The 72,089-nt window shown below is 37.6% G+C and overlaps 1 protein-coding gene across 1 annotated transcript; it reads left to right on the plus strand.

Annotated features, from left to right (window-relative positions):
• The first annotated feature begins 326 nt into the window (after positions 1–326).
• Positions 327–58,893, plus strand: HGF (hepatocyte growth factor). The gene is made up of 19 exons (XM_065626750.1): positions 327–555; positions 1,150–1,665; positions 13,221–13,386; positions 18,082–18,194; positions 18,583–18,697; positions 23,512–23,654; positions 25,339–25,459; positions 30,173–30,291; positions 40,091–40,265; positions 42,988–43,115; positions 44,595–44,697; positions 46,692–46,831; positions 49,584–49,622; positions 50,098–50,194; positions 52,899–52,973; positions 53,572–53,718; positions 54,446–54,552; positions 56,392–56,537; positions 58,723–58,893. The coding sequence occupies exons 1-19, from the start codon at positions 327–329 to the stop codon at positions 58,891–58,893; spliced, it is 2,850 nt and encodes a 949-aa protein (XP_065482822.1).
• The last annotated feature ends 13,196 nt before the right edge of the window (positions 58,894–72,089 follow it).

The following is a 72,089-nucleotide window of genomic DNA, read 5'->3' on the forward strand; positions in this document are numbered from 1 at the left end:
ACACTCGTGCTATTGATGGTAGGTGGGTGCATGGGAGTAAGGAATAGTTTAAACTAAGGCAGAACTTTTCCTGAAGTGTTTATTTTTGAACACTTGTATGTCACGAAGGCCGGTCTCATGACTCTAAACAAAAACCAATGCCACGGATTCCACAAGGTTAAAATGAAGTGCAATAGAAGAATAACAACCACTTTGCCTGCGACAGAAGGAAGATCAGGCCTCGCTTTGGACTGAGACTCGTCTCCAAGGAGCAAAGCCAGCCAGCTAAAACTTGACCTTTAGATTCCCCAGAGTTGCCACAATTTTGGGGAAGTGGCATTTGTCAGATGGCCAAAGAGGGTGATAGAAAGGCCAGGCTGGTATCCAGGGGCAGCCACGGGCAGGTTGGAGGAAAGGTGTTTCCTTACTGGGAAATTGGCCTTGCTTTGTCCCTGGCTGTGTGTGGGGGAGTCCTGCTGAAGAGGCTCTGGATGAGCGAGCTACCTGGGGATGGGGCTGAGGGGCAGGTGAAGAGAGGGAGAGGTTGTGAAGGGAAACGTCTGCAGGGAGGAAGAGGTTTGTTGTGGCTGCAAGTGAGAGGGCAAAGGGGGCTGTGGGGCCAGGAGGGGCAGGGGGGAGGCTCTGGGGGACTGCGCATCAGCATACACCAGCTCTGGGGTGTCTGGGGGACCCGACCCAGCTGCTCCTCCTGAGCCCCTAAGGGATGGAGGAGAGGAGCCATAGGGGAAGGAGGGAGGGCAGCGTGGAGGGAGGGATGGGGCGGTGGGAGCCCACTCCCTGGGCTGGCTGCGGGGCGGGAGGGGAGGCAGCTCCTGGGGAAGGGAGGAGGAGAGGAGGCAGAGAGGGGATGTTGTTAAACAGTTTCTTACCGTAAGAGGGAGTTGGGACCCAGATCTTTCCAGTTAATCACACAACAAACTTAGATCATCGCAATAAAAAGCAGCTCGGCTCACTCTGCCTCCTCTAGTGACCGGCTGTGCACAGGGTCCTTCCGAGGAGCCATCTCCCCTTCTCCTCCCCGCCAGCCGCCGGGGGGGCCGCCAGCACCATGTGGGCCACCCAACTCCTGCCAGCCTTGCTGCTCCATCAGCTGCTGCTGCTTCCCATCAGCATCCCTGTGGCAGGTTAGTTTTTCTATCACTTCGCCAGTGACTCCTCCACCTCACAGCTGCATCATTTACCCTCTCCCTCTCTCCGCCGTGGCGAGGGTGGGTGCTCGGGGCGGTGCACCGGGCGCACCCCCCGCAGGTGGGGCAGGCGGGGGGACCCCGCCGCCTCCCGCACCCCTCGGCTCCTACCTGCTCGGCGGGACCGGCACCTCGCCCCGCAACCAGCGGCCGGGCGGGGGCTTAAGGTGCGCCGGTGCCCGCCCAGCGCCTCCCGCGCCCGGGGCGGGGTGCGGAGCGGTGCGGGGCCGTGCGGGGGCAGCGCGGAGGGTCGGGACAAGCCGGCTCTGCCTGCGGCGAGGTGTCCGCGGGCAGCGCTTTGCAGGGAGGCACGGCCGGGGTTTGCGGAGGGGTCGCTGCGTCCCGCCACCTCGTCCCCGGGTGAGGGGGCACTCGGGGCTCGCTCGGGACGCGGAGCCCTGGAGGCACGGAGAGCGGGAGAACGAAATCTCGTCGTTGCCCCTTGGTGCTCCCGGACTTTATCAGGACACGAGGAAACGTGTGTCCTTAATTTCCAAGTGGTAGAATAAATGTTAAACAACAGAAGTTGACAAGGAATACCCAAAACACAGGATAGTATGCTGCTGAAAGGGAATGTCCTTGCCGAAGTTCAGCAGCATGAACATGCTATTTCCAGACTGAAATACTTGTAATTTCATTAGATGTTCCTGATGAAATCCCGGAGGTGGAATGGGGGGGCGGGTGGGGGGAAGGAACAAACAATAAGTAATCAAGTGCTGGAAGCTCTTTAGCTGAATTTCTTTCCTGAAGTGTCCCCCTTGGACTGGATATCTGAAGAGCTAATTCTGTGTTTCTATTGGCCCTCTGGGGAGACTATTAAGGGAAAAAAAAAAAAAAGTTTGTAAAGGTTTCTACAAACCTTTCCTTCCTTCCTTCCTCCAACATTGTTTGGGTCAGACCTTTGCACAGACAGAAACAGAAGACAGTCACAATTCAGGGAAAGGACCTGCCAGGAGCGGACAGAGCGAGGGCAGTGACAGCAGCATCTGGGTCCCAGGGCAAGGTCTGAGGGCATCAGGCAATGTGTACGGCAAATGATGTTAATAGCTTCCAAGACATAACTACGTTTTCTAGTTAAAGAAGTAAATATTTTGAAATAGGATTTCAAAGTGGAATATTTTGTGATCTGAGTGGGCAAGTGAAAAAAAGACTGGCAGCATCATGTGCAGTAAAACCTGTCATTTTTCCTAGAATAAGAGTGTGGTTCTGTAGGATGCTGAATATCTCACCAGAGCTTCTGTGCTCAGTCTGCTCAATTATGGTTTTGGTTTTGTGGGCATTCTTAGCAGGTGACACAGAGATACAAAAACTATGCTACTACAGTTTTCTTAACTCCTTTTCCATGTACATTGCAATTTCTATTTTATGGACATGTGACCTCTCTAAAAAAATGATGACTATAGCTGGTTAGGAATTTTCTAAAGATTTTTTTTTAACTAGAAAATGCTGACCCATCAAAACTTTTCACAAAAATATTTCCTTTTAAACATCAACTTTCTTTGGTATGATCCACCCAAATCAAATGAAAGAGAAATTTGCAGCAGGAGACATTCACAATAGCTTGTGGTACCTGCTGCTGAGAATCCCTCATCTGTGGCAGAACTGATGGACTAACTTGAAAAAAAAAAAGCAGAATAAATACTCCATCACACACTTCATTCTATGGGCCCAAGATATAGAAACTGGTCTTTAGCCAAGTTCATAAGAAGTTAGGTCATGCTTACTCTCTTGATAGTCAGGGTGCTTTTCTTGAATGAGAGAAAGTCCTTGTTCTCCCTGACTGTAGGCTCTTAGCGCTGGTCTGCAGTTTCCCAAGCTCAATGAATATTTAATCTAATATTCCAACAGGAGAGACTGAGAGACAGCCTCAGTACTGCCCATATCATTAGGCTGATGATTAGGGTTGTGCCCTAACAAATGGGCTCCCCAGTTTAGGAGTGGATGGTTCATCTTCATGTGGAGGAAAATAAGATTTCCAAAACTTCAGAATTTTTCACAGAGTAGAACATGTTTTATGGCCAATTTTCATAGTGACAGTTTGTTGGCAACCCTCCCTTTCTTAACTTTCCTCCCCTACCCACCTTAATACTAATCAATCCTATTGTTTGCCTTATGGGGAAGAAAGATGGCTCTTACCACACACTGCCGTTGTGCTTACCTTGCTTTTTGAAAACACATGAGCTTCAACAGAAGTGTCTGGATTTTTACAATGTAGGCTAGGAGAAATGTGTCATTCCATTGTGCCATTGTGCCATTCCATTGTGAAAATGTATCGATTGCTTTCTAAACATACATTGTGTCTTTGTATGGGATGTCAAATTCTTTTTACTAGGAGGTTTTTAAGAAAGATTAATATTTGCCTACATATTTATTATTTTTATATATGAAAAACAAGCTAAGTGATGAAAACAGAATTCAAAAACAGGAAAAAAAAAGTCTTTTGCTAATGCATGTCCATACTTTTTCTATTATTATTCTGTCAAAGCTGACATTAAACCTACCTAATGACGAATGTTATTTCTTCTGTGAATGGATCTTGTAGATTTGGAATCTCATAGCCTATGTTCTGTGAGAACACAACGTCCTGCGTTACCGAGGTTTCTGACTAATACATTAGGGTTACAATAATGAGTAATGAAAAAGGAGGGTGAAGAAAACTCTGAGAAATTTTCATGTCAGCAAGTTGTCTGTGTTCTCAGTTTCTGAGTATCTTTTTAATATATAAAAGATAAGATGGTGATTGTTGAAAGATAAATGTGCAGGGTTCCTCTAGACTACTTGCCTAGTCATTATCAATATCCTACAAGTCTCTGTCACTTGCACAAATAAATTAATCTGTAGTTAATAACTTTATCAGGGATTTTTCTTCCTTGCCTTGGTATTCTTATTATTGAGTATTCTTAGACAATATCTCTTTAATAATGTTAATCTAGTGAAACTAAAAATGACTTTTTAATCAAATCAAAAATTAGATTGGTATATTGCAAAAGAATGAATGTTAAAGATTTATTTAAATTAAAGTTATGTTTTTTCTGTGAAAAGCCTGTCAGCCAAGTGTGTTTATTCAAATATCTCAGCACTTTCTGTAGTTTGGATGATCTGAAGCAGTTGCTAATGAAGATATGGAAGTTGCACTTAGTTCCTATAAATAACCCTTGTTTAAAAAAAAAAAAAAAAAAATCCCATAGTCATAATCGATGTATGAATGTTGTGTATTCCTGTGGTCTGCATAGCTAAGTATATTTTAAAAATTTAACGTGATTTATACTTCCCCATCCCAGCTGTAGATAATCATGATAGTATATACTGTCAACAAAGCGGAATGATACTCTGCCAGTTGGAAGACTGTACTCCTTCTGTTTAATGGAATCCTTTTGGTACTCGGTGCCAGGGGCTGCTTGTTTTGCTCTCACATGTAATACAGCACTTACCCTGCTTAACAGATTTTCTGTTTCTATTAATGCCATTTTCATAAGCAACATAGCAGGAGAATATAGAGTTGAAAGACATGAGATTAGAATGTTGCATAAAACTCTGGAAAATTGCGCACTGAAGTCGAGGAAAGGAAAGCCTCTTATTGGAGAAGCTCATCTGTCATTATTGTAATACTTCAAGTGAGGCCAGGGTTGGAAGGGAAATGTGCAGTCTCCCTCAGAGAGCATGATATCTCCCCTTTGGATCTTTACTCTGAACATTAGTTTGCCACTAAGCATTTCGAACTTTTCCAAGGAGATTTGAAAGCAGGATGACTGGGCCTCTTGATGGGGAAAAGCTTTATGTGGAGAGGAGAGGGTTGCCCTGAACATTTTGCCATTATTTGTACTGGATAAGTGTTGGAATTTCACTTTCTCCCCATCAGCATTGAGGTGAGAGTTTGAAGGGCAGCACAGAGATGAGAAAGGATTGATCATGGACATGAGAAAGGATTGAACTCCTCTTGCTTGGGAAGCATGGATAGTAGGACAGTTGACATCATGTGAACAGTATTTGTACCTTGCAAGTGAGGAAATATGGCAACCAAAAAACACTGGGAAGGGGTGAGGACATCCTTGCTATTACCCTGTCTTTTTTCTGTAGGTTTCTTTGGCAATGCCCTTAGAGGATAGTAGAGCTGTTCCCAAACATGGTTAGGACATACACATAAAACAGTGTTGTGGCGAAGCAGAGCTGGGAACATGCTCCAGATTAGTCAGATGTGTTGGCAAAATCTAGCTGCAGGAGTTTTGAAAGGCTTGTGGGCCTCCACCCATGTGTCGTCTATGAGCCTGACCATGCCTGGCAGTCCTCGGTGCTGCTGGCCCAGCTGGGACTGGCTGCTCCCTCTGTCTCCCCTGAGATCCAGCTCTTCCTATGACTTCTGGCCTTGGCCGGCAGCACTATTTTTATGTATACAACATGCCGCAAGGCTCTCATCACTCCTCACAGGGGCTGTTTTGCTGCCCTCAGCAGACTGTCAATCTCTGTTTTGCCCAAATCCCTGCTCTGCCTGCTTGTGCTTATCTCTTTACCCCACCACTTCATGCCTGAGCATCCTCAGTGGTGGCTGAGGCCCCATCACAAAAGAAGGTCACGACAAGCTGGGTGCCTTGCAGGAGACACCCAACGCTTGTAAAGATCATGGAATGCAATATGAAATGGTGGGGATTTAATTCCTGTGCAAAATGTGTAAGAAGACAAATCTTACAAGGGAAAATCTCCTCAGAAATTTAGCCAGAGGTTAGATACAGCAAGTCAGAGTACAAACTGCAGAACATTTGTTTCTGCCAAAGGGTCCCAGCATCCTGCTGAGCAGATAACCTTTTCTTGGAAGAAAAAGAGCTGTCCTTTTGCATCTACCGTCCAATTTTAGAATATACTATCAGTTGTTAGCATTACCCTTAGCTTCTTGAGCTTTCATGCTGGCTATAGGAGAGGGTTACAAAGGCAGGACTTAGCAAAAATGTGAAGCTGGGTTCCAAGTAACATGGCAATCTCTGTAGCCGCTAGTAAGGGGTATGCGTGCATGGGGGTGTGTGTGAGAGTGGTAATATGCAATGTAAAGCCAAAAAGAAATATTTTTTTGCATTTCCTGAATCTGCTCTACAACTAGACTGGAAGCCAATGTAAAAATAAGGAAAAAATTAGCTCTATATTATATATCTGTATTTCAAACTGCTTTCTAAAAATTGTAGATTTTTTTTTTCATGATGGCTCTTTTGCCAACAAAATAAATTTCAGAAATTAAAACAGTCACTTCATCCTCCAGATACCTTTCTGAGAAACTCTTTAATCATGACAGGCTAGAGGTGCCTCCTTGGACAGCTGGTTTTATTTTGGTGACTTTCCATCTATACAGCTGACTTCAGGTTTTATGGGCATGGTTGGTAAACTTCTTTCATGCCAAATTATTGCTGCACATAAATAACTACATTAAATTTAATCTGACGTCTAAGTCTATTAAATCTGCAAAGTTCTTTTCTTGGGCACATTTCAGAATTGTTTCAGTTTCTCATTATGTTCGTCTTCCTTTTTTTTTTACTTTTTATTTTTTCCAAATGAGAAGCCGTTTGGAAAAGGTGTTCGCTTTTTTGCATTCTAACCAGGAAACTGGACATTTCTGATACTGAAACAGTCATAAGAAGTCAAAGTAAATGAAAGCAAGTTAAAAGTAAGTTAAAAGTGCTGAGCATTCTTTTTATCAAAGTGACTCTGTTAGGTCTTGCTTTGAGACAAAAAATGCCTTGAATGTATTTGTTTAAAAAGCACTTTCTAAATATTCTCATAAATAACAATACATGGATGACCCTATTAATGATTTTAGTATCAACATTCACCTTTAGCATCTTTTCTTTTATTACTGTGACCATACTGTTAACTTAAGCATGTGATATCTGAAACCATTTAGTAACATCTACTTTCACCACCTGGTCAAGTTTTGGCTTTCTTTTTTCTTAATGAGTTCAGTATTTTTACGCTGTCCTACTGGGGCCTGCACCAATATGCAATTTACCCTTGATCTTTTACACTTGTTTTTGAAGCATTGTCTTGGAAATACATCTTTGAATTTAGCTAAAAATATCTCTTGAACCATGTTTTACAGACAAGTTAAACACCTCATTGCATCTGCATACTGTTCTTCAACCCAAGTATGCCGAGAACTGTTGCTTAATTTCACACCCTACTCACTGGTTTTTCTTCTTACACAGCCTTTACCAGGTGCAATTTTACACATATAATTAAGCATATTTTAATTTTCATATTAAAATGTCACTAGTTGTACTAGATAGGAATTCAGATTTGATATCTCTTATGAAAAATGTTTTCTGACACTGTGATAGTCCATGCTTTTGAAGATTTTTGCTTTGTACATTTTATTGAGCGCTAACATTTCTTTGTTTTTTTGGTTTTTTTTTTTGTTTTTATTCCTTACATTCAGATACATACTTATATATGTTTGCTTGGGTGTTGCCGTGCAATTTTGTTGAGTATGGTGTTCCTTGATAAAATGTTTGCTATATTTATTGTGTAGAACTGGGCTTTCCTGAATTTATTTCAGATGTGTTTAGGGTTTTGTTGTTGTCATTTGTTTGTCTTTGTTTGTTTTGTTCTGTTTTTCCTTCGCTTTTTTTTTTTTCCTTAGCTCATTGGGGAAATCCAGTTTACTTTGGCTTGCAGTGATGATTGTTTTCAAAATTAAGTTAATAGCTAATCTCATTTTGACATTCTGACCTGGTTATCACTTATAACACAAATAATTCAATCTCTAATTAGTCCGTCTGTTAACTGCTCAAGGTCAAGTGCCTTAATTTTATTAAAAACATGATGCAAAACATTAAACAGAGATCTGAAGTACCAATTGATACTTAAGGAAAGGGACTATGTCTCTTCTATATTTCTGAAATAACTGTGTCACTTTATATGATTATTTTTCTTTACTGGAATATATTTTGAATCTTCAGCTTCTCTGAGTTTCCTACACAGTGTGTGGACAATTTCCCTATTTTCATTTTTTTTCCCCAGTGCCATCTTATTTCACATTTAATTGCATTATTTGGAAGGACTGTAGTTGATTCCTGCAGTTCTCTGACAGTATCTTCTAGCCTAAGGAATTTAGGTGTCTTCATTTTTTTGATTTTTTTTTTTTCCCCCTCAAAGATTTAGTTTATCTCATCTCTGACATCTAACAAACATAATGAATAGCAGTTCCATTATGTGTCTGTCTATATTTTTTTTTCAGAACTGAAAATTATAGAACGTCTTTTTTCCATCCATGGTATGAAGACCTGTATCAAACATACATACATCAGTAACTATGATAACAGGAATAAAAAACTTTAGTTACCCCAGGTAGTTGAAAGATTAACACAACAAAGCAAATGACTACTTAGCAAAATGTTGAAGTTCTGCAAGTGTAAACAAATAGAATAAGGAAATAAAACTCTATACTAAGCCATCAAGATTTCATTAAAAGTCTTGATTTAAACATAAGCACTTAAATTAAATGTATTTATCTTCTCATTTGGAAAATTTGGTGTTGAGTTTTGATGTGTTTGTTCTGTATAATAAAGTGGGATGTAAAATTAGAAAGAAACTAATGAGGCCTCTGACAATAACAAAAGACTTTGCCATGTGTTTCTTTAAGAGTGCACTAACTATTGCATAGACTAGAATGAAACTTGGAAACCCTGGAAGCTGACATGCCGAACGCATCATAACTCCTGTTTAATAAAAGCTTTGTAGAGTCTATGACAAGTCCATAAAAGTGAAGATTTTTCTAGGGGAGACAGCCAATATGCTCCAGTTGTACTCTGTAAGGCTATAACTCCTAAGCCTAAATATACATCTATATTGGAAAAAGCTGGACTGGCAGAAGAACGAGAAAGGGATTACCAATGAGGTAGACAAAGTCAGATAATTTAATTGTAAATTTTGCTGTAGACAATACAAGCAGTGTTTTGATCTCATTATAACGGGCAAAGGTGATCTTTAGGCCTGTTGATGTCCTGTATGCTATTTCTGTTACCACAATGGTGTCATATTGGCTAAATTAGTTTTTTACTACTAAACAGCTAATAGCTAATGCAAAACCAAATTCTTTTTGTGGTCAGACCAAGACCCAAGGGTCTGAAACTTGACTTACTTAGGTATTTGAACTCTAAATGGCCTGAAACTAGATTGATACAGAATTTCTTGCCTCTCGCATAGCTTAGTAACAGACCTATTGTCTTCTACAAAGTGTAAAGTTTTAATTGATACACAGAACATAGCCAGGTAGTTTCATGACTGAGTGGTGCAGTGGTGTGGGAGCCAAAAGCCCTTTTTTGTGTGGAACACAGGGCCAGAAGAGAAAAATGAAGTTATGTTGCTGCCATTTTCCCATTAGTCCAATGGTTAGAAAATTCCTTGAAGGTTGGGGAGATCAAAATAGAAACGCCTTTGCTGATTCAAACCTATTTCTCTTGTTAATCAAGAAATTATCTTAATTTCTATAATACTGAACATTATGGTATCCATTGCTCTTTGTACTTGCTGTTATACCTGTTCTTTCTTGTATCAGTATAATCAAAATTTCAGTCAAGTATGTTCTAGAATACAAGTACTACAACCTTCTAGTGTGTTTTCTCACTAAAAGATGAGAATAATAACTTTATTTACCTCTGATTATTGATTTGGCACAGACTGGAATGACTTCAAGAAAAGGTATTGTTGGAAATCTTTTCCCTCAGCTGCTCTATAGTTTGAGCAGTCTCAGTTAATGCTTCACATCTATGAAGATTACATAGAAACCTCATATGTAAAAGGTAGTAAGGGAATCTGAAGTTGGGTTCTTGTAGCTCCCAGGTAAATGTCTTTTGCTGTGAGGAACATTTTTTCTTAAGTAAATATTTAAAACAACTTATGAAGACAGAAGAGGTCCATCAGGGAGACTCTGGAAATCCCAAATGAGATTATGGAGTACTTGACCAATGCTGCATCCTGCTAGAGCAAATGTGGTAACTTCCATTTCCTTGCACATGGGCTGAGCGCAGAGCTGGTATCGTGTTAAGAGGCACGACCTTCACCTTTTTGAGGAATTTTTGAAGTCAACCGAAGAAATATTTTTAGTTAGTGGTTGTTTCTGTTGAAGAAAAAAATGTTGATTCATATTTGGCTGGATTCTTGTGTGTTTGAATCAGCTGCTATTATTTTCAAATTTAAGTGGAATGTCAGACTTCCTTAGTGATATTATATGCAACTACAAGGAACATCAGAGGACATGACCCATAAAATAACAAAAAGTCCTGATTAATCAAAGTTTAGGAAACAGAAACAAATGACAATCACAAATTAGGAGCAATGTTACTTATAGCGTAATGTATGATATCTTCTAATGCAGAACATTTCTAGGGTGCTATTTAAGATTTTAATAATAAAAGCACTTAATTCAAAGAGAAAAGGCTCAATTATTTGTATTTATTTTCTTGTTAGAGTTGTAAAAGTAATGCTTTGCATTATTCTGATGGTTCTAACAGTCACACCACAGATGCATTCGGCCCTTTGCCTTTTGGATTATAGGCAAGTCGTAGATTGTTGTTGTTTGAAAGCTAAAGTAAATCAGGCTGTTATGAATTGCTAAATGCAAGATCAAACCCATAATCCTCTTTGGACAACTGCTAGGAAAAAAAGAAAAAAGGCACTGTGACCATGTTTTTCAGGCAGAACAGAATTTCTTGATTTTTTAAATCATATTCTTGTATGTTAGCTGGTGAGCTTAAGAAGCTGTTATCATTGGGAATTAAGATAATTACACTTATCAGTAGATGGGAAATGTTAGTATCAGGAATGGAAAGAAAATACTTTGACATTTCTGTACTGATTCTTACCTCCATTTGACATAAAACTTGGCTGAGACAACATGGAACTACTAAACATGCCTTATAGGATAATAGATTGAGAAATCTACCACAAAACCTTTATAGAAGACTTGTTTTTCTCTGATTGTCATAAAGAGCAGATGCAATCCTCTTTGCAGCACTTTAACTCTATTGCAGGTAAAGCAAAAAATGAAGCATCTTCAATGTATACACAACAACTTCAAGTAACAGGGTGCTGATACTTAAGGCAAGAGTGTCCTCACAGCATTTCCCTAAATATAATGATTCATTTTGGGTGCACTGCACAAATACAAGGCTGAAAATGCTTAAGAAAGCTGATAGAGGTCCCTAACACACCACCCAAACTATTAACATTTGATCTTTTCATCAAAAGCTTCCTCGCATAATAATAACATGGATTTGGAGGTAAATAAAATATTTTTTTTAAATATTTGTAGTTGGAATTAAAATTGAGAGTTATTAGGTGCAGGGGAATAGCGTAGCTCATCTTCAACAGTTCAAAAAGGAGGAGAGTAGAATGAGGTGAAGATTATTTTACAGGGACATTGTAGCAGAGATATTCTGCTCCTTTGATTTTTTTTTTTTTTTTTTTTTTTTTTAAGACTGAAGCTTGAGGAAATCTAATTTAAATGTCTTTGGTGTATTTTTAGGTATCTTAGGGATAACTCACCACTGAGAGGTGTGATTTAGCTGAACCCAGTGAAAACATGAGCTCAGTTAACGATCAGGATGGAAGTTCTGCAAAGGGAACACTCTTAAGCCCTCTTTGGCTTTGCAATATGTGGAGTTGTCAGTAACTCCTTCAGAGCCTCACTTATTGCAATTTACAGAGTTATTCTGAGCTTCTGCTCAGAGTACACCAAGCAAAAGTTAACTCTGCACTTACATGAAGAATTGTCTATTCAGGATAACTGAGCAGTAGGCTGAGGTTTCATATATTTGGAAGACTCTGGCAAAATTTATTAAATTGAGCATTCATGTTCTATTATTGTTGCAGATTCTGTAGAGAAAAATGAAAGGACAGCTGTTAAAACAGTTATATGAAAATAAGTTATGAAAAATACTATTACCCGCCTTGTAAATTAAGGAGGGTTTTATGCACCTAACTTTACCTGGATTAGCCATCTAATCCTAAAAGGTCATCTGGGATCATTGAGTGAAACAGGAGGAACAGATCCAAGGGCTGATTTGTCCTCCCTATGTTACTCATCTGTCGGAGCAGGGACAATCACTCTCCAGAGGTTCTCATCTGCCTTCATTGATGATGGAGCAGCCTACACTGGCAGATGGGTTTCTATGGAACAGAAAATGAAAACATTCATACATATCGGGAGAATTGTGGGTTTTTCTTGCAAAAATCAAAGACTTTTCCTCCCGCACTTTAGCCAAACATCTCTAGCCAATCTTTCCTGCTCCATTTTATACCCCTTCCTCTGGGCCTTCCAGCAGAGACATGGAAACCAGATTGGTGCATTCTTTTGTTGCAGAAATCTTTGCAATGGTGCAGACTGTTTCCATGCTATGGTCTCTGCCTCCCCTCGTCATCTTTTCTGTAGGCTAACAACACCAATTCAGTCACACTTAACCTGGACACAACACTCAGACTGAGTCTTCGCTGGAGCAGAAGCAGGACAAATTATTATTTTGTGTCACTTCCAAACTTCACTTCTTTGCACAATTTGTCATTAAAAGTTTATTGTTTTAATAACGGTTTATCACATTCAGATAGTGATTCTCTGTAATATTTATATTTTTTCCTTCTAGTTGTAACTCTGCTCTGTCCAGCCACCTTTGTTCATCTTTTTCACTTGAGTTTTTCATGGAAATATTTATAAGATCTCAGATTATTATTAGGCTTATTTTGGGGGTTCTGAAAAAAAACTTTACAAAGCGTGAAAAACTCTCCTCTTACCCTTTCCAGCATTATGCAATAAGTCTTTATTTGAAATTAGTTTTGCTATAATTCCTACTGTTTCTGGTTTGGAGAACAGAGATCACCATCTAAAATAATAAATTCTGAGTATCTGCTTATACATTATTTTTTGTGAATTTCTCTATGCTTTAGGTACTGACATTCCTATAATTTCTAATAAAAGTTATTCATATCTAATGTCATCTTTATACTCAGCACTCTTCTTTAGAGTGGTTCTAAATTTCTTTTTCTTTGCTTCTTTCTTAGAGAGCAAAGGAAAAAGGAGAAATCCTCTTCATGACTTCAAAAAAACAGGAGAGTTGATGCTCATTAAAGTGAACAAAACACTGGAAGTAAAAACCAAGCTCTTAAATACCACTGAGCAATGCGCCAAGAGATGCAGCAGGAACAAAGGCCTTTCGTTCACTTGCAAGTAAGTTATGTATCTCTATTATTGCTATTGTTTCTTTTTTTGCTAGTGGGACCTATAAAACATGCTTTGACCAAAGGTCTCTCTGTAATTGTCACTAGTGGTAGCTTGTACTGCAGACAACCTAAAGACTGAGCTTTTTGATTTCTATGATCTGGTTCTACCTGTCCAGGGAGTGTCTCATCTTTTCTGAAGCTTTATCTGAGTTGTTCTGTCATCTTTGCCTGTCCAATCTGTAATCTTTTCCATAACATAGTTGAAAAAATGTACTCATGTTAAGATGCGGATGACTTGTGTTGCACTGTAGTGTTTGGCGAACATTTCTGAGATTTTTATGTCTCTTATAAAATGGTTCTTGTCACACATCACAGCTGCAGTATTTCAGCACCAGTTCCGACCATATTCTGTCTTCATTCTTTGCACATTACTCCTGCTGAAATCGATGGGAACCTCACACATGGAGCACAGATACATGCACTGCTGAAGCTCACTGGCAACTTCTATGAATCTGATACAATGGAATCAAACCTTCTGGGCCGCGTAATCATTACAAGTATTCGATAACTATTCTTCGGCATCTGCTGTCTCTTAGAAACACATCATGCAGTTGATTGCTTGTCTGCTTTGTACATATTCTCTACTATTATTTGGAACAAATCACTATTATTTTTCCCATGTGTTAGACTTAAAATTATTCCCCTGGCCTCTCTTAGTCTAGACCATTAGCAGTAAATGAAAAGACATAAAAGCAGGAGAATCTTGGAGAGAATGGATGACTTCTGTACTAGTGAGTACTAGGTTAAATATGAGCCTGATCTTGAAACATAAAAAAGTTTTGACAATTGCTACGAATGGAAGCTAGACCAAATGTGATAACAAAAGCTCTTCCTTGGCAGAAAAGGTCCTTGACTACAATTTAATCCTTCTTTAAGCCTTTAATTCCAGTGTTGCAAGATCTAGTTTGTATCGTTTTGTACTTTTACTAGTTATATATGTAAACAATGAGCAGAGTTTACTTATTTCTGTCAGAAAATATTTTCCAGGCACTAATATTTTTTGCATGGTACAAGCCACTCCTTTTCCTATTGGCAGAACTTCCACTGATATCATTGCCAAGTGGATCAGGTTGTATTCAATACAGCAAGAGATCCTTGAGTTCTGATGGTCAGCCACAAGGAGTATTGTAAAATTAAGTTTCGCATTATAAAAGATTCTGAATGATGTCAAGAAAACAAAAATTCTTTATTCCAAATCTGCTTAGGAAAACTGTCTCAAACTAGTTGTAGCTGCCCTGGCTGGTATGTTTTCTGTTCCGAAAATAAAAAGTAGGTTAACATATTTGTTGATTCTATTTTACATGCATAATAATCCAGAATCTCTGAATTTTTAAAACTTTCTCATTTGTGAAGAATTTTTTTTTTCTTTTGGGACAGCATCTGATGAATTGATTAAGGGGCAAATTCTCCCAGCTGTAATCAGTCAATAAAGCAACATAGGGGAGCCATGAGGGACATAGAGAGCACAGCTTGAAAGAGTCCTACTCACAGATAGAAGAATTGCAATCAGTCATGTAATTATTTTGCACTGAGGCTGAAAAAGAACTACAAATCTGACTACTCATGCCCTGATTTTCCAGATTTCTGTGACACATTTTTAGCAAGGAAGATGAGCAGCAGAGGTGTAGCTGGTTAGATCTTACTTGTGCTATCACTATGCAGCAGAAAAAGAAGGATTTTCTGTATCTGGGAACATTCCTGTGGTTTCCCATTCAGCCCCAGATGAATCCTGGTGTAGTGTGTGTAGTTCTTTGATGCTACTGTAAACACATATTTGACACACGTTCACTTTTAAAGGAAATAGTGATTACTAACATTTCCCTTTTATTCTTATGATCCCCAGTCTTTAACTCCATACTAGCATATGGTTACTACAAGGTGAAATTTGTTGCCAACTCAAATTATAACCAATTGGTTTACTGGTTGCTGTGGGAGCATTCTAAAATAAGAAGAGAAGTAACACAAAATGGCATCTTAAATACTTGAAATATGAGACTTGGATTTTCCTTCACTTATTGACATTTTCATGGCTTGATTCTGATACTCTGTATCCATCACTTGGGTTACAGCGCCCATGTTTTATTTTCTAGATGCAAACCCAATTTGTTTAAGTATTAAGATCAAATAAAATATAAATACTTTGTAACATAATTGTGACAGCGGCACTGGAGCAGCAACACCTGAGTCTGTGCCCTGTGAGGTGCACAGGCAGGAACAGGGTTGGGTTTCTTTTCTGCCAGAATGTGGTGAAGTAGCAGATTCCAGGCACTACGGCCTTAGAAACGATCAGCCAGTCCTTTTTTTTCCAGGGGAAAAATATATATTAAGACAACTCTTGATTTGTTTATTATAAGTTTCTGTATCAGTTGCAAGTAAATTTTGAGTATTATATCTGATAATCATTAATCCTTGATGGTTATAATTCTGATGCCTTTTTGTTGGAGTTAATATATGTCACTTCTCAGAATGGACCTTTCCTCTTTTCCCTTGCCATCATGTTTGCACAGATCTTGATCATCTCTAACTCAGTTACAAGATCCTTATCTCAACTTGTTTCTTCTTCATAACTTTTTTCCAAAAATACCCCATCCAAGTACCCCTTAAATTCACTTACCTTGGCTTTTTGACTTCGTAACTCCCGGTGCATCATTTTCTGCCTTCTCTATCAGCTTTATTAACCTGCTGTTAAACTGTTCTAATTCCTTCGTTCTACCACCATTTGTAACCCATCACTCCCACTGTTTTCCTTCACTCATCCTTGCAGATTTTCCTATTGCATTTCTTATGGATAATACAGAAATACAGTCATTATTTTATTTGCTATACAGATGACTTTTGCAGACACGTTACTTCCTAACCTACAAAGCTGTGCCTTTCTTACCCTTTGTTATCTGCGTAATTTCTGGAGTGTCTTTGTGTTTACACAGAAAGGGATTCTGGTATAGACCACAGGATTCCAGTATCTGATCAGAAAATCTACTGACTATCTCAGTACAAATAGCAACAGCAAAAAGTGTTGTGATCAACCATATTGGTAGAAGAACATCCAAGAATTTGCTTAAATCTGTTGACTTTGGAAGTGTAAAAATCCTCCAGATTTGGCTCCAATAAAAGATGGTTAGAAACTTTTATGCGCAGAAGTAGCTGAAGCCAAACTGGAAAGAAACCAAAAGGCAACTGAAAGGCAAAAACTGAAAAAAATGTTTGTAAACAGTGCATTGTGCATTCCCACTTTAGAAGGGAGAAGGGGATGGGAGAATGTAATTGGAAAGGCAGGAAAGGTCAAGGATATTTTTGTGAAGATGGAGTTGAAGGCACTTGGATACGCTCATATTTGAGAACTAGCCAGGAGAGAACAGAAGGCTGAACAAGGGCAGAAGGATGAAGGTTAGCAGGTTGGAAACATTTGGAGTCAACAGAGTAGAGAGAGCAGTTGGATGAAAAATCTGTTTGGTGATGGAAACGATAATGAAGAGGATGTTTGAAAGAGAGAAGACTGGGGAGGTTGGATAGGACCTCGTAATATTTTTAACTGAAGCCAGCAAGATCTCACACAGAAAAACTTGATGGTGAGAGAGGAATTAAATGAAGATCGAAGAGCTTTGAGTTGGAGTATATAGTACTGAGGAATATGGCACAGCCAAATAGGATGAAATGTACAAAATCTCTGTATCTTTTGGATATTACCGAGTAGAGTTAAAAGGCCTTCCCAGGTCAGAATAAAATATCTCAGAAGGTTTGGGATGACTGACAGAAATGTAGACTTTGTGGCAGGTTGGAGACAAGAGTATAGTGTCAAGGAATATGTTATTTGATTCTACTTAAAATTTTCTTTTTTTTTTTTCTTCCATACTGCAATAACTGTTGCCCCCACCCAGGTAGTCAACTGTGTTTTTGAAAACCTTTAAAATATTTTATCTACACTTAAGGAATTTGCTTTCAAAATGATGTTGGGAGAAAGAGGTCTGCACATTTCATTTAAAATATTGAAAAAGAATACCTTTACTCTTCTGATTTCTGTTTATTTGTCTTGCCCCCAAAAAATCCACTCAATTCAGCACACATTGTACTCTATCCTTGAAAGCAGTTAAAAATAAGAGGAAAAAAAATAAAACAAAAGCAAAGCAAGGACAAGTGTAGGTACACAATCACAGTTTAGATTATTCATAAAAATAATCTTGTTTTCAAACAGCTCTGTTGTTCTAGGCAAGAAACAGACTCCTTGTCTTTTTTCTTAAGCCATCAGTGTAAGATACTTAACTATTTCAGAGGCATATTGTAATCAGAGCAGATAAAATGGTTTAGAGCCTTTTTTTTTCCCCAGAAAAGCAGCACAACTGGGGACAGAAATGCTGTCTCAGTCACATTTATCTCACTTTTAAAATGAAGATCTTAAATGACAAGGGAACTCTTAGATTAGTGTGAACAACCAAGCTGGTATTTAATGTAATGGCCACATCAATTTAATTTCTTTCTTTTTTGTTCTTGTCAGCACAGTTGTGGGTTTAAATAGTAATTTGGGTTGTTTCTCTGACTTTCCCAGTAAAAATAAATCTGATGTCATTGCATGGTCCTTGGCAGGCCATGTGTCATTATTATAAACCACACAGACATTTTTTTCTCATCCAGATTTTTTTTGCAGGGCCTTTGCTTATGACAGAGTTACAAAACGGTGCCATTGGTTATCCTTCAACAGCTTGACAAATGGTGTGAGAAAGAAGCAAGACCATGCGTTTGATCTGTATGAAAAGAAGGGTAACTGATTTATTTACTGATTTTGTTTTTCCAGCTATGCATGGGGAAAAAAAGCTGAAGTCAGTCAATAATTTTTTGGCTGTAGGAGCATTCTGGGCATGGGATGATTGCATCCTGCAGTTTTATTTACAAATATCCTGGTTTTGCTGTCATGCAAGTTCATCTCCACATTTTAGAAAAATTGTCAGTAGCTTTATTTAGGAAGTTAGTGATCAATATTAAAAAAAAAAAAAAGACAAGATTGTATGTGAAGAATTAAGCATTATTTCGAATAATTAAGTATTTAAAGGCTATAAAAATTTATTATTATTATGTGAAAACTGATGATGAGCTCTAGTTTTAAATACATAAGCCAAACCCCTAATTTTCTTCTTTTTTCTTTCAATAGACTATGTCAGGAATTGTATCATTGGAAAAGGAGCAGACTACAAAGGAACCATATCTGTTACCAAAAGTGGTATCCAGTGTCAAGCCTGGAATTCAATGATCCCCCATGAGCACAGGTAAGAGTTCAGCAGCAGAGACAATGAGAATAGTGCTCAGACAGCTTCCCTAAACCATGATTTGACTTATTAGCAGACAAAGAATTTATGAGAAAACTGACCTTAGACAGAAACATCTCTTGGGTATATTCATACCTTTCCCCAAGAGATGCCATTTTGCAGATCCCAGAAAATCCTTACCTTCTTGGGCCTTCTCCAAAGAGGTCTCTCCTAATGCCAACTTGTGCGTCTGGATCCTTTCCTCCCCTGTGTCAGATTTTTAGCTGTTTATATCCTTTTGATCTCTGATCTACTGGGAGAAAAAAAAAATCTGCGTAACTTCAGCCTGGGGTCTGGAAGTTTATCACTGTTTTCTAATCTACTCCCAGGAAATGGGTAATTTAAAAAATTTAGGAAACAAGGGATATTAGGGATAATAGCCCACATATATTATCGGTTTATAGTTATTGTTACTGTATTTTTTCATACTATTAATTCTCTATTATTGGTAGAATATGTTAAACTCTGTAAAGCACTTAGAAGAGGCAACAAATACATGGAAAGGACTAAACAGATTATTGAAGTCCTTTCCTTCAAATCATAAGAGCAATAAATAAAGACTGATGCAGCAGGCATGAGACTTAACTTTAGAGTTTAAGATCAGAGACAGAGAGAAACTGAAGCCATATCTACACCTTGAGAGTAGACTTAGTTCAACTATATTGGCTAAGGAAAAAGATGAAAGCCAAAATCTTATGCCAGTAAGAGTAATAGTAAAAATAGATTCAACCACAACAAACGTTGCTGGGAACTAGCAAAAGGACTAAGCAGTACTGAACTACTCTTGACAATTTCTCTTTCAACCTTTTTAAATTGGCTTTAGTCATTTAGATAATAAACCCTGAAGGTCAAAAATCAAATTGTTCTCTCACCCATAAGCTTCTTATCCCCATCCCTGCCTTTTGCTCTGGACTCCCAGCATCAACACTTTGTTTAGGAGGAGCCAAGCAGGAGATTCCTGGTGAGAAACTGGGCTGTGCACTGCTCAGTCCTGTCCTGACCAAATCTATCCAGTGTGCAAGATGATATCTTGGAACAACATGAAAAGGCAAAGGATACTTGGGTTTTCTCCTCTTATGATGTGTTACAAAGCTGAGCCTCAGGCTTAGACTTGACTGGATTTGGCTGCTTATATTATAGATGGCAGTGTGTCTGATTTCAGTGTGGGATCAGACCCACTCTTAATTGCGAACATATGATAAATACCATCAGCTCCCACAGCAATAACCTCTGGAGACTCAGCACCTTGAAGTATATAATCTTCATCTTTTAGAAATGAAAGAATTCTCAATAATTACAGCCTAAGCAAGAATAAGCATTTATTCTATATAATATACATATGACTTTATATTATTAAAGAAAGAAAAGTGTCTGGATAGTATATATTGTTACTAAATTACATTTTAATATACAGCATACACAGCTTTATCTAGTACATTTGGACAGCCACTCTTCTATGATGTATTTTATGGGAATGACTTTTCTCCTGCCTTGTGCAATAAGTTTAATTTTTAAAAGGTCACTGGATAAATGAGGTGGCTGCATGCTAATTTTGTTTTTCAACATCAGAAAATATGATTTCATCATCAGAGACATGAGGGAGATTGGGAGAACCAGACAGTAGTTGTGTGTTTGGAACTTATTAGTATGAAAGTCTTAGATTTTTAGGTCATTTTTTCTCAACATCTGATTATCACCAAGTGCCATTGGAAAATAAATCCCTTTTTCATATTCACGGGAGAAATGTGCTTTACTGGTTTTTTTCATTCTCTTTCTAGAAAGAACTGAAATAACTTCAGATTTTAAACTTGTGCTTGGATTTAATACATTATATTTGTATTTATTTTTATTCCAGTAGAACCTGGGAACTCCCAGCTGAAATCAGTGTTCCATTATTTTCATCTCAATTCTAGTACAGACAAGCCCATCTTTTTTTTTTTTTCCCCTCTTTTTTTCTCTTGAGAGTTTTTTATCTAAATGGTCAAAGCCAATGCAAAAAGGGTTCAAAGATAAATGGTCAAAGACTAGACCAGTACTTCATGGGCTTTTTGCTAGTTTCCATGACCTTTGCTGTGGTTGAATCTGTTTTTACCATCACTCTTACTGGCTTCAGTTTTTGGCTTACTTCATTTTTTTCTTTTTCTCCTTACCTAATATATTTGAACTAAATCAGTACACAGTTTTAGGAGTGGCTCCCTCTTCCATTTCTGGGTGGGTCTTTACTGCATCTCATCTTTTCCTCCCTCAAGAATGTTACTTCAGTACCTGTTGAAGTCATTTGTGTATCTGACCATCTTGAGTTTCTAATGCTAGTCACGTAAACTTTTTTAAATGTTCTGACAGCATATCTGACATAATTTGAAATGTCTTTTCTCTATATTTTCTAACATCTATAATTTCTGAGCAGAAAGATTTTCCAACAGGAAAATTAAATAATTTTTTCTAATATGCACTGACATTAACATATACATAGGTCGCAATATCCCATCAGAAATGTTTCCCTGGGGCTGTCTTTAGCCAAAAAAATTTGAGAAATTTATATTACAAGACTACAGAGGAAACACAGAAGCAATGATTTTATAGGCAGCAGTAATAAGATGAAAATTATTCTCTTCAAGTGCCAAAAATAAGAAAAGCACTTTTAACTAAAACTTCCACATTGCCTTCAGTAACCGCAGTGCAATTAACAAAGGTATTTTCTACTTCAGTTAGTTCAAAGATTTCATTAATGGGAATAAAATATGATTAAAATGTCACATGGCAGAATATTCTCTCTCTCTATTTTTTTAATTTAATTTTTAATTTATTTATTTCTAACATAGAATTTGCCAAGGGCAGAAGAAACCATACATTTCTCTTCTGATTTTGCATATAACTTAAATCAGTATCTGTGTATAAAGACTGTCCCAAGTGTTTAGTTTGGTTTCCTAAGCTGCAAATATTTACAGTCTCTATAAGAAGTTAGATGAAATTTTATTCCTTTTTGTTTTCCCTTAGAATATTGATACGTTTGAATTCCCTTGGCATTTAAAAAAACCAACCAACCAACCAACCAACCAAACAAACAAACCAACAACCAAACAAGAAACACACAAGAACAAAATAAATGAACAAAAAAATCTGAAAACAAACAAACAAACAAGCAAAACAAAACAACCAGGAGCAAACACCCAAAATAAAGTATTGGTCATTTTCAGATTAAAAAATGCACATAATCTGTGATATTTCCACCAGAACTTAAATATGCTGAATAAAAAATAATGAAAAAGTCTTAGAAAGCTCAAAAATTTAATCAATTTATTAAGCAGAATTACAAGTTTTATGTTATCCCTATGTGTTTTGCCCAACTTTTCAACTAACAAAAAAGGAGGTTTTAATGGAATTGAGCATAATTCTGAATTTAATGTGTTTTTTAACTACAGAGATTTAGCTGCTGTGTTTATACATCACTGCAATGAAACTGACAGTGGAGTGTCACTGGGTTTGTCTGCAACGTGCAGCCTGAGCGTGGTCAGGAGCTCTTGCAGTGGCACTGAACACAACCCACTCTGAGGTTGCGCTCCTTACTATGGGGTTACTGATTGCCTAGTTTGTGGGGAAAAATAACTAGTATTGCTTTTATGTATAAACACATATAGATACACATCCACATATATCTCTATATATTGATGTGTATGTGTGGGTTTCTCTAGAGGTAAGCACATAATTTTACAGACAGCGAAGAACACGAAAGCTTGACCCTGGAGAGTTTATATTTGATGGACTGAGCATAAGCAGCACAGTCTCATATACTAAAAATGCATGTTAGGCAAAAAATATGGTATTAGCTCACATTTCTATTAAATCACTAAAGAAAAACAAAGTGCTTAGCATTGGCCTGAGAACCCCTAATCTAAGGGAAAAATCTTAAGGGATGTTGTTATTTAATAGCTCCTTACAGCGAAACCAGAAAATAGAATGAAAGCACAGTTGAAGTCAGCTAGGTCACTGTTAAATGACCTAATTTGTACGATGGCGATGATGATGGGTCTATAAGTAGCAGACCCTAAGGTGACAACAGTGGGGCTTGTGGCAGAACATGAAGCAAGACAGCTCAGGCGGGACACGGGGAAATTTCTGATGCTGAAATGCAAAGCGGTCCGTGGTTTTGGGCAGTGAAAGCCTCTCAGCACGGGGTGTCACACCACTCGGTCACGCTCACACGCTCCTGATGCTCAGTTCTAGCGGCTGCCTGGCCGGGGCTGGGAAGAGGTTTCTCTCTTTGTGGCCTTTATGCAGTAGGTGCCCACTAAGCCCAGCTGGGCCTGCTTAAGTGCACAACATGCGTAGGAAAGGTAGGTCTGACATGGCTATGGACCCAATTAATTTTTTTTCTGTGTACCAAATACATTTTTCCCCCTTGCCCAAGGGCTTCCAGCGTTGTGTGAGTAGTTACGAGCTCGTGAAGGAGAGTGCAGAGAGGGCTGGCAGGGACTGTGCTGCTGCCTCTGGCTCAGCAGCGGATAGTTGGCTCCGAACACCCAAGAGATGGGTAAAACTCATTAGAGCAAACTAAGGGCTAGACAAATTGTCCCAGATTCAGGCCATTGATTGAGTAATCCTGACTGAAAGATGTGTATTTGTGTACGCAAAGATGCTTGGGTGTGTGCATTTGTGCAGGCAGGGTGGGGGGAGAAGGAAGCAGAAATGTAATTGTTTCTAACTGTACAAAACAGTATGATTAACACCAAAGTTTGCATGCTCTTATACTGTAATGATTGTCATTTTAAAACTAGCTTTTTACCTTCGAGCTATCGGGGTAAAGACCTGCGGGAAAACTACTGTCGAAACCCCCGAGGGGAAGAGGGAGGCCCGTGGTGTTTCACCACCAGTCCGGAGACGCGCCATGAAGTCTGCGACATCCCCCTCTGCTCACAAGGTAACCCGGCACGGCTCTCATGGAAAATTGCCTTTTCCCTGTGTGCAGGAGGTAAACAGAACTTCCAGCAGTTTCAGTGGCACTTGCTTATGGACATTGGAGAAAGAATAGGTGATTTCTCAGCAAGAATAACTCCTGTAGCAAGAAAAGCAGTTATTAGAGAAAGAGGAGATCTTGTTATGTTCCAGTACTCTGGAAGACTTGAACAAGCTTTCAGGCTCAGCAGCTTTTCTTCAGGTCATGGGGGAACTGGAACAATGAAGTCATGTTGATCACACAAATGCAACCCTTTTTTTCACTTGTCTAGTCTATAGTGACTCTATTAACAATTTCAGTATTGTAATGTGATAAATTATCTAGTATCTTTCCATGGTAAAATCAACTTTTCTTCTCATTTTTGATGAAAATATGGATACTGAATCACACGATGGAAGCTCAATTTAAGCATGCATTTTGTTTTTCAAATGAATACTGTAAATAAGTAAAACTTTTTAGAATTCCAATCCTGTTAGACTTTCAAGTCATAGAATTTTGAAGACAATTCATGTGCACCACTGCATTTGTTGACTTTTAAGTTCTGTTAACCTCCAAACTAAGCTCTTATATCTTGCTAATCAGCCAATTCAGTTCCAGTCAATCAACCCATTTAAATTCTCAAGATAGGATGCCGTTAATTTTCCTGCTAATGTGTCATGTGCAATAGCTGCACAGTAGTGGGGGAAGGGGGAGGGAGGGCAGGAGGAAGAGAGGGAAGAAGAGAATGATTTACAAGGTACTCAAAAAACTATTAAAAGGTAACATTTAAAGCTCAATTTAAGTGAACATCAAATGGAATAAGACCTGGAGCTCACTGCGGGATGAAGACTTCAGTAGCGGATGTTTTGACTGAAGAGTGAGATCTGTAATTGCATAAATTAGTATTTGTTAAGTGATCCTTCATTACAGTTATTCTAATTAGGGGGCACTTGAGAAATGTGTCTATACTTAAATATGGTGAATTTATTTTATATATTAAGACTTCTTGTTCTAAATTATGAAGCATATTTTGCTCAGCAGTGATTTCAAATCCCTTTGGTAGCTTTTGCCCACTCTCCCTCCACCCCCCACTTTCCCAAACCAGGGCTGAAAATGTATCATAGTTTAAGCTGCCAAAAAGAATTAGCATCGAAAAGAAACAGTATCATATGTAGCTGAAAGTTCTGGGAATGTAAAGAGGCAGACTGCTGCGTTGAAATTCAGCCATTATTCTGTACTTAAGCTTGTTCTGTAATTATACTGACTTGGAGTGATTTAGAGTAATAAATGTTACTTAATTATAAAATATCACCTCTAAAAAATACTCCTTCCTTAGATATGTGTCTCTCTATTACTAACCATAGGTAAGATTAAAAATCTTCTAGGAACATGAATGCCTATAGCAGCTCACACCCACCTGCCTTGAAACCGTAAGTGTCCTACAAAGTGATACTGAATTTAAGCATCTGGATTAGATCTAAGAAAGAGATGCACTTCTATTCCAAAGGACATTTCCCATACCAGCCCAACTAAAAGATATCACTTTTTTATAGCTCTTCAGGTCAATTTCAATTTATAACAACAGGGATTTTTTTTTCTTTTTTGTGTGTGTGTGTATGTGCTACAAGTCGTCATCATAATAAATGACTAGTACATTTTTTTTTCTTAGTTGAATGCATGACCTGCAATGGAGAGAATTACAGGGGGCCAATGGATCACACTGAGTCGGGCAGGGAGTGTCAGCGCTGGGATCTTCAGAGACCACACAAGCACAAATTTCGTCCAGAGAGGTAAACCCTCCTCCCCTTCAAGTAAATCCATGTGGTTATAATTTGAAAATTACACACGTTCTGGAACCAGGTGGACAAAACCAACATTAGGTGAACTGAAATTTGTGGAGTTCACCAGTTTTAGTTGCTTGGGCTTCTGGCCCATGGTGTGTGCAGACTGGCTACAGTCACGATGGAGATGCAGGATGGGGACTGGAGGCTATTTTGTGCACTTGTGGCTGCATCCCGTGGCTGTGTAGTGCAGTGGTATACATGGGCTGCATTTATGGATCAAAATTTCCTCCCTAGCTTCATTGATAATAAAAATTAACCTCTGAATGCTTCTGTGTATGTTGTTATGCAACTTCAGTCAGCTTAAAATACCTTAAAGAAATCACAAAGTAAATAATAATTAAAAGTAATACATTTTTGTTAAGAGTTCTTAAGACAGTTATTGAATATAAACTTGCAACCTTGTCAAGTCAGAGTACATTCCTTTTTTGAAATATTGAGCAGCTTGAAGCTATATATGGTCTTCTGTTGTAATCAGGTTTAGGTATCCAACTTGTTTGACCAAAATGTTTGTCCACTATATAATTTTTTTTTTCAGCCTGGGAAAGGAGTTCATTGTTCTGTTTTGTATTTTATTTTATGCATAAGGATTTGTACTTTAGACTTTTTTTTTTTTTTTTAATTTAGGCATAGATACATAATGCCAAAAGATGAGTCAGAAATAGCAAGACAAATTGCACCCCCATTAGGGTTTGTCCAGGAGGGTAAAATCCACCAGACCACAAAGGGTCATCTATAATACACCCTTTTGGAAGGGCTTTTTGTAGGGGTTTAGGCCACACAGGAGGGCCTTTGTGTTTCTCTTACACTGGACTAAAATTTCATTTGAATTTTACTCTGGATTTTGGATTAACTCCATTTATAAAGTGGAGTAAATAAACTTAAACTGCCAGAGGAAGAGTGCAGGAATCGATGATCTTGGAATGATTGAGACCTTCCACTGAAAGTATCTTTATTTATGTTGAAGCATTTCACTAAATAAAGCATTGTTTTTATACTCAGAAATACAGGTACTGGTAGATTCTAGAAAGCTCAATTATTCAGCAAAACATTAAGGATCTGCAGTTTTGGAGCTTATGTGATATAACTTCTTTTTCTTCTTGGCTCAGAGGATCTGCTTCATGAATAATAGCAGGTTCTCTCATAGTTCTGCTACAATAAATATTTTGTAGTAGCAGATTGGGACTGAAGATAATCTGTTTCTGAGTTTTGCCATGCACTTGCTTTGCATTCTAGAATAAGTCACAGAAAGAATTTTGTTCCTTGGGAGTGAAGCATTTATAGAACTTCTGGGTATAAACAATAATAACTTTACTGTCAGGAGGAAATTTAGTTCTTGTGCTAATTTTAGATTGCTCACAAAATGACTTTTCAGACTAACTACAGTCTCACAAATGATAATTTTTGTCCTTGAAAGATTTCCCTCAGAAAACAACTTTTTGAGAGTTTTCAAACTGTAGCACAAATGCTTTTTCTTTAAAAAGGAACAGGTCCAGATTGAGCTGATCTGTATGGGCTTTCAGAAGAGAACTTGGAGTCCATTACATTTCTAATATACACTGGTGTTAATTAACTTCGTGGAACGGTCATTAAAGGTAGTGAGAATTATATTTTGATTATACTAGCTTCTAAATACATTGTGGTCTTTGGTTTGATTTTTTTTTTATTAGTCATTTAAATTGGAAATATAAGAGGAGGTCTGGAATAAATTACTCATTAAAACACAGCAATCTCTAGAGAGGCTTACACTATACCACCTAGGAGTGATGTGAATAATCTGGAAACTGGGAAGGACTACCTGGAGAGATTTAAACTTGTTTTCCTTTATGGATTAATCAGTTGAAATGACAAAGAAAGGGAGGTAAATCTTTGGAAGTTCTTCAGTCTACCTGCTGTTGGGCAATGCTTTCAGCTCAGAGTGAATACATCTCACCTTTACTTTTTGTTGCCTCAGTGAATTATTCCACATTTATTCCCTTCAGAGGTCACTTACTGAAGAAAATTGATAATCATAGAATCATAGAAGTGACTGAAGCTAGTGGTAGGAATCCCCCCAAACAATGACCTGTTTTTAGCTATTAGTAGATGCAGAATCATATTCTGAAGCTCCAGTTCTGTGTACTCCTCATGTGGAAGATTATGCCTCAGTATGGAAGGAAGATCATTGAGGAAAATGACTTAGGCATAAGACAGCATAGAGAAGCAACAGTTTTATCCTCTTCTGCTCATATTTTCTGCTCAAGATTGAACATACTGTGATAATATGTAGTTATTGCATGGAAGAAAGTGAGGTTGAAGTGCAGTACGAGACTTGAATAACTCCATATATCCTTCTATTAAAATACTCTGCTTTATATGTCTTGTATGAAAAATTATACAATAACAACTTTCCAGCACTGCATGTCTTTTAAAATAAAAAAGAAGGGCAAAATAAATATTGGTGAAGAGTTTTAGACACTAAGTTTCACTTCAGTTCCAAAAGAGCTAGAAATCAGCATCTGTCTCTTCAAAGAGAATAAATGTTATTTCTTCACTAGCACTTTTTTTCCCCCCTAGAAACTGAGAAAAAGTCTTGATTTTCTGTATCTTAATGCTTCATTTCAGTTTCGGCAGTGAAGTACAGCTACTGTGGTTTCAAGGGGGAAATAAAAAGAAATATGTGGCATTCTGAAAGATGTTGGAAACCTCAGGCTATTTGTTGGGTCCAAACAAGAAATCTGTGTCCAAGTGTCCTGGCTGAAGAAGGAGTGTGCAGAGCAAAGGGACGAGCTCTTAGGAAATCCTCCACAGTCTCACTGCTGAATTGTGTGGAACACTTTGAAGCCCTGTTGTTTATCTCATCCCTAATATTTGTGTCTTAAAGGGATTAGCTGGCCTTTTCTATAGGAACCGAGGAACTGCTTCTGGTTAGTTTTGAAGGAAGGCTGAAGTGCACTTGAACATTGTGGGAAGAACCAGTGACTGGGGAGGCTGTTGTTGCTCTAGAAAAGGGCACACAGATATAGTAGGTGAAAAGATACATTTCACGGACACTACTCAGTCCCACAAAGACATTCAAAGCTTGATGCATCTATACTTAAATTTTAGTTAGTAAATAACGTATTTTTTACATACTGTGGGACCTTATTGTATAATGTTAGGAAGGACAAAGCATTCAGTGCTATGAAAGATACTTGCCTTCTAGAAAGTAGATTCTTAACATCACCAGTTTCTTTTAACGCCTTTTGGGAGCTATGACTGCAGATACCTTGCTGTGCCTGCACTCACTTTGGTTCCTGGGTATTGCCGTGAACTCTCCATTGCTATTCGACACAGACCATGTGCTACCAAAATCAAAGCCCACCATTGCACCTACCAGGTGGCCGAAACCATCTCATTTTCTATGTTGTTAGCCCATTAACTGCTTCCAAAATCCTTGAATTTGTTCCTATACAGTTTATTTTCTACCTAGCAGAAAACAGGGTACTGCTTCTAGATATCAAACTACCACATTCTTGACTGTCCTTAAATTCTCACTTTTGTGAGGTTTCTACCTGTTGGTGGGGTTTTTTGGTTTTGGTTTGGTTTGGTTTTTTATTAAAATCTACTTAAATCCCACCCTTGTCCCTTGTATAGATGAAAGATTTTTCCCAAGGAATGGGAGATCAAGTTGCAAATGCGTGAGTCAAATTTTGGATGATTGTTTGACAGAAAAAGCATCCTAGCAAAAATGCACACTTGTAAATAATATTTTCCCCTGCTTGTGTGAAACACATCTGCTTGCAGTTGCAAATGAGTTCAGGTTCCGAGGTAGTTAACTTTATCGTTCTCTTACATACTTTTCAAGTTTCCCTCAGGGGCAAATTTACTTCTTGTTTCTTTTACAAACATGTTTCAATAAAACTGGAAAACCAGGACAATTTGTATTCACTGGAGGGGAAAAAAGTGTGCATTCATCTCCTTCTCTTTAAGTTTATAGAATTTCATGTGGCACATTTATACAAAAAGAACCTCCTTATCTTAAATATCTGCCTGAATATTCAATGGTGGAAGCAGGAGCATGGAAACAATTAAACAGCACAATAGTTTGAAATCTTAATGAGATAAGGAATAAACTTTCATCTTGCTTTATTTTTCTCTTTTTTTTTTTTCTCCAATGCTTGAAATGAGGGCATGACCTAGAATGAGCTCTATTACAAAAATGGAGCCATCATTAGTAACAGCTATCCAAAATAGCTTCCAGTTTGAACCGAGGGCTGTTGCACTGAAGAACCTGTTTTCTTAATAAGTCTGGCATGCCAGGCAGTGTTTATATAATCCACATTTAATTGGGCTGTTTCAGAAAAATGAGTGGCTTTAGAGTCTGGTCATCAGTTGACAGACACAAGAGCAAGAGTTTAGCAATTAGCAGAGTTACCCCATCCGGTATCCTGTGCATTAGCACAGCAGGAATCCCCTCAGTGGAGGTCTGATTCTGCTGCATATTTGCAAAGAGATTTTATGTTATTAACTTCCTAAGAGTTTTGAAGATTATCTGCATCCTTCCCACAGGATCAGACCCAAGGTTAATAGGAACTGGTTCTTGTTTGCCTCTGCTGAAGACTGTCCTTTAAGTACCTTGTACAAGCCAGTGCAGTGTTGCCAGGAAGAATTCCTTGACACCTTTCTTGTTGTGGTTTGCAGATATCCTGACAAGGGCTTTGATGATAATTACTGCCGCAACCCTGATGGCAAGCTGAGACCATGGTGCTACACTCTTGACCCTAACACCCCTTGGGAGTTCTGTGCAATTAAAATGTGTGGTGAGTTCAAGCAAAATTTATTACTTCCTTTTCCCTTCCAAAATCTGGACAGAGGTAGTTCAAGCAATATAGGACCACAGCTAGTTCACTCGTTGCACTTCACTGACTTTTAAAACACAGCTTTCAAAGAGGATCTCCCATAAAGACATTTTATTTAACCTGGACAGGAAATAAAAGAGTAGCATGTTAGTTAGCACTGAAATATGTGTGTATCTTACATACAGGAAATTGCATTAAAATATAGGAAAATCAAGAATTAAAAAGTGAGGAAACACCATCACGAAGATCTCATGTACAGTATTAGTTTGGCCATGCCGGGCATTTACATTACAATTTGGGAGCAGGTGCATGCATGCCTTCCTACTCAGTGCTTTCTGTCAGAAACTGTTCATTGCTTTGTTTTCCTCTTGCACATTGTGTGGTTCTAGGCCTTGGTTCCTGCAGACTATTCAGACTTGTGCTGAAGTCAGAATTATTAATTTCCTTGTAGGTTTCTCTGTGATATTCAGCACTCCAGTATCAAAGCACTCCACTGGTACTTAATTTCTTTTCATCCATCAACTATTATAAAGATGATGTCTTTTGTTATCTTCACTTTACAGACAGGGAATTCAATCAAAGTAGCATTGTAGTACACAAATATCAGATGCTTAGTTTCAGATGCTTTAGAGCATTTTTAGAGCATTCTGTAACATGTTCTATCGTCAAAGCTCAGATCCTTCTAACTTTGGTGGCAGATCTCACAGTTTTGTTCTACTAATAATTAGATGTCTTAAATGTCTTAAATGAGTAGTTCAGGAACAACGAGGAAGGTAAAACTGTTGGACCTCCCTTGAAAACACAGGTAAAGTCATTTTTCTAGACTTTCATGATAATGCTGGGACTGAGGCAGATGGTAGAATTAGGTTTTGTTGGGACATGCTTTAATCAGGAAATTGAGATTTACATCCCTGAAATTCCTTGTCTCATTCGCGGCTTGTGGGATCTACAGGTGATAGACTCCTCTCTTCCATACTTCTCATTGCCAGATTTGGGGTCCGATTTTTTGCTTTTAGTGAACTGACAACCTGTGAAATAATCAAGGTACAAGTATGATATTAAAGGCAGTCTCATAATACCTAGGCAGTGTGGGTTTTTTAAAAATATTTTCTTTACTCAAAATACTTTGTAACATTTTAGGAATAAAGGCAATATCTGAAAATAAAGACTTCGACTGAATCTATACTATAGAAGCCTGTCAGCTTCATGTGCCTCGGTCTGTGGCAAGGCCTCCAGGCATACAGGCAGAAAAGGGAAAACAATATTTTTGCATTTTCTGTGAAGCAGAAGCAAAGGGAAGCTTCTAAAACTGCTCAGTGAAACCCACAGTGTCATGTTAGCTCGTGAGAAAGTAAGTTTCTCTTACATCCGCATTTTTAAAAAATACCATTTCCTTTCTTGTCCTACTTCAATTTTGACCAAAATTAAGTGTTAAAAAATAATCCTCTAAACCAGACACTCTACTTTTCATCTAGCTGTAAGTGTCACTTCAGTAGGCTTATGTCATTGTAAAATTAATTTGGTTCCCTTGGGAGGAGAATAGAAAAAGAGAATAGAGCAGAATGAAAAGAGCAATAAAAGTTACCTGGAACTGGATTTATGTGAGAATTTAAAAAAGAAAAAAAAATATAGTACACATAAAAGGAGTGATTTTTAATGATTGTTTGTATTTAGGGTTCTCTGTATTTTGTTGTCGTTGTTATACAAACCAAGATAAACCATTATTGAGGTATCTCAAACCTAGACAAAATAGAGACAGTAGCAGATCTTAAAAAAAGTCTGTTTCCATAATGTAATCCTGTATTTTTCCTATAATGTTGGCATATACATAAATACCGAGTGAGGTAGAGAAGAGGGAATGGCTCTGGCATGAACCTTTATGTGTAAGCATTTGCTGCCCAAAGAGGGAAACATGGAATTCCTCATCTTCACTTGGAATTTCTACCAATCTAAATTATGTTGTGTTTTCTGCTTCTATCACCAATAATTCAGAATTTTCTCTCCTTGCTTGTCCTTGTCTTAAGCCAATGTAATGTCTTGGAGTGTCAGTCATGTCTTATCAATTAGCTGATAGTCTGATGTCTGAAGGTTGAGTAAGAATACTCTGAATGTACTTCCTGAATTGTAATTGAAGTAATTGAAGTTATTCTGCACTATTGTATGTCATTGTAAAACCAGTATAAAGTAGTTAAAACTAGCAAAATTATTCCACTGTAAAACAGTGAGGTTAATTTCCCACTTCAAGCAATGCTTGTAATCCGGTTCTCCAGAGACAAAAAAAAAAACAACTTAACAGGACTAGTTCTTATTTTGTGTCAGGCACCCATTAAGTCTCATCCGTGTTGTGAATCTTGCCTGTGAACTACAGAACTAATCACATAATTGTATCTGCAGTTTTTTATGATCCTTGACAATGGGGACAGAGTGAACACAGTCTTGCTTAGCTCTCTAACTGAATTGTCTTTCCAAATTTTTTAGTTAATTCATTAAGTTGGGTGTTGTTGTTGTGTTGGATTTTTTTTTTAATTAAGCTGTACTTCCTATATTTCTCTATTGGATAATATATGAATCATATGTATCACACTAGCTCTATTCATTTCCCCTGGTAGAAGTGTTTTTATTACAAAAAAAAAAAAATCCTAAGTTACAGCTGACTGTTTCACAAATGCAACTTTTATAAACCTTTATCCTTTGGCATTTCCTGAGCTGATGTGTCAGTGTTCTGAGGATTCACATCTGGCTTTGTTGGTCACGTAAGCTTACAGTCCATGCAACTTTCAGTATCTACAGTTTGGCCTAACCTTTATAAAATAATTGGGTGGGAGATCTCCTGCAAACTACTGTAATGTCACCTCTGTCTACTCTTGTCACAATTAGAGTCCTGCAGAAAATGTAATCACCAAAATGAATTTAAAAAAAAAAGAGATTTTAATGTTATGATTAAAGCCTTTTGTCTCATTTCCAAGCAAAAGTTAACCGAATTAGCTAAAAATTCTTTCTTTCATCTTCAGTTAGAAAGTATATTAGGATCAGTGGAAATTTCACATGCAAAACTGTATTTTCACTGCAGAAAACCATAGATCTTTGGAAATTACTGAAGCAATCTATATGTGGAAGAATACAAAAGTAGTGAACTTGAAAGTGGTTAATCCAGCAGATATTTTTAAAGGATGTTTAGCAAAGGCATATGGCATTGTCCCCTAGATAGGATGCAATGCTGCTCAGTGCCGTCCTTTATAACCCAGAGAGAGAATTTATTGCTGATATTACTGTTATGTCGCCAGCTCAGTAACCAGAACATCAACACAAAATATCAGAGTCTTGTTTTAAGTTTTCTGTCTTTCTTGAGGCACATAGAAAAACTGTTTTCCCACCTCCTAGCAGGGAGCCCAAAACACTGGCCTGTCCTGGGTTTCAGTGGCTGCTCAATTTTCTGAAGCTGTGGCTCTGTGCAATCTCAGTACACTAAAAAGAGAACATCATGAGTTATATGTCTTTATAGCTTTGTGGTTTGGATTCTCACACAGGTTTTTAATTCTTGTGCTGAAGACAGTTTATATATTTTACAAGAAATACTAATTATAAAAAATGCTTTGGAAATCCAAGTCCTTGGACCATATACAAAAACGTAGGTGTCCTCTCTTCAGGGGAGTGACCACAAGGCAACATGCTGCTTGTGGCTTTTGCTACATGTCATGAGTGCTAGTATGCTCTATAGCCAAAATGCTGACAACAGCTCATATACAAAATTTTCAGCAAAATTCAGTGGAAGGAAGCGTTCAAAAAATAAATATGTTTTTAAGACTGAAGAGACAGGAGGGCATTGTAACTTTATTTCCAAGCACAGAAGGCAGCCTTAAACATCGTGGCTTACAGCCAGGGCTGTGAGAAAGAGATGACAGGAGCAATTAGGGATTAGAGATGGCTCAAGCTGCAAAAATTGGATCTGGATTAAGACTTCAGGGACCCCAGGACTGGTTTGAAGTTGCTCACATATGTGTCTGTGGTTTTGGCTTGAGACAATTTTTAGTTAGAAGAAAGGATAAAAGGACAACTATAACAGCAATAAAGAAGTGTAGGATGAAATGAAGAAATGGAAGCAGTGACAGCAAATATGAAAAAAGAAAATGACTGTCACTTTGGCATGAATGAGGACATGGACTACAGGGAGCTAATACTGCTTTTAAAAAGAAAAAAGGATAGTTGCACTTCTGTGGATGAGCTACAGGCAAAGAGATGCTGAGGCCCAGAAATTAGGAAGTCATTTGAGAGCTGCAAAGCTACATGGTTTTATTACGGTATGGACAATGTTTGGTTGCTGCCTGCCTGATTCCAAATCAATCCAGCTGATTTTACCACAGATTTAGCCTTTGCTGTCAGTACTCATAGGCAATAGGCAGGGGGGACTGAAATCCAAAAAGCCCTGAGAGAATTCAGTAAGGGTCTGAGTTTGATGGGAAAGAATAAGTAATGAAAACCAGAATTACAGAATCACAGAATGTGACTGAATCTATGTGTAAAATGAACCATTACAGTTTGCCTACAACTCTTGGGAAGGCAACGAATCACCGATAGTAGATTACTCATCCTTTAGAAGCAGAGATTTCAACTTCTCATTTGAATGTGAAGTTCTCATTAAAGAGTTACTTGTTGAATCGTAGTACGTAAACAAATAAAAGTACCACTCTGTTTAAGATTAATCTTTATGTAAGATAAAGATGTTTAAAGAAAGGAGGCACTGAAAAGATTGTGGTGTTTAGTAGCTGATAAAGTGTTGCCTTCTATCTTGCTTCACATGGAGGTATAGCAGAGTATATTCATTGTGTATGCAACAGCTTAATCTACATTTCCTCAAAAAAGGATCCTTCTCAGATACTTTTCACCATTCCTATAGTAGTTTTAAAAGGGGGATTCAAGAGCTTGGAACTTGCAGAAATACAGATATATATAGATATATATATATATATTTTTTAGTGGATTTAAGCTAAAAATTCTTTGGATTCAAAGCCTAGTTGTAGATATTGGAACAAACTGGAGAGATCTCTCTGTGCTCAAGGACAAATGAACCGTAGGTGTGCACGTTTTACAGGTTTTAGGTGACAATGATTTTATCAGTACTGTGATTCTTGAGCTTGGGTCTAATTTATTTCTTTACTTTCTCATATGTTTTTACTCAAAAAAACCCCAAACACCAGAAATCAGTGTGTTTGTGGGTTATTTTGTTTACTTGGTTGTTTTGGTGTGTTGGTTTGTTTGTTTGGTTGGTTGTTGTTTTGTGTTTTTTTTGTTGTTGTTTTGGTTTGGTTTTGGTTTTTGTTGGTTTTGTTTGTGTTTTTTTTTTTTTCCCCCATGTTTCGTGTACATTGAAGGAAACATGTGGAAAGAAAACAGCAACCACTATCATACTGCCCAGAACTGTAAATCGTATTGCTTGAGATAGGGATGCCTGGAGAGAGTGTGGCTGAGCATGAGCAGCTTCTCCCCATAACATCACTCAAGTTTCCTAGTGACATTTGCAGAATTGCATGGACCATGTTTAAAGAGGACTTTGCTATGTTTAGAACACATTCCTTACTGGGTTAGGCTCCCCTTTTAAAATCTACTTTTTCAAATATTTCTTTACAAATAAAGGCACATTTTCCTTTTTTTGACTGACACACTAGGGAAGACATTGCAACCACGTAAGCAATAGTAGGAATTTTCCTGATGAAGTTACTTAGGACTTTTCCAACTATGTCTTTTTACAAAAATGCATAGCTAGCATTACCATGAAAGAACATGAACACTCCAGCAAAACCCTTACTTTCTTTTAAGTCAGTAGGAGATTCACCATTGACCTAAAATTTGTACAAGATTTTCTTCTGGGTCATTGGGACTAAAGACAGAAATAGTGCTGTAAGTGGTTACTTCAGCTGTAGAATGACTCAAGGCCCCTGCTGGTTCCCTCATGCTGCTATTACCGTGAGAACCAGAACTAAGACTATCTGTGGCTTTACACATGAAGCTCTGGCTAATGTTTCATCTCTTTACTTAAGCATCTATGAATGCATGATCTGGCCCTTATTAATACGTTATGTATTTTGAAGTTTCAAAATTGGGAGAGTTTTATGGAAAAAAGGAAATCTTTGGTTTATTGCACTTTGATTGGGGACCTCAGAGTGAACATGTGAAGGTGAAAATATTACTAACAGACAATCTTCAAGTAGCTGTCTGAATTACATGGTTAATTTTGGTCACACAAAATATGAAAAGAAATTACAACAAAGTTCAAAGGTAGCAAAATGCTGCTAGAAAATTACCAAATTCTTCTGTTCATAATGAAGTTTCATACAGGAATAAGAAGTGACATTTAATTAATTAATCATAAATATTCATCTTTCATAAGATGTACTTTTTGTTTCAGTTCAGAAATATAAAAGCTGAACTGGAACAAACAAACAAAAAAAGGTACTTATCACATTAAATTAAAGTACCTGCCTGCATCATGAGGATTGCTTACTGAACTTAACTTCATCTTCTAACTTAATTCATAATGTCTTTCTCATTGGAACAAGCCCTTGGAGTTGCAGGTCTTAATTTATGTTTTAGAGGAATTGTTAAGATAAGGATGGGAATTCAGCCTTACTTATTTTTCGCTTCGTCTTGTTTCCACCTTATAAGAGAACTGTTGAGTGTGATCTCAGGAGTCTTCCACTAGTACTCTGTACATCTAGTATTTGTACTCAGAGTTATTAAACTTTAGATAACTGGCTATGTGGGTAACAAGAGTAATTAGCCTTAAGAACAAGACCAGTACTGAATGGAGATGACCATTCAAGTTGTAGGCTTGGACAACCTGCACATGACTTAAAGTTTGGTAACTGTCCTATTGTCTAACTCTGTAACACCCGGTGAGGTGGGCACTGCTCCTCAAGGTTTTTTATGTCCCTGTGTACACCCAGCCCACCTTTCATTCCCACAAACAGGGAGACTGGTCCCATTCCCATAGTGCCTGTTTGTGGAAATCACCAGCTGAATGAAGGATTTCTTGAACCTTTTTTGATAACTTTTGGGCTTTCTATGAGACTCAAGAGCCAGAATGGGAGAAGTTGTTTCTGAGGGCATAAGCCCTCATTTTTTTCAGATTTAGATTTCAGAATCATTTTTCCTGTGTGAAAACTAGACATTTGCAGGAAATTCACGTGGTACAGCAAGAAGAGTTCGGGGAGGGTTCTGAAATAGTAGAACTGCTTTATTAATTAAAATAAATACATTTTAGTGATCCTCTTAGTCACTAGAATTCTTGAGAGCTGCCACAATGGCAGTGAATCCATCACACATAGCAGATTTTGAAATTTTTTATCTCTTAGCCATATACAATGTAAATCTTTCCAGCAGAGGCTTGGCTGTGCAAGTATTCATGACAATGTGGAAGTTAAGTTTGTCTGGTTCCTTTAGGCAGAACTTTGACATGGACAAATTGTTTTAAATTCTGACCTACAGATAGAGGTCACTGTATAAACACATAGTGCAAGGTTTAACAACGAGCTGTGTATCTGTAGCTATATAAGAAGGAATGCTCTGCAAAATAATTCTGTGGTCTTGCTTAGACTGATGCATTAGTTATTTCATTTCAGGCTTGTGATTTAATAAAACAAAGCAAAACTAAACAAATCAAATCAAAACAAAACACAAAACACACAAAGATAAATAAATGCCAACATAATTACTTTTTTCCCTAGTATGACTGAGTACAGAGTAGATGTACTATGCAGTTCATTACAGGTGAAATAGCAACTTCTTTTTTTATAAATAAGCTCTTTGTGATATCTTTTATTAGGCTGATTTTTTAATGTGTTGTTACTTCTATTTAAGAAGACTTTTTTGCAAGAATATATAGTTGTAGTTTATTGATTTACTTAGGAAATATTATGCAGCCGGGATGCCATATGTATGCTGAAATTTATCATGGTGGGTAACTACTTTTTTTTCCAAATTTTACACCACATTTCTTTCATTTTTAAGAAAAATGGTGGATATATATATGTATTTAAGACTAATATGCATTTAAATGTGACACAGTAATGTCCAGTCTAATCAGCTTAGGAGCTATTTTAGAATCTAATGCCAGTTTATTTTCATGTATCAGTGATGATGAAAACCTGAAACACACAGCTATACATTTCTATTAGATGTACAAATTTGTCTTTTTGTTGTCCAGTTACTTATATAGTGAGTGAAAATGATTTAAAATATAGTTCTTAGCGGCAAGCCTGTTTGATGAACCCACCAGCCAGAGTGCATTTGTCAGCCTGCAGAAATCTTCTTGTGATACTTGCAGTGCAATGTCCTTTTGACTTTGGAATGAGCTTGGAACTCACAACTCCATTTAAACAGGACGACCTTTGCAGACAAAGTGCCTTGGGATGGATGGACAGGAAACTAATTTGACCAAGAAACACTGATGTAAAAACATCAACCAGATGAAGAGAAAAAGGGAAATTTTCTCCATCATGGAGAAACGTATAATTCAACTGCACAACTTGATGTTATCTTCTGACAGAGAAGTGATCTTTAACACAGAAGATCAGACAGCAAATCCATCTGTTCTGACATTTGGTTTCCTTAAGATCCGTATTCTCTGCAAGTTCATAAAACTGGCTGAAGTTACCAGGAATGAGCTATATTATGAGTAACATATAAATATTGTTCTAATCACTGGACCAGTTGGAGAAAACTAATTTTAAAACTTTATTAACTTATTGCTGTCAACTAATAATTTTAATGTATTTAATAAAATTAGTCTTTTGAACAATAGCAATTATCAACAGATGGGCAGTTACTTAAAAAAATATTATGTTAGGAGCTTTTTGGAACATTGTAGAAGTGTTGTTCTTACTGTAGTATATTTAGTTTTGTACTACTTTGTATATATCTGATGCAATGTCGGTGCCATTAATTTGCAATTATGAAAATTGCATAAGAAATAAAAAGAGTCTTTCAAGTTATGTGAATGAGTCATTTAAAAAACGATTGTTTTTCTGAATTTAGTTCAAGACAGCCCACACCAGGGTGAATGCAGAGTATATCAACATCTGTAAAAGATCTTGAGTCTGATGAATTTGTTGGTCTTTAAAATATTTGTCTCTCTGCAGAGAATACTGATCCTTGATTTCCAAAAGCTGGACTGTTTTATTTTTTTTTTCCTCTGACTGTATAAGGCATAAAAAGTGAAGCTTCAAGGAGAATTTAGCACATTACTTTATAATAGGATTTTATTTTACATTTCTTTTTTTTTTTTTTTCCCCTGTGACTTGATATTCTGGGTATTCTTTGGAGAAAATCAATTGGGTTTAATCCTGTAAACATGTATTAACATGTTTAACAGTGTGCACATGGGTGGTCACTCATTTGTGTAAAGCTAAGCAAATGAGAAAATATTTGTTGAACTGTAAAGAGTAACTGAGAATACCTCCTGCCCTTCAATGATATATAATAGGCCAGGTGTCTCACTAAACAAAAGCTTTTAAATGTTGCAGACTTCAGAGATTCTTTGCCTGCAAGTGTATAAACTAGCATGAGGTCCCATACCCATTTTAATTTCATGGATGTTGTGGACGTGATGAAGAGAAAATTATTCCATAAAAGACATCAGATTGTCATTTTCACCAAAGAACTCCAATTACTGCAATTTGAACTGCAATGTAGAGTTCAAACCTGACATGTCGAGCCAGGCTCAGTCTTAAGAAAATGAAATAACACTTCTTCTCTGGGTCTGCAGATGAAAGCATCACAAACAGCACGGAGGCGGCAGTCGAGACGTCAACTTGCGTTCAGGGGCAAGGTGAGGGTTACCGTGGCACGGTCAACACCATATGGAGTGGAATCCAGTGCCAGCGGTGGGACTCTCAGTTTCCTCACCAGCACAACATAACCCCCGAGAACTTCAAGTGCAAGTGAGTAGAGACATGTGGGTATTACTGCAGTGGGAAAAGAGCTTATTCAAATGTTTAGAAATTTGTGCCACAAAAGTAGACCTTAAGATCCCCGTCCCTGCTCTGCAACCTGATGCATTTACTATACTTGCTGATGCTGAAAACCACTTGAACATGGGGAAATCAGTTCTTCAGATCTCAAAATATCAGTTCTAGACGAACTTGTGTGAAACTGCAGGGTTTTTTAGGATCTTTTTCCTCAAGCATTGATTGTGAAGTGTATGAATGTTTTCCAGACTGGGACCTGAATACCAATAGTCCTGGTACATTACAATGTCCTACACCCAGGTCGCTGCGACCCCTCGTATCAATACCAGCTGGGGGATGAAGGGCTTGAGAGCAGCCCCACAAAGAAGGACTTAGGGGTACTGGTGGATGAGAAGCTGGACATGAGCTGGAAACGAGCACTTGTAGCCCAGAAAGCCAACCATATCCTGGCCTGCATCAAAAAGAATTGTGACCAACAGGTTGAGGGAGGTGATTCTGCCCCTCTATGCTGCTCTGGTGGGACCCCATCTTCAGTGCTGTGTCCAACTCTGGGGTCTCCCGTACAAGAAAGACATGGAACTGTTGGAGAGGGTCCAGAGGAGGCCACCAAGATGATCAGAGGGATAGAATACATCTCCTACGAGGAAAGACTGAGAGATTTGGGGCTTTTCAGCCAGGAGAAGTGGCGGCTCCAGGGAGACGTTATTGCAGCCTTTCAGTACTTAAAGGGGGCTTATAAGAAAGATGGGAACAGACTTTTAAGCAGGTCCTGTTGTGATAGGACAAATGGTGATGGTTTTATTCTGAAAGGGATTTACACTAGATATAAGGAAGAAATGTTTTACAATGAGGGTGGTGAAACACTGGCCCAGCTTGCCCAGAGAGATGGTAGATGCTTCATTCCTGAAAACATTCAAGGCCAGTCTGGATGGGGCTCTGATCAACCTGATCTAGTTGAAGATGTCCCTGCTCATTGCACAAGGGTTGGACCAGATGACAGGTCCCTTCCAACCCAAACTTTTCTATGATTCTATACTACTGTTTTTCTTTCATGGAGGTAAGTACTTGTTCACAGTTTGGTTACTGACTTTAACTTAATATGTCCTAAATATAACCTAAGTGTAATCTCACTGGCAATTCTTGGAACTTATAATATTTGACAAAACTTCTTTTATTTTCCATCTTTATAATAATTTTTCTGTTTCATTACTAATTGTATTTGCATCTAGGACTGCTTTTACCTTAAGGACCACTGGTCATCTAACCTTTCTGTACAGCTCATTAACTCTCAGAATATGAATAATCAACTTATTTTAGGTAGTTACCTTAATCATGCTCTTTCAGTCCATTTTGCGCTGAGCATAGAGGAAACCTATCTGACCAGCATGGACACAAAGCCCAGACTGTACTCAGTGTCTTTATTGATGGCTAAATAGCAGTCTGGCCTCATGCTGGAATTTGATAGTGTGGATCTTTCAAGATAAAGAAAAGATTCCAGTCAGAGTTTGGATGATAACTCAATAGCAAGTTTAAGCAAAATAGTTATATTTGTTGTCTTAATCCCCTCACTACTACTATTCAGTTTATTGATCAAATACTGTGCATTGCAACACATCTACTGAAAATGTAACAATCATCATGATAAAGGAGAATAAGACTGATCCTGAGCCTCCTCTGTCAATCTCAAGACCACCTTGAATTTATCTGGAAGTTAGTGCTTGAGCCTTATCCCACAGGTTTTCTCAGACAAACCAAGACTGAAACCAACGTGCACTGTACCTATGTAATGCTACTGCAGGATTAGGCCCTTGTGCAGTTTTGATTATGTTCTCAGCAATGTAGAGGGGTAACAGTATTAGGACTGCTTATTCACCCGGTGCTTGAGAGTATAGTAGCTATTCAGGCAAATAGCTTTCGTAAAATCAACAGAACCGCTTGTACAACTATTCAAAACTCACTCACGTGAGTATGAATTACAGTATCAGCCCCGTTCTTTCCATAGTCTGTTATCAGTAAGTGCTGCAGATGGAAAAATACAGTGAAACAGAGATGCACAGAACATGGCAACAACTGTCAGGAGATGGGAAATAAAATTTACATTTAAATGGTTTGAGTATTTCATGCAAGCTGTGAGAGACATTTAAAGATGCTCCCTTGTGGCTAACTTTTACTTTAAAGGTAACAGCTGTGTAGAATTTCAACATACATTTTTTATATTCCAAGATTCAGTTTCTTAAATGAATCACTGATGATCTACAGGACCCCGTTACTCTAAACTCAGCAGAACCATTCAAAGTACAATGAATTTTAAGCACTTTGGTAATGTTTGTATTTAAAAGCACTTGTAATGGATTGCAGGTGTATCCAATGTCAGCTGGCATGCAAATTTTGATGGAGAATGATGAATAAAAATAAGCTATGTTGAAAATATTGTTAATCTGCAAGTGAAATCTTATATCCAGTCAAAACATAGGTCCACTGAAAATGAATTCCCATAACAATATTCTTATTAAAATTACTATATTTTTCTGGAGACTGTGTTCTTACTGGCTCTTCATCTCCTTGCACTTGACACTGATCGGTAACACACAGACCTTAAGGAGCCTATATTATTGCTAATTCATAATACAAAGCAATAGAATGCATCAGTGGTTTAGATTATCCCTGCTGTGAGGTAACATATTTATTTTTATAGGGATTTGAGGGAGAACTACTGCCGAAATCCAGATGGATCTGAATCACCTTGGTGTTTTACCACTGACCCAAACATCCGGATTGGTTATTGCTCCCAGATTCCTAAATGTGGTGTATCAAATGAACAAGGTAACAGAGGGAAAGGCGATAATGTGATTTCAAGTGAATGCTATACTGTTCCAAATGGCAGATAGGCAGGCTTGTAAACTAGAGAATTTGGTCTCAGTACATCTGCATTACACCTGTGTAGTTCCGCTTTGGCTTTATTTGCATATTTGGGATTCATCATGGTGTAAATGAGATTCATTTCTCAGTTCATGTTTCAATTCCAGCAGGGAAAGCTGCAGCAAAGATTTGCTGTTGGATCTGGTTTTTAGACAAGGTGAATCTGCATGCCATTTTATATTAGCTGGAGATTTGCTACACTGTCTTATCTTAATTTGAAAGACCATTTTCCAGAGCTGAGATTATTTCCTCAGTTCACAGTATTTTTATAGTTGCATATGCGGCCACAAAATGTGACTTTTTTTTTTTCTTTTTCATATACCCTCTTGTCTGAAAGGACTTGAGCTCAAAAAAATACATGGTGCTTCCCATATAGCCTCTTAGCTTCAATCTGTTACTTCTGCCTGTAAAGTCCACTCTGAGTCTTCAGGCAAATGTTTTTCTCATGAGGTCTTGGTATTACTCTAAGTAGTATTTGTGCATCCTGAGAACTAATGTCAATCCTAGAGTAAACTGAGGCTAAGACCTCAGGCATACAACCTTAACTCAGGATGCATTAATATCTCCATCTTTAAATTTTACCCATTTCTCTTAAAATTTGAAAGAGTTGGGGTTTCAAGAGTTCCGTCAGAGCAAGGCTTAAACTTAGACTTTAATTCTGTGCTGTAGGTTTGTTTTTTTTCATAAAGTATCAATTATTGAAAAGTAAAAATGAATATGAAATGAAATTCTTCATACAAAAGTCTTTTTAGCAGTGATCATTTCAAACAATTCTCTTGAAAATTCTCAAAAAGGATTGTGATAAAAGCTTATGAATTAAACATGACTCTGTTGGAGTGAACATGCAAGTTTTTGAATTACATTAAAATTGAAGTCATGTTCATTTTATGATTTTACCAAAGCAGAACTTGAATTTATAATAATATACTGTTGTCAGTATCCAGAATCTACACAAAGGTAAGTTGTTTCAAATAGGCTAAGAGTGCCTGGTTTTTGAGGAGGGAGGATTAAGGGGGCATTTTATTTTATTTTGTATAAAACAGCTCCTGACAACTTTTAGAATATTGTGTGACTTTTCTAAATTAACCATAAACTAACTATTTATGAAAGAAATTTACCCAGTTTATCTAAGTAAGACAAAATCTAAAACGCTGCTGTGTTGAGAATGAAGTTCTCAAACAGGAGATTATGTATCTAAATTTTAAACTTTCTCCTCTTTTCTTTCTGATTTGATTTATACAGTTGTCTGATTTATATTGCATAGTGTTTGCTAGATGTAACACTTGTCTTTAATGATTTGGATTACTGATGGGAAGGAAGAGTCTCTTTTCAATGTTGCACAATCACCCTCCACTTCTTTTTGTCTCAACACTCTTTATTCAGATTGTTATCGTGGCAATGGCAAGAGTTACATGGGGAACATATCCAAGACAAGATTTGGGCTAACTTGCTCCACATGGGACAAGAATATTGAAGACTTACGTAGGTGTGTACATACGAAATAGAAAGAGATGGTTCAGTGAGTCCTGAATAAATACTGCCTCCAGATGGCAGCTTTTTTTCTTCTTCAGTGATTTTAAAATAGCCCCTTATGCCCTGGAGCTTTTAGTATCTTTTAGTTTTCTTTTTAATTTTTTTTTTCTTTTTTCTTTTCCTTGGTGTTTAAATATATTACACAACATAGCTTTGTTCAGGCTAACCACTAATTACAGACTTTGGGATGTTTCTTAGCATTTAGTTTACTGGCTTGGTTTACCCCATCTTTGTCCTTGAAAGTTTTACTCTATGAGAGGGTAGCAGGAATAAAGTAAGAAATGGTTATGTCATCAATCTAATCTCATAGCTCGTGCTACTTCAAGCAGGAGGTTGGCCTTGAAACCATCTAAGGTCCTTCACAACCTGAAATTGAATCGAGTCTATGGTATAGTGACACCGACATCAAATGCCAGTAAAGTGACTTGTAATTTCTGTTGTTTATCATTACTTTGTCTTCATATTCAAGTAGTGGAAATGGCAAGTTACATTATTTGTTAAAGTAAAAATGAATCAGCAGTAAATCCAAAAGAAGTTCTGAGTTTCCAAGATTTTTTCAATCTTGCCAGGATCCTCAGTGTTGTCTCTGCTGGTTCAGAACAGTAGATTAATAAATCTCGGGAGTGACAAGAACAATAACTTCCAGATACTGCGTGAAGACAGAGATTCATCAAAAGTTTTCTATGTATGAGATATTACACACCTTAATGGGCCAGATGGAAACAGTTTTTCCTTTGTTTTCCCTTAGTTTCTGAAATTAATGTGATTCTTTATGTATTTTGGTACTTGTTCTTGAGCTGGTTCATGACCACCACGATCATAGTGCCCAACATATTTGCCATTTCCCGCTGGAATTTGTCTGTCCCTTATTCCTGACGCTGACTTGGTGGTCAGTCAGGTGAAGGTGTGTAATTCAGTAAGTCAGCCTTTGGGGAAGCTGTATTGCAAGAGGTAGACTTCAGTGGCACTGACTGGAATCACCAACTGGACTATGTGTGGTTTTCCCCACAGAGGATCAGAGACAGCACACATATTCCAGTGTGCTGTCCATGTAAGGGAGGCAGAAGTTAAGGATCATGACTCCTGAAAACTGTGACAAGTCTGCAGCCCTCTGTGAATGAGACAGCTCAAGCCTACTGGATACTTGATGAAATTGCATTCATATAATCTTGAGCACAGATCAGCCTTTCTTCTCTTATCCCCACAAATTTTCCATCTGTGAACTCCTTCGGGGAGTTATCTGTCACACTTTAGTATTTACTCTGTTTGTGAGTGTGTCAGAAGCAGAATGCATGGTTGGTTATGAACTAAAAGAGCAGTGCAGCGGTAACTTAGAAAACCTGTGTGCTTCTGTCCGTCAAGCCAGACAGCTTTCTCTGCTTCAGATTGTCACCCCCAAATTTCAGCTTTAAAGTGGCTGTGTAGTATTCCAATTTAGGTGACCTATCACTGCACTTTGAGCCATTCATCCTTCTCCTTGCCTGATACTCAGTCTTGCTAACTTTCTTGTGTTTGTCTTTCCTTTCCCTAAGATTCAACTTTCTTTGCAAATTCAGTGCTCCCTTGTGCTGTTAATCTGCAGGGAGAAGGTACCTGTGCTCCTAGAGAGTCCTGCAGATTCACTGAGGGCAACATAGACGCTCTCCTCATCAGTGTAATGATCCCTCCTGAGGGTATGCAGAGATTTTAGCTTTAGTGGGAGACCTAGAAACCTCCCAGCTGTCTGGTGAACACAGTGCTTAAAATACTAACCAGAGGAAACTTGGACCCAGATCCAGCAAATATTTGGGTCTCATCTTCCTTTTGATTTTAACCAGCCCTAAACCCTGACCTGTAGGCTTCTCAATCAGCTAATATTACAATGTGGAGCAAAACAACATTTAACCTTGGAAAATTTGGGCTATAGTATAAAGCTTTTCAGCACTTTGAATTTTTTTTTCCCTGTAGGCATATACAAATATTCAGAGAACCAGATGTTAGTAAACTGAAGAAAAACTATTGCCGCAATCCAGATGATGATTTTCATGGTCCCTGGTGTTACACAGATGATCCTCTTGTTCCCTGGGATTACTGCCCTATTTCTCGATGTGAGTACTTGGTGCGCCTCAGGCATCGTCAACTGTACAGTCCCAGTGAAACCGTGGTGTCACATGCATATCTACACCTTTCTGTCGTCACTTGTGGCAGCAGAAAATGTGTAATTCAATCAAGAATCAACTGTGCATGTCTGAGAAGGAACAGACAGAAGCGCTTGTGCAATATGTGAACAAGGGGTCCTTTTCCTTGACCAGCTCGGAGATTTCAAGGGTTATTTATGCAGCAGGAGCACAAAAGGGCTATTAGAGATGGTCAAACATTTTCCAACAAATCTAGCTATTGAATGAGGGCTGGATGGAGACAGATAATTGTCTGGTGGTCAGAATGCTGGCTGTGACCTCAAGAAACCCAGGGACAGTTATCCGCTGTGCTACAAGATTTGTAGTCTCTTTGTGTGATCTATATTTATTTGCAAAGTTAGGATATATGTGCTGAAGTGTGTATGTGCTGAAGTGTATATGTGTTGTATAGATTAGGTTCTTCTTTTGGATGTTTATGGGATAATTTAACTCCTGGCAAGAATTAGGAATATCACTGCTCCATAGTTGCATGTTATCTTACATAAACAATTAAAAATCTTAGGGGATTCAGTACTAAATTGTTAAGTGGAAAAAGATAGATTTATGGCAAAAATGTGCAATTCACATTTATGTTCAAAATTTTTCTCTTCACTTCTTATTTCTATATCACCGTGCTGTATATCCTAGGAGAATATTTAAATGGCAAATCAGGCTTTTGAATGCATGTCTGTGATCTCTAGAGGTTAAAGATAGTGTTACATTCCTTCCTAGCAGCAATCTGCTGCATTTTCTCAAAGTCTGAATTGCAGCATCTCTAAGAGATGATATTTGAAGTCTCAGGTGATATTTTGCCATCTCTGTGAAGAGTAAACAAACTCTGCAAAAGGTTATTTGTGTCAATGTGGAGAAAGAAAAACAGCTGAAGAAATATAAATATTATTCACTCACTCTGAGTTAACGATCTGGATCAGTGAAATGCCAAGGAAATATTCGGAGCAAACATTTGTAGGGTATATGGCAATGGTGAGTATTATTTCAGGAATCAAACTTCAGACCTGTAATATGTCTGTTTTACAGTTGTAACTTGTGTGGATTAGTATTAGCTCGCTCAGGTACTGATAACTGGCTGTATCACTATAAAAAAAACGCTGGCATTTTCCAAATGTGCTTACTTGGTGCCTTTAACTGATCTCTTCGAATTGCACTGTAAATACATATGTATATGTATACATATGTACGTACACATATACATATGCACACATATACACATATGCATGTGTGTATACATACACATTAAAATTTAACTATGTATATAGCTGTGTCGTGGTTTAGCCCAAGCTAACAATACAACCACGATAGCCGCCCACTCACACCCTCTGCCACCCCCTCCAACAGGGGAGAGAATCAAAAAAGAAGGGAGAAACTTGGACTGAGATAAACACAGTTTAATAAAATAACAAAATACTAATACACTACTAGTAAATATATATATAAAATAGAAATAAAAGATACTCAAGGCAATTCCTCACGAACATGCTGAGCAGCCAGTCCTAGGAAACAGTACCTGGTCCCACAGCTGAGCCCAGAGAGAGAAAAGAGAGGAAAAAGGCAGAAAGGCTCAGAAGCCTCTGCAAAATGGCAAAGAGCTGAACTAAACCTCCCGCACCAAAGAGAGAGAGCTGAAGAGAAGAAGAGAAAGGGATGGAGTAACCAGAAGGCTCCACTCTTAAATCTGGAGCATGACACTAATGGGATGGAATACTCTTATTGATAATCTGGTTGTCAGTCAAGCTCTGCCCCATCCATGCCCCCCTTTCTCGATACCTCCCACCTGTGGGCAGAGCGCTCAGAATGTCCTTGGCTCTCAGACCAGAGCAATTAAAAACATTAACTCAGTGCTGGGGTGTTATCTTCTTGTTCTTAAACTAAGTCCAAATAATGAGTGTGCTAGCTATGAAAAATAAAGGTTTCTAACTCCATGAAGGAAATTAACCCATTTTCAGTCAAACCAGCACAAGCCGTATACCTTAATATGTACATATTTGCATAATCATGGAAATCTGGTTGGATGAGACTGTTTAAATTTTGTCTGCACAAGTTTTCGGTAGCTAGACCTGCATTTCTAGCTCATAATTCTGGGTCACTCTACAGACATCACTGAAGGCACAAATTCTGAAACAAGTTTAAGCAACCTTGTTTTAACTGTATTTTGATTTGGACTAGATGGAAGAAAAAAACCATATTTTGGGGAACACGTTTCAATATAGATAAGTTTTTACTGATAGCAACATAAAAGAACTTTTGAAGTTTCAAATATTTTTAAGGAAATTAAAAATTTTCATTAAATGTTCTTTGGACTTAATCACACACCTTCTGTAGTTCCTAAAGGCTTATGGAAAAGTCACAACATTGTTTTTCAGCACTTGCTTGTTCGAATAAAACATGTAAATTGAACATAATAGATAACCTGATGTATTCGGGATTCAGCCAAGAAGAAAAATGCTTGAAACTCCTGTTGCAAAAAGTTTAATTCTTATATGATTCTATTAGAATGAAATTTTGCCTTCTTGTTAATTTGTACCAAATTGTGCTTTTGTAGAGTATTAAAGAATCATTGAAGCTTAAAACTTTGAGAAGTATTACAATTAACAATAAGCCATTTGCTGTTTATTTTAATTCAATTTTTAATTTTGTATTATGGATATCTTATGTGTCTGTCTAGGTGAAGGTGATACAACTCCTACTACAACTAGCTTGGATGGTAAGTAAGTTTGTAGATTTAACGTGCAGTGCATGTATTGCATCCTCTAAGATAGGCCATGTCTTTCTGATTGGGAAACAAGAGAGAGATCAGTTAAAAATACAAAAAGAACCATGCAGCTATGGAAATATTGCTTTTAGAAGAGGAAAATGTATCATATATTATAATCCTTTATCTATTCTTACTGTCCTGTCTTGCCAGTGGTGAGATGTGGCAATGGTTTTCAATTTTTGCTTTATAACTATATAAATCTCCTCAACAAACCTATTTATACATATATTTTATATTCCCTATGAATATTTATATAGACTGATCCAACTTCAGTGAAGTAGTTCTGATGCTCTAGAAATGTATTTCATTAGTGTAGGAAAGTTAATCCGTAATGAATATTGACCTTCTTGTGGTCCTTATGTGCAACCGTACAGGTTTCCTACCGCTGTTTTTAGTAAAATGTGATCTCTGGACCTGCTTTCAGATACTGCCATTCCTTGTGCCTCAACAAAACATTTGAGAGTTGTAAATGGAATCCCAACACAAACTAATGAAGGATGGGTGGTTAGTTTGACATACAGGTAACTATCACTTTGATAAGAAAGACAATGCATCTACTAGGATATTTGATTTTGAACTTTAGAAAATGTTGACCATAATAAGAATACTTCTAGATTGCAGTTAAATCCTATAAAACCAGAAAATCTGCATTCCTGGAACATCAGGTGATTCTGTACTATTCACTCTGTCAGTGAAATATCTATATGTTAATTATCACTAGCTTACACACGTGACCTTGTAAAGTATTCATAGTGTTCTGCTCTTTTGATTAGATATTGCAGACCTGTACATAACATTGGCTTAGTATCCAGCATTAAAGTATTTTAGAGACTGTTACCAAAAAACTGAATTTCAGATCAATATTTTCACTTTAAGAACAGTGTATTTAGTTGTAAAGTGTTGGATTCAGGATTTATACCTGTGTCAAATTTAGCTTTCTGCTCATATCATTGCATGCAACTGAAATTTATTTTGTATTACAAAAATAAGTAGGAGCTATAAGGAAAATATTTTCATTCTGTAAAACAAGATCCTAACATGTACAGCTGGAAATGTGTATTGCATTATGGCAGATTTTACTTTGCTACTATGTAAAAGCCAGAACACAGAATTACTGTTTCCTACACTCATTACTCTGGTTCATAACTCATCAACTGGAAGTGTGAATCATTAATGTATAACAGGAGATATATCTCATGTATCAGCCCTGTATCTTCTATCATTAAAAACCCAACACAGTAAAAAAAGAAAATCTTTTTGTCTGCTGATGCAGACTAAATAACAGATCAATTATATTAGCTTATGATTTGTCATCTCTTTCAAAACTGTGTTGTAAAATAGGTCTTAAACGAATAATTGGAGTAAAAGAAAATATAAAATCCTATTTTTTTCATTGTTTCATTGCTAGAGAAATTCTGAGGATCCTTCCCATCCTCTGTAATATTTGCATCATATGAGCTCCATTCAGAACTAGACCTTTCTGGAAGTCTGGCAGATGGGGCGGAAAGACATTTCTAGAGGAACATCAGTCTATTCCTAGACTAAATGACCAGAGAAGTGGGCAGAACCACTCTCTGGAAAAGTTTATCTTCCCTCTATTTTTAAAGCAGCCTTAATGTTTCAGGAAATTTTAGATGGGTAGGGTGAATTATACCTGGCTGCCTAAAATTCAAACAGCTAATGTTAAGGTAGTTGAACCTGGCTTTTTTGCTATGCAACAAAATTCAACTAAGCAGACGAGTGGTTAAATGACTGCAGATTCTTTTGTGGAAAGAGGATTCCTGGAATGCTCCAGCAGCAAAATATATTTTGAAGTATTACATGTGGACATAAAAATGTAGTTTTATTTTGTGTTGTTACCAAGGAAGCAAATAGAATGTTGTATGAAACAAAATCTTCATGACTTCATTACTTTCTGCTAAAAATTATCTGTACACCTCAAAATGGAATTCCCATGTCTGAATGGAAAAGGCCTAGTGATACATAGAAACTTGTATTCACATTGGCAACTCAGGTCCACCTCTAAATGTTAAATTAATCAATGATACATTTTCTTACATATCTGATCTGGGTTCTGTTATTAGGTATATTTAAGTATATTTGGATTAATTTTGTCTGTTTTATGGAATAGTTCTGGATTTGTGCTGCATTTGAATAAGAAGTTTAACCTTCCTATGTGTACTAGTCAGTCTTCTAAAGCAGATGATGAAATCTTGTAAATTTCTTTTAATAATTAGTGTTGGAAACATAATATGCCAGAATACATTTATACTCCTGATTGTGACATTTTTATAATAAAACTGTTCAGGATCTATATTTTAAAAATAATCCAGCCTTTCGGACCAGATATTTTGTTCCTCAATCAAAATACAACTAAAAGAAAAAAAAAAAAAGGAAGCAAGCATCTGTGTTATTCTGCTGTCTTTGAATTCCATATAGTCTGGGTTTCTTCCAGCAGTTCTTTGCAAAGCTTCAAACATTTGTGTGATTTGAATTTATAAATTGTGAGATTTTAAGCTTTTCCTAAATTGCTGACAATTCTGATTCACTTTCCAAAGGACTGCAGAAAATAAATGTGATTTTGAAGGAAAGAAGGAAACTAATTAATCTGCATTCCACACTTGTCTATTTTTGAAAGAACTGTCATGTTTAATTGCTTCAATTTTACTTGATATATTATGCTGCAGGTTTTCTATAATCACATGTAGGATGTCATACACTGCAGATTGTTTCCAACTGAAGTATGTGGGGACAGAAATCTCATAGGCAATCTCATGGTAATCAAATAAGAACTATCCATCTTGAGGTCAATGCTTTGATACCTACATGAATAATGACCAATTGTTGTTTACATCTGGTGGCAGTTTGGGGACTTAAATGTTTCAATCTACTTCCTATTACAAAGCATTAACTTGCCTTTTTTTTTTTTTAAAAAAAGGTCTCATTATAAATTCAGCTTTGAAATCACTAAATGAACAAAGGAACTGAATTTATCTTTCCTCCTGGTTTATAGATATTGGAGTAAATCTCTGCAAAGTCATGCTACTATAAGTGTGGAAACTGAGAGCAAAGGGACAGAGACATATTTAGACATATTTTCACAGGCTGTCAGTCAGCCATTTTTCACCAGCAAAAATATGTTGGGAGCAAAAATATTCTTCAAAGTTTTTGACTGTGTAGAAACTAACACAATTACTTTTTCTATTTTTTTTTTTTTTTCCCCAGGAATAAGCATATCTGTGGAGGTACTTTGATAAAGGAAGAGTGGGTTCTAACAGCAAGGCAGTGTTTCCCTTCTCGGTACAGTAGTCTGTAGCTTTGCAATATTGAAACGCACCTATTTTCAGTAACTTATCAGCACAGCAATTCCTCAACTTAAGTGTAGAAGTTTTCCCTTCTGTTTGGCTTCAACACTGCTTTTCTGATGTAAAAGTCTTGTGGGACCTTGGTATTTTTTGTTATTATTGTTGTTAATCTAAAAGACCTCTGGCTATTTTACATGGAAGTATAAATATGTTTTCCAAGTGCAATGCTTAGACAATTGCCTCTTTATGAAAACAATCTCATGCTCCTGCTTAACTGGACAGAAGAAAATAGAAAACTTGAGTAAATCTCCAAAAGTTCAAAGGTTCATACTGTCCAAGGATCTAAATGGTTGGATACTGTTAGGAAACAAAAATTAGATTTTAGTCACAGTAAGAGATAAAACTATGTAGTGGCTTCAGACCAAAAACTTACATCTGAGCATGTTGATTTTGGAATAGCAGTTGGCAGCAAAAAGCTATTTCTGGGGAAGAGTATTAGTTAAGATCTTCTAGCATAATCATATTAAGCAGAGTTTTTTGAGTTATTTTATTACACACTCAGCAAAAATCATAACCAACTTTGCCTCATTTAGGTACAAAGATCTGAAAGACTACAAAGCCTGGCTTGGAGTTCATAATATCAAAGGAAAGGGAGAGGAAAAGCATAGACAAGTTCTGAATATCTCCCAGTTGGTATATGGCCCTGCAGGGTCAGATTTGGTCTTACTGAAACTTAGCAGGTTAGTAGCTATTATTGCCAATTCCAGGTTTTTCAACTGATGAATGTGATTCTTCCTAAATAAGAGTTGCAGATTCAGTTCTCCACCATCTCTGATGCTGCAGATGATGACTCCATGGGTGAACTTCCAATTGTAATAAATTTTACTTGATATGCACAGAAATGCAGGTTCGTCTACCTTAATCAGAAAACAGATGTTACTTCTGAAAAATTGTGCTTACATTTTTTAATTTGATAATCAAGTTTAGGTTCATTGGGAGTTTGTGGGTCTTGTTTGTTTGTTTGTTTGTTTGTGGTTTTTGTGTGTGTGTTTGTTTGTTTTAAACAACACATTGACCAGTTTTAATTTACAGAATAAGCACCAGATTGTAACCAAGATCCTTGTGTATATATGAACTTTCAAACTTTCTCCATATTAGCGAAAATATATATTCAAATGAAATGCCATCATTACTTATTTTTAAGATGAAAACCCAAGTTAAATAGCACAAAAGTGGTGACAGCATTTCAAGAAATCTTTTGACAGTTAACAGCTGTAGCACAAAAAATAGGTAGAAGAAACAGTAGGTAGAAGAATCCATCATATTCTTCAAAGATGGAAAAGATGGAAAAGAATCAACAAGTTTTTAATTGTTGTATTCTGTAATAGATTTAATGTCAATTTAAGGATACATTTTAGAAGTTTTAAGTAAAATCCATTATATCTATTATTTGTTTTCTCTTTTCAGACCTGCCATATTGACAAATTTTGTAGAAATAATCCGATTGCCCATTTCTGGATGCACCATTCCAGAGAGGACCAGTTGCAGTGTTTATGGATGGGGATACACTGGATGTAAGAAACTATTTTTAAAAACTAAATGAATACGTTGACATCTTACTTCCTCTTGTCATTATAGGTGAGGCTGCTGGTATTGCCTGGTGCCACGCTTGTCCAACAGTTTCTGTGTTATAATGCGGTTTCATTTTTCTTCTAATTTTGTGAATCTTTGAGCATTTTCTCTAAGATCATTCCATATGAAATATTTTCTACTAGTCCATCCTTTTGTTTGTTTGTTTGTTTGTTTGTTTCAGTTACAGGCAAAATGATTTAAACATTTCGAAGACTGAACTAGAGAAAAATATTGTTCTACATATTAAAAAAAAAGACTGGCAAAATTGTTTTGCAGAGTTCTAACCCTCTTTTGAAAAATTCTGATTCATCTACTTGAGCAGTCTCTGTATGCCAAAACAGGCTGTCCTGTAGAAAAACTAATATAGAATCATGTAATCAGAGACATAAATAACAAAGACTGTGAACTATGGATGCACAGGCAGCCCCACGTCTTGGCATTTCCTAACTTTTGAATACTTTGACTTTGCAGCCTTACTAATGTTTATTAAACACAGTTTTTGTGTGAAGTAAATACAAATATGTGGGCGAACAGACATTTATTTAGTCTGGTAAATACTATATCTGGCTAATTAGGTGTTGGTGATAAAGTTAATAACTGCCAGTTGACAATAATTACTCCAATAATTACTGTGCTCAAATGTCGTTTTGCCACAGACCCTGAGTAAGCAGCAGTAACATACACTGTCCTGGAAGCAGAGCAGAAACTAGACTGTAACTCTGAGGCTCTCTTCCTTGTAACCATTACTCTGCATTTCTTTGTGGGTGGCAAGTAATCCGCACCAGCCCTCTCCCAGATGACCGCCTTTGATGCTCCCAGCATGGCCACATTGGCCATCCTCTGGGGGACACGGTGCAGCAGCACAGGAACTCTGAGCTTAAGAGAACTGATAAGGAATTTGCAATGTTGTGGAGTTATGTAACACAGTAAATACATAACATCTGTCATCCAAAGACTCCGTATTGTATTTTATGCACTGCTTATTAGAATCCTCACAGCGTCCTGGTCAGGGAAGGAAGAAGTGTTACATCCATTTTTTTCAAGAAAGCAGGATAATAAGTCGGTGAAGGGCAAGCCTGGCATTTTCTTTTGATGGCTGTGCAGAGAACAGGCAGGTCCAGGCCATTTATTTATCTTCGCAGCTTGTACAGACTTGTCTTTCGACATGTAGAACAAGAGTAAGCTCCACGGGGCTCCTGCTTCCTGACCTTCAACACTGATGAATGGAGATTGCACAAAGCTGCGGCTCTGCCCTTGCAGGCACAAAGTCATTCAGTGTAGCTGAGCCAGCACAGAAGGAGAAAATCTCCACTCTGTTACAGTATTTTTCAAGTCACACATCCTTCCCTAGGCCATGGCAGGAACTATTACACATTAACTTCTGTTTAAAGCAGGGAGCAAAATCCTTGCTTTGCTGATGGGAGTGACAACATTCTCAAGCTCACTTTTTCTGATTTCTGTGATGTGACAGGGCAAGCTGATGGTGGCCTGTAGAGTAAACCTGGTTACCTAACCCTTTCTTCTAATACAACAAAGATTCTCAAAATATTCTCAGAGAGCTAAAGCAGATAAATTTATTGAAAATCTTATTTGTAGCAAATATAAGAAATCCAAATTACAAATGCATAATAACAGTGAGAATGGACAAAAAATGTGAATACTGGAAAGAAAGTACAATAATTGAAGTCACATGAGTAAGTTTATCCAGACTGCATCTCCTTTTTTTTTTTTTTCTTTCCCACCCCAAATAGAATAAAGTTTTCATTCTTTTTTGATCCTAGTAGTTAACTATGATGGCCTTCTCCGGGTAGCAAACCTGTTTATTTTGGGAAATGAGAAATGCAACCAATATCTCAAAGGGAAGATCACTGTGAATGAGTCAGAGATCTGTGCTGTGGCTGAAACCATTGGTGCTGGGCCTTGTGAGGTAAGCATTACATTTCCTAGTACATTCTTAGGAGCCATCAGCCTGGCTATTTCCTTCCTAGAAATAATTTATTAGAGTTTTTTATACTTATTTTCTTTGCGTTAAACTTGTACACACACACACACACGCATGCACAAATCTTTTGCTTTGGAAAACAATTTGTGTTTCTAGTAATCTGTTTTCTGCCAGAGTGCAGGAAGAGGTTCCTTTGCTTCAATTGCACTGTACCACCACACCGGTGATGGATTTACATAAATGTTAAATATATTCGCATGAATAAACACCTTGCTAGGCTGAGACAAATCTGCATTCTCTATAATAAGGGCTAAAGTGTGTTATGTTCCAGCAACAGCAGTATATTTTGGTTGAATAGAACGCAAGGCTGGAGCAAATTTAACTACTTAGTCAGATGGGGACTTGCATGAAAAATACTAAAAAGTCACTGCTTAAAAGAGTCGATAAAGTTATGAAGGAAGGAGAAAGATCCCAAAATGTGCTGGGGTTCAGTATTAGTCAGAAGCCTGGAGTGTTTGGTGTCTCTAGTGAAGCCTGAGCAGGAGAACTACTTCAGTGAAAGTACAGTTTGATACAGTCGTTTTGCTGGGGACTAGTTTTGATGATAGAGAAAAGACACCTGAGGAGATATGTTGTAAATTGTTTAGTACAGGAAGATATCATTTTTTGTGTGGAAAATCTTCCTGATGAGAAGATGTCTAGAAGGAGAACAGTCATGAGTATTTGATATCTGGAATTGAATGCATTTAATATCTAGGAAAAAAACAGATGTTTTCCTAATACTGGTGTTAACTAAGCAGTGAAATTTTCCCTGTCCAAGGGTACTACCAAACCGTGGGTAAATGAGGTCTTCATTGGGCTGAGGCCTCTTCCATTTATTAATATTCCACAGGATCATTTTGTTATTGCAAAGTATTTTCTTCAAAATCAAATATTTAATCATAACTGAGCTCTTAGACATGTCAAGGCTTATAAACGAAACATCTGCATGGAAGTCTGCTGGGGATCCTGCACTTTTTTCCTTGCAAGAAGAAATGGACTGAATTAATACTACCAATCAGTCTTAATCACTGCACGGTTTCCTGCTCCCTGATTTCCCCTTTGAAACTACTTTCCTCAGCAGAGAACAGGCAGAGAAACAAAATCAGATTGGCAGGTGAAACTCCACTCCTGAAGTGTTTTATGAGCCACTCTGATGGTTCTGACATAGTTCATTGTTCATGTGGGAGCTAATCTGCAGTCAGTCAGGAAAAAAACCAACAAAACAAATAAAGGTCAAGCATTGTTTTTTCTCTGGTGATCCAGAGAGAGTACAATGCTAATTGTCAGCTTTTATGTTTTGAAATGATGTCTCACTATCCAATACGAACATTTACTCTCTAGTTTTGCAGCTAGTTTACTGGGTTCAGTACACGTTTTGCCTGGGTAAAAACTGCAGTATCTATGTTCAAGTCCCAAATCTATGTAAGTGTATCTAAATTACCATTTCAATCTAATTTTAACTGGATTTATTTTAGTGCTAAATCCCAGTCTGAGTTGGCTGTACTCCAAATGTTTACTGAATGCATGGACTGTTCCACAGACGACTCATTCACTTAAAATTATGAAAAAGAGTATTTTAACATGTCTCAAAATTGTGTCTACAAAATACTACCTTTTATTATGTTTGGGATTCCTCCCCTACTCTGGCCTCTTAATACACATAGATTCTCATACTAGGGCCTTGCAAGATGATTGACTGACAGAGAATATTAACCTGGCTCTGTCAGTAGTCTCTGATGCAAAGCCTGTTATCACAACAAAGATGCTTATCAGTCAAGTCACTTTCTGCTCCGATGGTGTATATGCACATAAACAAATATTATGCTGGCAGGTAGCTGAAAGAGGAGAGTAAGATATGGTAGTCTGAAGTCACTAGAATCATGTGTAAAAATGGATCAGAAGATTTAATTTGCATGGGATGCAATGAGAAGTTAAATACCAACCTTGGTTCACGTAAATTCTGGTTGTGAAAAAGATATAGGAAGTTGGATTTTGTCCTATGGCAAGAATAACTCTATTGCCTGTTCATTGAGCTAAGTCATGCCCAAAAGAAACCAGTCAGTAGGAGACAAGTGGGACCTGTGTCTTAAAGCATTTTGAGAAGTGACATTCTTTATTTTTTTCCTAGAGAGATTATGGTGGTCCCTTGGTTTGTGAACAAAACAGGCTGAAGATAGTAGTTGGTGTCATTGTTCCTGGTCGTGGCTGTGCAATTCGAAATCGTCCTGGGATTTTTGTTCGAGTCTCATATTACTCCCGCTGGATACACAAGATTATGATGACCTACAGAAAACCCTGAAAAACTCAACAACTTCTATTCAAAGAAAGATTTTGGACAACATGGAATTAATGTGTAATGTAAAAATCAACATTTTTTTAACTACTTGATAGTCAAGTTTGTTGAGCTTCTTTTAATATTTATGGGTGGTTTTAGTGTTTTTGTTTATCGGTGTTTTATAAATGTTGGAGTGACTTACAATATATGCAAGTATGGTGACATATCTCCTGAAGATACTTGAATGGGTAAACAATTTTGCAAAGATATTATTACTGGATGATAAATGTTTTTGTAGAAATAGATCATATGACCTCTCTTATGCTGCTCTTCCGATTATTTTAGAAGGAGAAAAAAGATGTAGTTTTATTTAACATACCTTATCTTTCTATGAACCATATATTTCTCTTCATATATGACGAAAGACCTTCTGAGAGATACATGCATCTGTCAAGGACAGCATATATGATCATATTTCTCTTCCTCCCCTTATAAGAGGTCAAATATTTCAATATTTCATTAAAATAACCTCTTGAGAAATTAATATTTTCGTTATTGATGGACTTTGACTAACCTGCCATAAGCAGAGCTCTCGTAGAAGTCAATATAACTTCCTTTTACACAATGCTTATAGACCCTAGTTCTGCACTTGGTTCTTTCAGTGTGAATATGGTCCCCTAACAGGTATCTCAAAAAGCCTTTTGGATGATGGAGGAGACACAGAAGTGGATTACTTAGCAAACTGTTGATCCTTTATTTAAAGTTAGTCCCAGAAATAACTATGAATTTACAATGCTAAAGAGAGTATGTAATGCAATTTGAAAAATAAATCCTGATTAGCTGCTGACAGACTTTGGCCATTAAAAGAAATTTCAACCAAATATGCCCAAATATTTCTCAACAGATAAATGTTAAAAGTTCAGTTGATTCTAGTTATCTCATGAAAGCAACTCTGTATTTGCAGCAGGAAAAAGAATAGTCGAATCTGGCACCTGGCTGAGAGACTTAATACTGGGAAAAGTAAGTTATACATTAATAGTCTTCCAGAGACTTAAGATCTTTAATAAAACCTTACATAGATTTGGACAAAATTATATCTTTTATATAATTCCTTTCAGGGTAACAAAAATACTGTAGAGATTGATATGATCTTGTATGTAATATGGAAAACGTCACCAATAGTTTAGTAGCTTATGTTTCCTGCCTGTATGTAGAACCATCATTTTCCTTTATGTTGATGAGGAAAGGGAACAAATAATCAGCCACTATGAAAAGCGCTTGTTCTCCTTCAAGCATTTAGTTGTATGGCTGGAAGTATTAAACAAATATGTTGCTTTAGGTGGCACCAATTACCCCGTGATTTCTGGAAAATTGGTACAATGCATATCCAATTGTTAGTTTTACTACTGTACATGTAATTGCATAAGTAACTGCACTGTTACTTCACTTGTGACTATGTAATTGTAAATGTTTCCATAGCAAATTGTATGGTATGTGTATCACATCTAACTGCATAGCCGCTAAGCTGACATCATGGTGTAGACATACAAAAGGACATTTCGTTCAGAAGACACAGTGTTGAGTTCTGCCCTGGCAGAAAGTGACCATTTCAGGGGAGCTGTCTTTGGTGGCAGCCCTCATGTTGACTCACCAAATTATTTTCTTCAGCAGTGCACTTTGACTTCAGTGGGACTCAAATATGCTTACATTTTCTGGTGGACTGGGATGAGGTTCAGCCCATGCTTAAGTGGCTTGGCTTGCTGAGATTTGTGTCAAGCATCCAGCAGATTCTACTGGCACATGGGAAGAATTCTTTCAGCAAGCGGAGCTTCTGAAATTCCTCCTTGATGTAAATAGTCTCTTTGGACAAGATGCAACTTCTCTGTACAGCGGTTGTGAGGTTATGGATGCTATGCAGATAGTCTGTCTCAATTTATTCTCGCTGCCTCTGGAGGCTTTGAGCTCCTTTTGGGCTTTTTTACTCACCAGGCCTAAAGAGGGCAGGATTTAGGCTGTTGTATTTACAGTTAATTCTTGCCAAGTACATGAATACTGTATTCTTCCTAAGTATATACTGACTACATCTTATTGAAAGGATTAACTTTTTAAGAGAGACTTCTGAAAAACTCCAAGTGAGTTTTGTTTTCAGCCACAAGTAGAACATGGATAAAATATATAACTCCATGTTCACTCTTTGTATTCTAAGAATTGTTATGTGCTCACTGTATTATATTTGCAGGCATTTTGTTATGTCTATCTAAAAAAAAATTGAATCCTAAAATATTTTAGTTAAGCTTCTGCTGTGCAGAAGACTGTGATTTTTATATGTATATACACATATATATATGATAAAAATACTGTTTTTTGTTAGACAACGTGTAAGGATTTTTACCTGTTTGTTCTGGGCAGCACCTCAGTAAAATGAATTGTGCAGAGTTGATGCTCCAGAACTTAACATGTTTGTATACACTTGCTTGTCAGGTGCTCTTGCTCTCCTTATCTCAGAATGGAGGGCACGTGAGACTCTGAAGAGCAAGGGAAGAGAAGGATAATGATATGTGGTAATGAATTTGTACTTCATTTATTCCTGTGAATATTTCTTGTTGGTACCAATGGTACTGTACCTGGCAACTGTTATAACTACAGGATTCTCTTAAGAAAGGACACGCTAGATACTTTTTCCCTGTTCTAACATTTTTCTCTCTGTAATAGCAAGGGAACCTGATCTAGTGCCCATCTAAATTGCTGGAAAGCCTCTTACTAACTTCAGTAGGTTCTGGAATTTACTTTGTAAATGTGATTTTGTTGACATTAGAATTAAAGGGTACAGAACTTAAATATTTATCTAAGGATATTCTTAAAATACATTCAATTTCATCTTCATTCTTTGTGCTGCAACTAATCCTTGGTCTCAGAAAAGCACAATAACTGGATACAAAATTTTGGAATTAAAACCTAAGAGCTGATTTTGTGCTATTGAAGTTAGTTTGACTTAATTACTGATTTTTCTTTGGGCATTGGAACTGGCTAACACTTCTTCCTTTCATTAGTTAAAATATTTTTCCCTTAAAAAAGCATTTTTTCCCTATCTTTTTTCTCATAAACCTCATGACCCTCAGAGAAACTGTAGCTCTCATTGGGAACGTACTGGTCCAGATTTTTGCTGCTATTGCTGAAGTCTTCTTCTCTAGTTTAAGATTAAAATTCTCTGAGGCATTCTACAAACCCTGCTGCAGGTAATGCCAATGTACTTGATAGAGCTACTCTTGAGCTAGAGCTTTTCTGACAAGGGTCCAAATACAGCTCTGAGGGTCAAAAGCTACTCAGGCAAAACGTCCCTTGAAAACAGTGAATGTGATTGTCCAAAGAGCGGGGGCTGAAAGTTGCTCAGTGCATTTCCCTATGGCTGCGTACTGAACTCCAGGCATCCTTGTACGTCAAAAAGCACCCAGGTTCTCCACCCCAGAGCAACTGCAACAGGAGGTGAGGCTTTACCACCATCCTTCTGGAAGGCTGGTTGTGAGTTGACCCCCATGGAACCTGTATAAAACCTGTAGGGTTGGTTCTTTAGCCTTGTTTCCTAATCAATTATTTTCTTCCTTCCTCACGTGCACTGGCATATTATTGTTTTATGAATGTTGGGGCTGCTGGCAGGAACTAACATGGCTTTTCACTCTCAAATTTTACAGTGTTCCTTTTTAAACGTACTCTTGGGCATTTATGTATGGTGTTTCCTTGCATGGGATCTAACTTTAGGGAGCTGCCTGTGGAATTCAGTGTATGATAAAAGTATTTTTTTCATATTTAAGTGGGAAAAAATAATGCTCTCATTAAATACAACTAGCAGAATGCCTAATGAAAAGGGAACACTGTGGTTATAACTTGTATTACAAAATTTCTGTAATTAACAGCATCTTCACTAGTTAATAAAGTTGGTATTTTTGTAACCTTGCTTACTCTTATTATTCTTAATAAAGTATTTTATAAAAAACTACAACTTAGTTAGCATTATATTTCTTATTTAAAGAAGAAGGTATTGAACCCCGTTGCTAGGCAGAGCCTTAGAATAATGAGTGGCTTCGAATTCTGATTTCAGTGAGGGATTTTAGTATGCAGAGTAAGGAGGACTGGTACTTTAAGGATCTTTATGTGTTCAATAACAGAATTGAACTTAAAATGAAAGATACAACCAAATCCATTCTGTGGTACTGTTGAGTTTCCTCAAGAGCTTCCTGCTGGATTTCTGAACTGAGAATGTCCTGCATATATTACGGAGAGAGTATATTTGCAGTGGAAAGGGTGGAATTAACCTAAACATGAGTGTTTGCCAAGAGGTTCATAGTTTCTTGCAGTTTCAGTATGGGAGGCTTGGAATTTTAAGTATTTCTTTTAATGTACTTTACACTTCATGAAAGAGCTCCCCTCACTGTGTCACAGAGTACTACTGGTGGTACATAAGATGATGAAAAGAAGACCACAAACCTAGAGGCTGCTGCTGCACTTAATATCACAACCTGCCACCAGCAATAGTAAGCAAAATAGGAAACAAGCAACAACCTTACTAGTACCACCGGATTAGTGCCTCTGTCCTGCCAAGTACTGTCAAGCTCCTATATCATCATGGCACTCTGGTTGAGTAAGTTCAAATAAGGGACAGTAAGTTCATTACTTTTTTTTCATTATTCAGCTGAAATTTAAAAGTTCTAAGCCATTCTGGTTACAATGAAATTTTGATGATTTAAACATATATTTGCGAACAACTCCAGCTATATCAACAGTGAATCATTCTGCTAATAAACTCATGTGCAGAGTGTTTGAAGAGTGATTCTGAATTTTCCATGGTGAACATCACTTTCTTTTTGTTTGTAGTCAAAAAAAAAAAAAAGTTTTCCTAATTGATTCATAAAATCAGTCGATTTTATCGGGAACTTCTGAAATCAACGGGAGACTTGCCAATAACTTGCAATAACTTGCATAACACGCAAAAATATTTCCAAGGTTATAAAAATCTAGAAACAGTCCATATGTCAAAACCATATCTTGCTATAGTTTTACATTCAAAGTGTTAAGGATGTTCAAGTGACCTGTCTGTCTCTTGGGAGCCATGAGAATTAACTACTTGTACAGCAATTTGCACAACAAAGGTCTATAAAGTGATATTGCCTTCATATTACGTTCTGTTATGGCTTTATCTTTTTAGTTGCAAGAACACTTTAATCTGCAGATGATAAATGATGAAAACCCACATTGATGCTCAGTACTTGCTTTCTGATCTTTGTTATTTAGCAAGCCTGGTGTAAACAGAGCAGGTCATTTAGTAGAGTTCAGTTGTGTGTCTCTGCTTTCAAAAGCACCGATTTCTGGACCACTATGTTCCAATAAAAACCACGTGCAGTAAATAGGAAAGAAAACATCTGTGAGGAAAAAAGCAAACCATAAAAAACATTAATACCAAAGCAAGCCCTAAAATGAACATTTAATTTCTTTTTTTATGTTGTCTCAGTTTTTATAACATAGGATATGTGATTTGAAAAGCTGCAATAGAAAAGCTTAACAGCCTTACCTTTCCTAAAGCTGTTTCACTTTGGTTCAGAACACCTAGGAAGGTGCAATGACTTCTCCATCCAGTCACAGAGGATGTAGGGCCAGTTGTGCTTCTGTGTCTGAGGAGCTGATCCTATTTGCATTGAAGTCACTGTCAAAACTCCTTCTAGGGCTAATGGGTAGGTCTTAAAACCTCCTTCTCAACCCCTTGGACCTTGTTTCAGATCCTTAGTCAAGCACACAGGGCATGTTCCATACTGGTACTGAGTGGCAGAGGACAAAAGCGAGTGTTTTACTTGAAACCTAGGCACCAAAGTTCCATTCAGACTATCAACTTTGCTCAGTCAGAGTCTACTTTAATATAATAATTGGCTGATTTGCTTGCTATTAAAATATTTTAATAATAATAATATAGATGCAGTTAGTATGAATTAATTTTTCATACACATAATAAATTCCTTAGGGAAGTCCTTAGGAAAAAACTCTCCACTAGAGCAAAAATCTGTACCACTTCAAAGCCCAAGGGATGTTGGTGTTTCCTTGAGATATCTGAAGTTGTGTCTATTTGAGCTAATGATGTTCCCAACTCTGGGTTATTTGGTATATTCTATTAGGAGAAAAAGTACATACAAAAGAGGGCAATTCATAGCAATTTATTAAAAATAAGGCAGGAAATACAGCATTAAAGGCACACATTGGATTAGATGAGGCTAGTGTAAAACAGAAACTAGGGTATAGTCCTTCCATTCACTTGAGAGTTTTACCTTGAGTAATATGCGAATTTATAGTATTTAACTCAGTTCAGATTATACTAACTGAAAATTTTCCAGATGGTTTTCTTTCCCAGAGGATTAATGTCAGCACGATACACAGACTGAGCAAATATGCATTTACATCAACATTTCTATTACAACCCATGTCAACAATAGTCTCATGTCTTGGGCGTAAATATGCCATCTGCTGTTCGGCCTTGTGTTTAACAGTACTGCAACTTCACATAGCAGTTACAAAACTGCCATCATATAGTTTCTTCTCCCCTTTTTTTTTTTTTTTTGATTAAATGAAAGTTCAGGAAAATTGTTTACACAGTGTAAGTTGCGGAAGCTTTGCATTTAGCATTCACTTGAAAGCCTCTGTTTTTCATTGCTTTGCATCCTCATGAGGCGGCTGAGTTCCAGTTATTGACTGATCCTATAATTCTTTGAAATCTATGTTTGTGTTGGCAAAGTCCCTGATTTTTTCTTGTTGAATATATTCAGAATATGTCTCTAAAATGCTTGCAGGAGGTGAAAACTCATAGAAGTCCTGAAATATTCAGATACAAGCCTTCAACTATCCACAATGATGCTCATAGATTGCCATCAAGTACATTAACACAGGGAAAGGAATATGCTGGGGACTAAATGGTTTCTATACATCCCACATCAGTGAGGCTTGTCTTTCCTTGGGGCTGTGCTCCACAGCCCTCTCTCTATACCAATGTTTCCATACATGGCCAGACACTTGATGTGACTGACCACCAAAGCACACAAATTACACGTGCACACACAAACAAATGCACACCACACTCACACAAATGCCCACAGATTTCTTCACAATGGTATTTATCTGACTAATTCAGAACTTCTTGGTTTGCACAGACAGTTCAGGAAAAGGGTTATAAACTGGGATTTTCCCTGTCCCCTAGAGCTGGGAAAATTGAAGTGCCTTAGTACAGGAATAGGACAACCTGAGAAAAAAGGTCTTCCCACCAGGAGCACTTACCTCACTTTGCCTAATAACCAAGAGTGACAAGAGGAAGCTTAATGGTCACAACCAGGAGTATGAACTTTTCACATCTTGAATTTGCACATTTGTGATGTAAACTTTTGCAGTGTAAGCCTGAATTGTGAGAGAATGTCTTATGTGCTTCAGCTTGTTCACTCACACTCCAAACAAATCCGATCAGTTCTGCAGTGACAGCGTGTGTCCATATGTCTTTGTGTGTGTGTGTTCATGTGTGCGTATGCACGTACCTATTTTATCTGAAGCAACGTAGAAGCTCTGGCATTGGTGTTTATTGTCCTGGAAACAAAGGAGTTGACCTGATCAGTGGTCAGTCAGCTGTGGACCAGTTTGGAACTCTCAGTGTAACCATAATCTGTACATGAAGGCCCCGAAAGCTGGAAATTAAAAAACTCAGCCTTGGCTCTTAAGGTGCTCAAACCCTCTTGAGAATCAATACTGCCCAATACTGCCAATACTGCACCTACACTGCTAATTGAAATGGTGCATGGGCCTTTGGAGACTCTTCTGGATGCTGGGTTTCCTCTTATTCCACTTTGATTTTATCAGATATCATTAGAGACTGGTCTTAATGTTAAAGCTGTCTTAAAAGCAAGTGTTACTCCTGTAGAAACCTAATTCCTCACTGGAGATCTTTCTGGGCTGTTATCTTAGTTAATTTGGTTAGGAGTCTCTTCTAAAGCTCTGGGTGAGTTTTACAGGCTGACTTCTCACTTTATCTTAGCAGAGAGGCTGGGCTGTATTTGTAAGTGTGCTGTTCTTTAATCTTCTCTGATGCCACTTAGTGGTAACAGCCTTTTAGTTCATACAACTCCCTAACACTAATCCCTGAGCATTAATTCCTTTAACTTTCTCCTGCCTCATTGACACACATACATGGGGGAGGGGGGGGGGAAAAGATTAAAAAAAAAGAAAAAAAAAAGGCTTTTCAGTTTTCTTTAGCTGGCCTTTGTGTTAAAGTCGCTACATTTTCTATTGGTACTTTTTCCCGTCATGACATCCAGATCTTACCAACCCAGTTTGCAGGAACATGTCAGTTTTATTGGTACTTTTGACAGAGCCCAGGCTGGTTTCCAACTGAAATCCATTTGTTTTCCCACCAGCGCGCTCACTTACCTCCCCAGGCTCCCACTTGTGCGGCTTCCTCTAAAGAGGTATTTCCCTGCCTAATTGGGTATGGATCATGCATTCCCTTTCAAAATGGGCAGCAGGGTTTCCTATCTTTTGCACTCCACAGTGAGGAGAACAGACTTTTCTTCCAATTTCCCTGACAAATTCTTCAGAACTGTAAAATGCTCCTTACCGTTAAAGCAGCGTAGAGAATCTGTGAATCTGATGTGAGCTCAGGCAGCCAAAACTTGCAGGAAGACACCTCACTTGGGCACAAAACAAAAGTTTTGGGTGTGCTTCCCTTTTAAATATTTAAAAACAGTTTTGGCATTCCCGTATTCCTCTGAATGGTTATTTCAGACTCTCAAGAAGAGTTTGTGAATTCCTTTCTTGGATTAGATGTGGTGGGGCAGTGGTGTTTGCACAGGCTGCAGCACAGTGTGATCCAAGGGACTCCACAACGTTGCTGACAGACAAGCATACCAACTCTTTCTTCTCTACTGGGTTTTCTGGCTTATGGTTATTTTCTTGTTTGTCTTGTTTGCTTGTTTGGTACTTTATTATTCTATTTGAATGCTGTCAGGAAGAAAATAAACAGGGAAGAGTAGGGCTGGTGCAAGTGATGTGTTTGAACTGTCTGCTGGGTAAGATTTACAGTCCGCTAAGGACAGCTTTTTGGAATGTTCTTCTCTTCACTTCCTCTCTTGGCAGTTTTCTTGGCCTCCTTAGCTGCCTGAAGACACTTTACTTTCTCTTTTTGGAAAGTGCCTTCCTCATTATCTTCTCTGTAAGGGTGGAAGTGATGAAGTCACTTTGTCTCTCTTCCCCCTTCCTCCCTACCCCACGCTGCGGATTCAGCAACAGTACTGAGAACTTCACTGCAGGACATTTTCCTTCTGCAAAACACAGAGCAAAGGGCTGCTTAGGCATACATATGTCGAAGAACAAAATATAGCAAATACAATGAGCGGAGTGGCATTTCTGCAATATTTGCCTTATCCTCTCCAGAGACTATGCCTGTAAAGATAGAGGTCTGTGGTGTGTGAGAGAGCAGAAAAAGAAAACTGACTGTGGAAAAGAGAACTGTGTGAAAAGGCTGTTCCTTACACAGCAGGTTTTTGATTGTTCATCAAGATGGGCTACTGCCTGCACAGAGAACTGATGCCTGGCTTGAAATAGAGAAGTTCTGTAGAGACAAATGAAAAAGTTAGGGGCTGCCCTCAGGGAATTTTAGGTGTGAGAAAGCAGGGCAATAATTTTAGATACCAGCCTATAGGAGTGGCCACTGAGGAGCATAAGAACGACAACAAATTCTGACCACAGCTCATGACCACTGTTGTTGTCGGGTCTCTTTCTTTGGAAGATTGGCTTATGAAAAGAAATTCAACTTCAAGAGAGAAATTTCAGAAAGTTCTACTAAAATCACTCAGCAGCATGACACTGACTTCCCGGCGATCAGCCCTTTACACATGGAGCTGGTTTGGTTTGGTTTGTTTTTTCTCTCTGCTAAGGGCAGATTAAAAAGCTGCCTGAACCAGTTTATGTCTGTATCTGAATTCAGTCAGTCTTTTGACTGCAGTTTAGGAGATGGAGATCAAGAGAATTTGGGTTTTGTGATTTTTTTTAAAATATTCTCTTTCAGGCCATATCCTTCTCATTGTTTTCCCAATTTCAGACATTCATTAAAAGGAGAAATGTACATCATATAGAAAACAAAACAACCCCTCCAAGTGAGAACATATAGGGATTTCATTCAGAAACACTCCTTTTAAGGCAGAGAGTCTATAAAAACCACACCAAGAGAATTCTGTACTCTGCGGTCATTTGTTAGTAAAGCTGACAGGAAATCAAAACTGAAAGGATTCCTCTGTAACTGCCAACTTGCTGTAATGGAAGCCAGGGGAAATATATTTATCTGTTTACTCGACTAAGAAGAAAGAAACCAAAACATATTTTCCTCCAATAGCAGAGGGGATTAGACTGTTACTAGTCACTTGTGTGCTAGACTTCCCTGCAGGCCTTTCCTAATGTTTTGTCTTACATTCAAAACAAATAAAATATCAGCTCTTAGGAAAATAAAACATTTCACAGAATATGGAAACTAAAAAGATCTTTAGGTATCTAACATTTCACTTTCACAGCCTTGAGGCTGTGCAGTACATCACATTATTGAGAACGATGATTTTGTAGATTATTCTTGCACAATAAAGATTGTATGTCTGTAGTCTGGTACAAAACTGCAGCTGCACAGACGGACAGCCCATTTAGAGGTATGACTCACTAGGCTTGGTTTTTCCTCCAAAATTAATTTTTATTCCATTGAAATAAATAACATGAACTAGAATGGGTCTGATTACAGAAGATTCTGTGACTTTAGCTTGGACTTATTGTAATTGATGCTAGGTCAGCTGGATCACATAGGATGGAGGCTACTGCTGAAGGGTTACTAAATGTGGTCTTTAAAGTTAGGATCTGTGTAAGAAACAGTTAAATCATGATGTGAAGAATAAAAATAATCTGAAATGTTCCAAGGTCAGGCTCAGCAGTGGATTTTGTCTTTGCTGCATTGCTCTGGTGATACAGAACTGCCTGAATTTCCTCAATTGCCATATTGATAGCAGTTTTGCACTGCCATGTAGCAGTCAAAACGAGCTGGCAAATCTTGTCAAAGATATTTCATTTGATTAATTGTTCTGTCTGGGCAGATGCAGTGCAGTCTGTCAAACCAGGAAAACAAAAAGAATTAAGATGTAGCTCCCCGAGACCTCTAGCTTTGGTAGCTGGAAGAGAGCAAGAATCAAAAGTGGATATTTTTCTAACAGGATATCTTTAGTGTGAATCTCAATATACCTGCCTTTGGGGATGTTGCATGAGAGAAAGCATGCAGTTTATAGTGTACAAGAGAGCTGAATCAGATAATTAATGAATTAGATTTTGTCCAATTTAAACATTCCACAGCAGGAACTGTGGCAAGAGGTGAATTTGTCCATGCTATCTTCATGTTATGTGTTTTTATGCTTTTCAAATTCTGTCACAATATTCAAAATGTTGAGAAGGAATCTCATGTATAGACTCATGTCGTTTGTCCATCTCAACCGTGACAGACTCATGACTTTGTGACGTTATTCCTAAGTATTGAATATAGCCATAGAAATTCAGCCAGAATAGGTAGACTGTGCATCTTCTGACATATTTAGCACCATGTGAATGGATTATGCTGTTACAAAAGACTTAGGTCCTCACTTGGGACCATAATTAAACATATGCTTAACTTCAAGCATAAAGTTAACTCCCATTGACAAGTGCCTTCCTTTAAAGACACAAATAATCCAGTGAAACTTGTAAAGCATTGTGATTTTGGCTAAATGTGGGTAAGGATTCTAGTTGGGGATGGGACTTGTTTATACAGTGCCTAAGCCAGGAACATCATAAACATAAAAAAGACTTCCAAAACTAACATAAAAAATGTTAATGGCTCCCTTTCATTCCTCTCCTCTTTTTAAAATAACGGCTTAAAATGACATTCAAAAACCCGACACTGCAACAACATGGGAGAGGAAACACATTCAAATTTACTTCTGCTTTAACCACAGTTTGTGTAACTCCTGTGAAAATAGATGTGGTGTTGTGGTTTAGTCTTCAGAGTCTTATTAGATGCCTTGTTACATGTCTTTGTGTAGTTGAAAGGTAATGCAGAGAACATTTTAATATGGTTGCATTTTAGTAGCTTTTAGTCCAATTACTTTGGAGTCAGTGGGGAGAACCTATAACTGGCCTGTGATCTGGGGCTGAATTTAAAGTGTATATCTGCAGCATCTATATTACTCGTCTAGACACATCTCTTAGGATTCAGAATTACAAATGACAGATTGTATAGCAGGCCTGACATTAATTTGATAGAATATAGAGATATATTTATAACATGATGAGAAGTGTATCTGATACGTGCTTCATCTAAGATCAGAATGAAGTCCAAAACATTCACATGTGGCAGGGTCAAAAACCCCTTTATGATTACAATAGAGAATAAAAGTATATGTGTATATGTGCAAAAGGCCCAGATCTTGGCTTTCCAAAATTTTTCTATAAATTAAACTCTGGTCCATCCTCAAAAGGAATTCTGAAGATTAAAAAAGACTTGAAAAGACTTTAAAAATGTACTACAATACCCGAGTCACATGAATTATTTGACCAAGCCAACTGAATTATATTAAAGAAATTATGCTAAATCATTTAGGTAAGTTTAATTCTATAGTTCTACAAACACAGCAATTGATTTGACATTAGCATGGAAGATTTGTGGCTTAAAAACAAATGTTAAAGACAAGTGAGGATGCATGTGGAAGACCTTTAGGACATGCTCCTCCCTAGAGGAAGAATAAGTTCTTAATTAGTCCTTTGCAATTAAAGTATGCATCAATTCTTTATTAACAGGGGGTTTTTAAGTTTTTTTTTTATTTTAATGACAATGCAGATCATGAAATCAGATTTTATTAGAGTTGTATTCCCTTCTTGTCTCTGTCTCTGCTTTGTCAAGAGTCACTTTATCTTTGACTGTCTGTTGAGACCCTGAGTACACCCAGGGGCACTCACGTCCCTGCTCATCTCTGGGGCTCCCCCAGCCCTGCCCCAGCTCATGACCCCATTCCAGGCCCTGGGACCACCAGTCCTTGTCCCAATGAGAGTGCAAGACACTGTCAACACCTGCCCTGGCCCATCCAAAGGTCAGGCTGTCCCCATCCCCAGGGACACGCCTGATGGTCAGGGCTGAGCCTTTCCTG

Source organism: Caloenas nicobarica, chromosome 1 (assembly GCF_036013445.1).
Source record: "Caloenas nicobarica isolate bCalNic1 chromosome 1, bCalNic1.hap1, whole genome shotgun sequence".
NCBI classification, from domain to species: Eukaryota; Metazoa; Chordata; class Aves; order Columbiformes; family Columbidae; genus Caloenas; species Caloenas nicobarica.

Excerpts from the sequence above, each read along its gene's own strand:
- HGF (XM_065626750.1), top strand. The coding sequence starts at position 327 with ATGGCCAAAGAGGGTGATAGAAAGGCCAGGCTGGTATCCAGGGGCAGC. Across the intron at positions 44,698-46,691 it reads AATATTGAAGACTTACGTAG|GCATATACAAATATTCAGAG; the intron begins GTGTGTACATAC and ends TTTTCCCTGTAG. Across the intron at positions 49,623-50,097 it reads TACTACAACTAGCTTGGATG|ATACTGCCATTCCTTGTGCC; the intron begins GTAAGTAAGTTT and ends ACCTGCTTTCAG.